Source organism: Lampetra fluviatilis, chromosome 29 (assembly GCF_964198595.1).
Source record: "Lampetra fluviatilis chromosome 29, kcLamFluv1.1, whole genome shotgun sequence".
Taxonomy (NCBI): Eukaryota; Metazoa; Chordata; class Hyperoartia; order Petromyzontiformes; family Petromyzontidae; genus Lampetra; species Lampetra fluviatilis.
In genome coordinates this window covers 5,013,725-5,085,813 of record NC_136303.1, presented here as the reverse complement: position 1 = coordinate 5,085,813, position 72,089 = coordinate 5,013,725, and the positions used below count along the sequence as shown (strand labels likewise).

Here is a 72,089-nt window from a genome sequence, read left to right as displayed (position 1 = left end):
ATCAAGTGAGGCAATGATTCAAGAAGTAATCCCTTATAAGCAAGTTGAAGGGGGGAGGAGAAGGGGGGGGGAGCTCATCAGAATGTGGTAGCCAATGAAAAACAATGGACTACGGCTTGGACCAGGTTGATGCAGCTAATTCGGCTGTGACGGTCCCACCTGATGACGGAGACTTGTGTTGCCTCCGAAACGTCGTGATTTTTGTTTTATTTTATTTTCATTAATTTTGATGTTTTACCTACGTGACTTTACCGAAAAACCTAAGAATATGATTCCTTGCAGTCACGAAAGCTTCAAATCTAGAATCTCTCTCTCTGAGAGAGAGAGAGTAAAATACGAACGTGAGTATGAAACGTGTTGTTTTTTTTGGGCTCGGGTGATTCAAAAGGCCCTGCTCAAAAATTGTTGAATTTCAGAGGTGCTGCTTTATGGAAGTGGTAGTGTGAAGAACAAAGCACCGTGTTTAGCTGAAGCCAACACTATCCGCACTGTAATAGAGTAGGTGGATGCACCGTTCCCTGACCTTTTATCGCACAGTCTCTACATCATTAAATGACATATATCAGGCTCACGGCAGCCGAGGTAAAAATATCTGTTTGAAGCCAGAGCGGGCTCCCTTGGACACTGCTGATAATGGAGCACATTTCAAAAGGCTGCCAATAACGGCGTTGTATTATTTTGAACGTTTGTCCAAAAAGGCAAAGAAAATGCTCAAATGTGATACTTATCTGCTTAGAAATAATATGTGATCAAACTGCAGTTAATATAAATTCAGAGGCCATATTATCCATCGCAAATGCCCGTGTTATCTCAGATGTATGGGTGGAGCCAAATTAGTATTCATTCAAAATCCAGGCCCCTGCCTCTGGTTACAGTATGCATATTTAGATGGCACACCATGCAGATTGTGGATGCTCGACTCGGCTTCACGCCTCATCCCTGCATCCGAAAGAAATACGCAGAAGCGCTCTCCGAATCGGGATTACACTTACTTAAATTCCCTCTGAACATGAAACATAGGTAGATGTGTTTTATACATTTAAAATAATTAAAAGTTGCGTTTGTTTGTTGTTGTTTTACCAATAATCGCGCGTATTTTTACGTATCAAGCGGCTAGCTATTGCATTTCTTTCCGCACTGCTTTTTTTTTATCCCCACACCCTTCCCTTGTCTCTCTCGTCCGCCTCTCTCTCCCCCCATTCCGCATGCCTCCCACCGTCACTCAGCCTCTATTCACAGCTTGTCGCCCCCCCAACCTTTTTTCGCCACTTTTATTTCTGTTCCCCTGTTTTGTCGCTCGCGCTCCCTTTACAGGGTCGGCTTGTCCATCTCGTCTCTGATTTCCCATCTCTTCCTCTTCCATTCTGCGTCTCTCCGCAGAGCGCGTGTGCTTCGGCCCAAAAAAAAAAAATCCCACTCCCCTTTTGCTGCGCCCCGCATTTCTCCAGCTAGGCAGGCGGTGGCGTGACATTGCATGCTGTGCCTACAAGTGTATACAGCACAAGCACCGTTTTGTCTTGCTGCCATGGTTGTGTGCGGATGCCACGCCAACACGGCCGCCATTTGCCCCTCTTGCCTTGCTCGGAGCACGCGCCGGCCATTTTCTCGGTACCATTCAAAGTTTTATTTCGGCGTTTTCCGCACCGCGTTTTTTGTTTCTTTGGAATACATTTTTTTTTTCGGGCGTGAAAGCCGCAAGCGGTAAATATGTCAGGTCGTGAAAGTAATGCGGCGACCGTGGCCGTGGACATTAAAATAAATACAAAGTACGTTCTGCTTCTTTTCGTTTGAATAAAATGGCGATGATCCAAAATTTGATCGTGCGAGCGTGCCGTTATCTTTAAACAAAAAAGTGTGTGGTTGGCCTTGTGACAAATATCGCAAACCTGTCACATTGACCACCTGTGAACATGTGGTGTTCTTCTGCACGGTCCCTTATAATTCTATAAATGTAAACTTTCCACAATAGAAACTAAAATTCGTCAAGCCTGTTGTGAGTGACTATAATTTGGAAGCCAGTCCTTTGAAAGCGTAATACGTACATCCAATTAATGCCGTGCAACTTGACGCGAAGGCGATGGTAAATAAAAGCCATCTCTCTTCATTTAAAATATCTGCTACCCAATGTATAGTTGTTCGACGTGACGTATTGGAAGTGTGAGGCGTGCTAAAACTGTGCAGCGAGAAGAAAAAAAAATCCCTTGCAAAATTAACAAGAGTTGAAATATTTAAGAGCCATGAATTGCAGAATAAATAAATGCTTTAGTGTATACCATATATATTTCATAAAGCACGCAATGCACAGAGCGTGCAGCTCATATTTGCCCTTGTGCCTGGTAATGGTGTATTTTTATGCTTTTGCTTCGAAACGTTTTGCAGTCTTCCTTCCCGGCCTCCTCTGCACTTTGCGAAATGCCGCCAAGTTACCGGTCGACAGGGAGCACACGACAGGGAGCACACGGCTGCAGAAATGTCAGCGTGGGTGCCCCCCGCCACCCCCCGGCACAAGTGGCCGATGGCCATGGCTGTCTCTTGCAGGTGGGGGTCCCAGTGCCCCTGCTGGGAAAACTTGTGTCAGACCCCAGGACCACATTAATCGCCCCTCACCGCCAACCCCCACTCTCTCCTCCCAGCTGTTTCCAACACAACTCCCTCTCTCTGTGTCTGTGTACCCCCAGAGCGCCCCCCCCCCAGCCCCTTGCCTGCTCCCTAACTCTTTACTCTCCCCCCCCCCACCGCAACTCCCCCATGGTCCAGAGCGACCCCCCCCCCCCCCGCATATCTCGACCTGCCCCCCTATTAACATCATGAAACATGGAAGGGGAAAAAACACAAGCTCAGTGGTAGCCCACCTCCCCTGCTGCCCCCCCCCCATGTGCCGCCTGGATGTTTTTTTTTTAAATTCTTTATATTAAGTTCGCTTGCTTGCTTGCGTGCTTGCTTGCTTGCGTGCTTGCTTGCTTGCTTACGACCGTGCACATCTTTCGGTCGTTTTTTAACCCACTTCCCGTGATCCAATCGAGCTGACATTTTCCACACAGACTCGTTGTGCGAGACAATTAATGTTTGTGAAAAAAAATTCCCAAAATGTTACACTGTTTAGGGAAAACAAATTAAATATTTAATTACCAATTGTTTAATACTGGCAGACAATCATCTGACCCATAGGTGGCAGCCATCTCAAGCCAGAGGACGAGAGGACTCTAGCCGCCACGCATATAAAGGATTTATAGTGAAAAACTTTGTTTTTACGGGTTTACTTGTTACAATGTTAAAAGTACATTCATGGCTTTTGCCATCACGGTAAAAATAATCCAGCAGCGCGATTTGTAATGGAGTTTACGGCTCTCTTAAATGCCACGAACGCCCCATCCGAGTTTAATTTGAGGCTTAATTTGAATCCTTTGCATGTTGGCGGGGTATTCTCTCAATTAAGACTGGCAGGGAATTATTATTTTGGCAAGATCAATGTAAAGCAATTAACTAATTGTGCACGTCTTGCCGTACGCCAAGGTACGGTCTGAAGCATATTTCTCTCATTATGCCGTGAAATAATTGGTGTGTCTAAATCATTAGCATGTGGACGTGCATTAATGAGAGGTAAATTTACTAAATTGTAATCAATGGTAACCAGGCAGGTGTTGTTTCAAGCATAATTGTTGATAATTTAGAATTTGCGTCAACAATGCAGAGATGTAGATTGGCAACATTTTGCTTTTGGGGCTGTTCCAGTGCTGTTTCCGTCACCGTGCAAGTTTTTATGCAAAAAATTGGCTTACTTTGCATTTCAATATTTTCTAAAACTGCCATCAACGGGCTAAATTAGTGGCTACTGTATATATTTTATATCACAAATTTCAGTACATGTAAATACTATTAAGTACTAATAAAAAAGCACTTTATAATTTATCCTGTGTAGAAATAGTCCGTAAATATTTTATTTAATAATATTTAAACGCAAATCCTTTTACTTAATTATTTAATACTAGCTCATACTACGGCACTTTTTCACACGTGTAACACTTCGTGCGCTGGCCTAATTCCCAAGTCGGTAAAAGCGCCGGCGTATTGCTTTCCATCGTTCAACAACGACAGCAACAACTCAACATTAAAAACAGACATTGGGCCCCACACTCCAACACGTTGTCAATGACACGCACCCTTCCCTCTTTCACTCCGCGCTCTGCATCCTCGTCAGAGGTCGCAACCGGGTACCCGATACCCGTACCCGGGTACCCGTTTGCGACCCTGGTGCGGCCGGGTACGGGTAGGCCGTGAGTCACTGGTGAGTAACCGTTTGTCACTCATTTCCCAATGTCTTTCTCTTCTCACAATTCAAGTTCCTAGAATCAACCCACCCGCGCCTGCAAACATGGCTTCATCCCAGAGGTCGCAATCAGGTACCCAATACCCTACCCGTACCCGGCCGGGTACGGGTACGGCCGGAAACGGGTACGGGTACCCGTTTGCGACCCTGGTGCGGCCGGGTACGGGTAAGGAATCAAAACCAGTTTGCGACCTCTGATCCTCGTTGCGCACTTGCTCGCCAACAGCAGGCGCGGGAAACCCTGCGAGCGATTGTGCCGGGGGGGGGAGGTGTGTTCGTGGCAGAGTGGGCCGTTTGTCAGTAAGGCAGGGTCCAGGTTTCTTCCCACTAGGGTTTGCCTGCTGGCGCAAGCATAGACCCTAGAAATACACTAGAAGGCACTCTTCATCAACTCGCACAATAGCATTGGGCCTCGGTTTTCCAGACCCCCCCCCCTCCCACCAATGAAAGCCTATTGGCGAATCGTAATATACATACTGGAGGAATCTGATGAGCTATGAAGCAATTTTTCACAGGTGTCCAGTAGGGGCGGTTCAGAACGTTACAACAACAAACAACGCAAAAACCACTATAGGAGTGCACAGTATAGGAAAGGTAAATAAATCACTTGAAAAAATATACAAATAATAATTTGAATGTTCTCTTACCAGGTAAAGCCCACTGAGCTGTTAGCTTATTTTTTCAGAAGCGACTTGGTCACAAATGATAGGTCAACGAAGTGGCTTATCACGCGGAAATGTATAGCAGCAAAATAATAATCTAGTCGAATAACTTAAATGCCCAATGTTTACATATCGTTGATGCTTGTTGTACAGTAATATGACTAATGGTGTCATTAATTAAGCTATTATGTAAGCAGTATAACAACCCATTGAAAATATATGTTTTAATCGACGTGAGGTCAAATCCAAGTTTGTGAAAATGAAGGTAACGGACACAAACGGCACGTTTGACGATTGAACATAAATATTGAATGCGTGTTTTTTTAAACCCATTTATTTAATTTTGCATGCTTGTGCTCAATGTGTTGAACTTGAAAAAATTAGGATCTTATTTACATTTCCTCTGTTTTAAGGAATATCGAAACACGTGTCATTTTGCTTCTAATACTCGACTAAAGAAATTAATTTATGGAGCACATGAATTACATTTAGGTGACGTTAGAAAAAATATTCATTGGGATGCTGTCTTCGTCCAATGGTTGGCACAGTGGACTTGCAATCCAGATTGTATTAAATATCATCTTCACCTCTGTCCACTCGGCAGTATAAATGAGTACACCACAGTCAATGAATATGTCACCTGTGGTGGGATCAAGTGTGGTTACCTCTCACCCCTTCAAAAATATCTGACCAGCGTGGATGAGTAGGCCACAAATCCTCTATAGAAGGACCCTCTAGAACTCCCCCTAGTGAAGGGCCCTATCGCCAACAGGGGCTGCACCATTACCTTATTAGATAGAGATATTCCGCTTCCTTTGACCCTTTTGGCAAATATTTTTGCGGAGGAAGATAACGGTATGACACGTTCTTAATTGCCGTTAAATACTTACTGTACATCGCAGTGCTTTCACGATGTAAATTATTGTCTGTGTGAATGGTAACACATTCCCGCGGAGGGAGCTGGTAGGAACATTGGGTTGCTCGGTCAATGGCCAGGGTCAACGGCAGCGTGGTGTATTCCGCAAATATGGCCGACTGAGGACGGGCACAAGCCGGCGTGAGTAGGTTAAACGTTGAGATTTATAAGGGCACCACGGGGTGACCAGCCCCTCCCCACCCAGCCCTACCCCTCCCACTCCCCACCCAGCCCCACCCTTCCCACCCAGCCCCTCCCGACCCTCCCCACCCACCCAGATACCCCCCCCCACCCTCACCTCTCCACCCAGCCCCATCCCTCCCATTTTTGGATGCACGACGGACGGACACAATAATCCCCTGTGGGCTGGTAGAACCAGGTTGTTAAATGTTCTTACTCGCCCCCTCGGTAGGGTCATGTCGCAGGCCTCGAAGAGCAGCCACCTCGTGTGATCGGTGAAGCCCCCCCCCCCCCATCTGCTTTGTGTTGGGATGGACGTTGGTTATAGGATGCTGATGGCCAAGATCGTAAAACTTTCGCTGACCAAAGATATAATTGAATCGGTCTTTTCCAAAAGTTCATAAAGTGTAACACTAAGGAAATCAAAAGAGAGGTGATTAAGACAACCCTAAAGCATTGATAGCATCGCAACAAGCCATCACCCGCGCAACTCCAAGCGAAAAACTATTTGATAAAAATGCGGATTATCTGGATGCTCTTTCTCACGGCGTATGTAATTGTTGTGCACGCGTACTGAACCACCAAATTTATTTAGTTCACTCCCACAATGAGGAACATCTATTTGAATAAGATCAAAAAACCTCGATTAGTTTCCCTCATTAAGATGTGTCTTAATGTTGAAAGCGAACACAGCGTAGACAACGTGTGTGCACTTTGTGCACCGGCTTAATCTCTGTACAATTAGAACAAAAAATATGCATGTGAATGCGATTAACACTGAGATATGTTGGATTTGTGGCACTGCAATTAGCGCACTGTGCAACATTTGATCACTTTGAATACAAATGAGTTTATTGCAGTTGAATGCATGTTTGATTATTTGAGGGTTTGTCTCTTACGCAATAGCTGTTAATACGTAACTTCACATTCCAATATTCCAATTTCGCAGTGCTTTCACTTTCCAATTTTAGAAACTGTTCATTAGGAAATATTTTTTTAAAAATGTAATTCTCTTCATCATGCGCCATGGTATGAAGTGCAGTTTCCAATCTCTGTTATCCACTCTATCTCTGGCCTCTTTAAGTGCTTTGAAGAAGGGCCATTACCCAATACTACGCCCATTATATGCGTGTCCTGTTAAGGCCACAGTATTAATGACAAATGTGTTGGTTTTAGTCATTTGTGTTTGATGACCGACATGGCTTGAGAAGGCACGCATACAGCAGTGGATTTTTACTGAGGGCTGTAAAATATCACAGCGTACGTGGTCACCCTTTTTCGAGAATGGCTTCTTAACGTCAGCATTTGTGAACTTATATTGTGCGCATGTTTTTGCATGTGAACATATTTCTACATTTCTATTATAAAACTCCATTGTTCATATTTATAAATAACGAGAAAAATGTATCATGCGCAGTCCATCCTAGAATCCCAATGCGTAATGCATGAAAAGCAGGAAACCAAAACAGAACCAGGGGTAACCGACCAACCTAGAGAGGGGGGAGGGCCACTTTAAAGAGATGGGTGTTCAAAACAGACCTAAATATATGTGAAATGAGATCATCAAATGATGTGTCAATTGGTTATGCTTCATCAATTGGCCCAAAATGTGCGTAGGTACGTTTCCAGTTGTTTAAATACCATTGATAAAAGTTCCTCGTTTATTTCGCACGCGTTAGATTGTTATGGAAAACACGCATGGGGATTTTGCCTGTGGTTAAAGACAGTTGAAAGTAGCTGAAGTCCATTTTTTTTTTACAAACACTAGATAATACAGTATCAGAATCGGATTATGATATTGAATTTCAGAATTGTTCAATTTAGATATTTTAATGCATGTATGCATTTTTTTAAACAGCCCTTTGTCAATCCACTGTTGGAAGAAATGCCTTCCCCACTATGTGTGGGTCATGGGGGGGGTTGCTTGACCATACTTCACCACACTGATCATTGTGGTTTTGATGAAGCACTGCCAAAGGACCAGCTCAGATATCACTGCCCACTGATGCTAGCCGTGACCGGGAAATGGAATTCCCGCCGCTGGGTTCAACGCACACTGCGCTGAACACCGTGCCACTGATCCTCCCAACACATGTATGAATATTCTGCATTTGACACTATTTTAGGAAACGGCATAAACAAAGTTAAGCTTATCACGTGGCCAAAACAGTCTTCTAAATCGGTGCTTACGGGACGGTGCCAATGATTGGACGTGGAAGCAATTGGTTCGCTAACCACCGTACCACCGATCCTCCAAACACATGTATGCATTATTCTGCATTTAACACGATACTGTGCAAGGAAACAGCAAAGACATCATGAAACCTGTCACGTGACCAAAACAGTCTTCTAAATCGGTGCTTACGGGACGGTGCCAATGATTGGGACGTGCAAGCAAATTGGTGTAGTAATCGCCGCCCCCCCCCCCCCCCGTTTTCACTTCGGAGGAGCTGAGTAGTTCATCCACACGATGAGATTGAGGGTCAGTAAAAAGCAAGGCAGAGGACTGAGTCGAAGTCACCGCCCCCCTCCTCTCTTTGTTTGCTCTAAGCAGTTGTAAACCCATTAGGAAGCTTGTAATCCCCCACCAGTGCCTACTCCCACAAACTCAATGTGTGACAATAGGGGAGGAGGAGGAGGATGAACCGGGTGTTGTGTCTTTATAGGACGAAAACAATAGGAAGAGAGCTGTTTAAAAAGGGAGACCCGGCCTTATTTGTTTCCACCGAGTGCCCCGCCGAAAAGAATTGGCAATCACAGGAGGTGGTCCTCCCTCCTCCTGCTCCTCCTGGTGACAGTAACAACTTCATCGCACTTTCTCGTGTTTTTCTTCAAGGGGACGTTGCATCACAATGCATTCACTCGTACACAAGCGCTGGGTGTTGCTGCCACGTGGTATTTATTCTGCGGCACTTTTGCTTCCCTTATTAAGCCCGGTACATTGTACAAGGTTGGTGTTGTTGTTGTTGTACGTGTGCAAAAACAAAGGAGGTGAACGGGTCTTTCAATGCGGCCGTTGCCTGCAAACGTGAATGGTTGCTCACCCCGAGCTATGAATGCTCTGTTAGTGTGGCATTGTCTTTGTACTGTTGGCCTTTTGGCGTTCTGTGGTCTTGACACTGGTGGAGACTAGGCCCTAAAAGAAGGCTGTCTCTGGTGTAGGCCAATCAGTTTCAAAGACAATGCCATTTATTCTAGATTTGAAGCTTTCGTGACTGCAAGGATTCATACTCTTAGGTTTTTTCGGTAAAGTCACGTACGGACAAATAAATAAATAATAACGCTACACTTTTTCTTATTTTTGTATTTTTTACCTACGTGCCTTTACCGGAAAAACCTAAGAGAATGCCATTTATTATCAGAGCATGTTCACCACAAGTGCGTACGGTTAATGAAGACGCGATTCCTTGAAATAGGTTTCTATTTGGTGCTTGAACATCTTCACACTTCCTGTTTTATTGCCAGAAAAAGTACAAAAAAACTATTCTTATTTTTTCATGGCTGTTACATGTTGGCGCTGTCTCAACGTGCGCGGTTTTACGTTAACCCACCTAACAACAAAAAAGTATTCAAGTGAAAGTTATTTTTCCCACCTAATGTGCTTTTCTCTTTCAATTGCATCAAAAAGGTTTGAAGTCCCGTTGTATGATATTACCATTAAAATGACGCTGTAAGATAATTAACAAGCATGCAATAAACAGGCAGACCTCTGATACTGCATTAAACAAACCTTCATCACCAGCCATGGTCAATCCACTGCTGAAAAATGGTCTCCCCCAAACCTCCACTCATCTCTCACAATCCTGAAATGTAATAATCCATCTAGGCACTTGCACACGAGCTGATTTCATCACTCCATATTCTTGGTTGATGTCCTCTCCTCCCATTCCTTAGACATCACTGTCAATATTCTTGACCATCAGCTATCATCTCCTATGGTGAGGTGGTCCTTCCCCAGCCCATATACTTCTATTAATAGTTTTAATGATGTCATTCATCTACAGATGTTATCTAATCCATCTGTACCTCTGTATGTCTATCAGTGTAATTCCTAGCGTGCATCTTTTTATGCTTTTTTTTAGTGAATGTTTCAGTTTTCGTTCCAATTCTTTTTTATTCGTAACTGTTTCTAAACCAAATCTACAGCAGGTAGTACATACACTGATTAAATACCCCTTCGTGGAGGTACATTGGTATGTTAATTTCATCATCAAGCTCACCTTTTCAAAAGCACTCCAACTTGCTCTTATCCACCTCTTGATTGCATAATTTTGATTCCGGTCTGCCCAGGTAGACTTTCAACTGCTTTTATTCCAGTTTGCATCCCTCTTGACAGATACATACATCTCTAACTGTTTATCAAATTACTGCAAACACTGTAAAAATATATATTTACAGATTTGATCATTTATGTCGGTAGTACATTATCGTGCCATTGCGATTACTTACTGCTTCTCTACTGCAACTGTAAATGTGGAACTTCCATCCCAACCGCCCACGCTATCACCTCCCTGGCCTTCCACAAGTCCACGCCCCAGACCTTTCTCTCCTCTCCTCTCCCCCTCTCCCTTGGGCCTAATTTCTCTTCACAGTTTCTATATACGCCACCTTTTCATCCATGATGCGTGCCAAGGTTTTTCTACCGACTCGTGAGATGCATACTCTTAGTTCTTTCGGTAAAGTCACGTAGGTAAAAAATGAAATTAAAATTAATAAAAATAAAACAATAAAAAACAAAAAATCACGACGTGTCGGAGGCAACACAAGTCTCCGTCATCAGGTGGGACCGTCACAGCCAGATTTGCTGCATCGTGATTTTTTGTTTTTTATTGTTTTATTTTTTATTAATTTTTATTTCATTTTTTACCTACGTGACTTTACCGAAAGAACTAAGAGTATGAATCCTTGCAGTCACGAAAGCTTCAAATCTAGAATCGTTAGATGCAGTTGCATTTATTTTTTAAGGGGCGCCATGGTGGCAAGATGTTCACTCCCTCGCCTGGTATGCAGGAGGCCGGAGGTTCGACCCCGACCCTGACGCCTGTATATTTGCAGTTGGTGTGTTCTCGCCATGGTCTCGTGGATTTTTTTTCTCTGGGTCCTACGGGTTTTCCTTCCAAATTTAGAAACATGCATTCGGAGTATTTTGCTGCGATAAATTTCCACGTGAAAAACAACTTCGTTGAGCTATTTGTGGCGAGGTCGGTTTAAAAAAACAAGCTAATAGCTCAGGAGGGTTTACCTGGTAAGATAAAAAATAGTTTAGTTTTATTTGTTACATTTGTTTCAAGTTATTTACTTACCTTTCCTATACTTTGAACTTTTATTGTGTCTTTGCATTGTTTGTTGTTGTAACGTTCTGACCTGCCCCTACTAGACATCGGGGTGGTGGGGGGGCAGCGATGGGGGTGCTGTGAAAATGAGCTTCATAGCTCATCGGATTCCTCCACTGTAAATAATTATTATGATTCTGATAGTCGCCGTATAAATACAAAATAGCATTTGCATGAAGATTTATTTCCAGATGTTATTGTTTTACAACAGCAGAAGTCTGAGCATCGCTGGTGGATCCAGCATGGCTGGTAATGTAATTTTATTTTGTCCTCGCGTTTTGGAATTATGAACAAGTGGATTATATGAAGGAATAAGAGGCAACTACTGTGCTTGAGGTAAAGATAAGTAGAGTATTAAGCAGACTTCAGGAGAACGGGGCTGCATACGATTTGCCGCTATAAATAATTCAGCATCGGTCTTTGACTTGAAGACAGCATTGCTTCTGGTCTAGAGAGGTGTTGATTCATTTGCAGGGCACTGGGACGAAATGAGATGATGCTGATTCTACAACACAAGGCAGTAAAATGCCACTAAATGAATTTGAACCCAAAGCCACCTGTTTTAGATGGTGTTCTTAGAATTCACAATTTATTTGAAGTGTTTACCGGTAGAGATGTAGCAGCGATTTTACGCCACGTGGCAATTCGATGAATTGTCGCAATTCGTTTTTTTTTGGCATTGTTGCCGAATGCGGCAGCCACTAGTGGTTGCAGTGGTCATGGCAACACATTACATACGGCATATACGAATCGTTACATACGGCATACATACGAAGCATCGATTCTTACACGTGCAATTAGATGATGTGTTGCAACCTTCAGAATTGATATTAATTAAATCAATACCTCACTACACCCTTTCTTACCAGAGTACATCGTGGACATGAAATCGCACGGCATATTAGGATTTGGGTCGTATTTATCAATTAAAAAGTTAAAAAATTCATTATTTTGCATCAAAAGGGCAATCATTTCTCAAAATACCGTAAGTATGTTTTTATTGTAAGTATTCACTTAAAGAGAATGGCGCTTAGATAACTAATTTATCATTAAATCGAAATTTGTTTTTAAAATGTACATATCCAAATGTGTATTTCCAGGTGAATATTTTCACCATAATGATGTGATATTAATACGAGGAAAGTACGGCATGAAAAAAATTATTCGTATATTAAAATTACAAAAAGATGTTCTTTAAGTAGTGCTTTACTTAGACATAATTGGTTCAATACTATGGTTGTTACTGTATTTGAAATGCTATTTCATAGGTATTTCCTAATGAAATGCAGGTGGATTGTTGAAAAATCTCAGATTTCTTTAATAAGTTCTCTATACGTTTTTGATTTATTCTGTCATTTGCAAACAACATGAACTGACATTTTAAAGCAAAAAACAACAAACCTCTCAACTTAGTATATATTCAACGAATCATATTGTCATAGTTATGAATATATAATGTCTCATTCTCAAGAAAATCATATTTTCGTGACGTTTTGGAAAGACAATTGAATCTTATTGTCCGCATCATCTGTTTCACGCATGGATACAAAGACAACGATCCCCCGTATAGCCTTAACAGACTTTTGAGGCAAGTGCTGTTGAGGCAATAGAGCACCTATGAAGACCGGCATGGCACACGATGGGGGTGGGTGGTCAACACCAGGCCCGGCCACATTTGTCTCTTTAGTGGAAATGTCTACCTAGGGGAGGCCCAGGACCGGTTCAGATAATTGTCACCGGTGTTGACCGTGAGCGTGAATCGAACCCGGGTCACCGGGCTCATCGCGCAGCATGCTAATTAACCTCTGCACTACCGCTCCCTAGGCATGCATACACACACCTCCAATTAGCACGGTTGGCTATGTATGGTGTGAAAAAAGTTCAACAAACACGTTCAATAAATGCAGCATTACATTCGCCATGTCTGTGAGCCAAACTAAGTTTCTTGCGCGTGGAAAGGCAGCAGCAGCAGCAGCAGCGCAATCTGCCAGCATCCACTAAAATGGCTATTGATGTACGCATGGAGTTAACCTTTTCTCATCCCAGACTTTCTCTCCGCCTTGGAAGCTTTTGTCAGGAAGGACGGCCGTACGTATTCCAGAGCTCGTAATGAACGGCAACAACTTAGCAAAGACCTCTCACGAGTACGCGCCACAATGCTCGCACATCTCGTTTAGCGTTTTGGGAAAGTGTCATTATTTGTCATATTGGGCGTTAAAATTAATTTGCAGCACACGTGTGCGTTTCTCACCAATTATTTCAATAAATGACATCACTGTAATTTTAATTAATACTCCTGATAATAATCTGGTGGAAAATCTTTATTCTTGTAAAACGAGGGGGTGTTGCCTTTTTTATATACGATAAGCCACTCTTTGCTTGTTTTCATGTTATACATTTCCAGCCATGGTAAACGTGGTGATAGGAATACATGTACAGATCGTATATATAAAGGCTACACCATGACCTGACATAGGTAAACTGTGCTAAGGCCTCGGGCTCTTGCTGGCTTAGATTGTTTTCAGTTTATTTGGGGAGGAAGTGGTTAACTTTGTTACGTGGTGATGGTAATCGATTCCGACCCCATTCCCATCTAATAGGGTTTGGTGGGGATCTTTATTTCCTTTTACTGTTTTTTTTATAGTTTTGCTCATCCTGATATATTTTTGGGAGGGTGGAATACCAACTCCGGGTATGAAATTTTAGACAATTTAGTGATTATAATATTTCTAGATTGTACTCATTGTTTATTGCTAATTTCCAAAATACACATCCCTAATATCTAATTCACTCACGGAAGCCTTCGGTCATCATTAACGCATACTCAGTGTGTGTGTTTGCTTTGTACCACTTGATCTTCATAACCATGTCACTTCGCAAAAACACCATAACAATGATGATTAGCATAAACTCATTATTTTTCACAGATTGTGTTTTTGTTATTATAAATAGAGCTGTAACAATTATAGTCCGAAGCTTTGTTTTTTAAATCCTTTATATTAAGTTCGCTTGCTTGCTTGCTTGCTTTCTTGCTTGCGTGCTTGCTTGCTTACGACCGTGCAAATCTTTCGGTCGTTTTTTAACCCACTTCCCGTGATCCAATCGAGCTGACATTTTCCACACAGACTCGTTGTGCGAGACAATTAATGTTCGTGAAACAAAATTCCCAAAATTTTACACTTTTTAGGCAAAACATTTTTATTTTACATATATTCAAATAGAACTCTTTCATGGCTTTGGCTGAACGTCACAGTGTAAGAGCCCAGAGCGTAACCCCTCCACAGGCCGTGGCGGAGTAGCGCAGTTGGTAGCGCCCTCGCTTCCCATGCCAAAGGTCGCGGGATCGATCCCCGCGTCCTCCACAGGCGAATATATTTTTAAATCCTTTATATTAAGTTCGCTGCCACGCATATAAAGTATTTATAATGAAAAACTTTGTTTTTACGGGTTATACTTATTTACTTCTTCCGTGGATTGTATTGCTAAAAAATTAACCCGTAAAAACAAAGTTTTTCACTCTAAATCCTTTATATGCGTGGCGGCTAGAGTCCTCTCGTCCTCTGGCTTGAGATGGCTGCCACCTATGGGTCAGATGATTGTCTGCCAGCATTAAGCAATTGGTAATTAAATATTTTAAAAAATTTCCCTAAACAGTGTACACGAAAATTAATTGTCACGCACAACGAGTCTGTGTGGAAAATGTCAGCTCGATTGGATCACGGGAAGTGGGTTAAAAAACGACCGAAAGATTTGCACAGTCGTAAGCAAGCAAGCACGCAAGCACGCAAGCAAGCAAGCAAGCGAACTTAATATAAAGGATTTAAAAAGGCAAGGTACTTTGGCCAAACCTGGGAATTTTGTTTTTTTTGGGTACATCTTCAACGGGTGTCTGCATCGCACGCGTGAGCGCATGACGCTCCCCCTCTCATTCCTTTGTTGAGTCGACCCCACGTGACCTGTACGAGGCATTGAGGAACATTAATGTCTTCATGACTAGACGCTCGTGCCACATTTTTAGGACACGGCAGTGGCATATCCAGGGAGTATGAAACACTGGTCGTACGGCAGGGAATACATTTATTTGGAAAGGGTTGCACTAAATCTTAAATGTGTGGTTTAACCACGCTGAGTCAGGGGTGCGTCTCGCAGGTCACCCCAGCAAATTGTGTACACTGGGCCCAATGCAATGCTGTGCCGTATCCTCAACTGGTCTGCTTGTGAAGCAACCAATCAAAAATAATGTACCAGTAACCAAACATAGTGTGGGGCCATGTCACTGATTGGTTCTTTCCTAAAAGACAGGCAAGAGAGCAGAGCAGTGCTTTGATGGATTAGAGGGTACAACACATGGCCGTGCCATGCCCTTTCGCATGGATATTATATGGATTTTTGTTTAAATGTAACAGTTATTGTTTGGGGGGATTTCGGATCAAATTTTAATGATAACAATACTGTGCCCTGCTGTAAGAAATATTTCACTGTATTTGTTATAAAATGATGAGTGTACTTGCTCAGGCAATCGGTACTGATTGAATCCCACGGGGCTCAACCCGTAGGATATTTAAGGCGCAGCCTTGGGGCCACAGGTTTAGAGATGGGCCACGGTGATGTGCTGATGGTGTGACCTTTTTAGCGAGGAAACCTGGAGGCTTTCAGAATTCCCTTTAGTGAAGTGTGACCCAGAACTCAACTACATCAGCTTTGCTTGCTGAACTCTGTGGGAGCAGCAATTTATGGAAAGGGGGGGACGGGGAATGATATCTTTATTGTGTTTCGTATTGCTATGTTTTTCTTTGGTCATCGTAATGAAAAGTACCCGGTTGATCGCCAACAGTAAAGTATAGATATAATCCTCAGAATTTTTTAACATGTATTTCTCAATCGGAATAAGCGGGCGAAGGCAATTGGCGTTAACGAAGCTTGTCTATCTGCAGACTGAAATATACGTGAGCCAATGTGCATTGCTGTATTTACAGAGAGCTGTCTCATTGGCGTCCTCCATGGCATTTTGTTCACATCAGAACTTCTGTGCTTTTGGAAATAATTTCAATACAGCACCGATATTGAGAAATAATTGGAGTTATTTATCTTTTTAAAATAACGGTAGATTCCAAAACATGTGCACATTTTATTCCATCCTTATACTCTCTATAGCAGAAAAATATAAATGTTAAATAAATGAGTGCAAACGTCCATGCATAGTACATTACAAATGATTTCGGGGAATGACTTCAAACTGCATTTGTTAATGTGAATCAAAATGGAAGCCATAAAACATATTTAAGAATAAAACTTAAAAAAGCTAAAAAAACAATTGTCATCTTAAGAATTTCCATACACTTGCATTCTGCAAATCATTAGCGAATAGCAGGAAGTGCTGGTATTTGTGCCGTTTAATTAAAAACTGTTTAGAATTTAACTGAAAAACTATTGATTAAGATTAGAATGGGCAGATTACAAAACACAATTTGCTATTGTCTAGCTTTAACTATTTCACGTTCACAGTACAAGGACGAGATAAAGCATTGACAAGCATGGCTGCGACACATTTTAAAAGTTACACCGCCAAAGTTTGGTGATCTGGAACATAACTTCGGCCTGGATTTTCACAAAGAACTGTGAGGGCACAATTCGACTAATAACCTTCAACAACGTTACGCAACGTCTTCCGAAAAATAATTTTTTTTATTAAAGTTGATAGTTTGCCACACAAACAAAATCCTGAATGCTGAAGGGTTAAAACTCGCGGCGTTTAATATGCAAGGAGCAGCGGAGTCTGTCAAACGTGATTCCTCTTGGCCGCTTGATTATCGCTCCCGAGTCTCGCTGCCTCATCAATATTTTGCAGTGCGATTGATTAGCCTTTCCTTGGCGGCGGGGGCCACTCAATGCACCCTTGGCAGAAGGTTATAATTTATTTATACAGGTATTGACCGGTCAGGCTAGGGAATGAGCTTAACTCTGGAGGACCGGCGCTGTTAATTCCACACGGCCTCTGCTGTTAATTTCATTTTGTCTTCGCCACCAAACCTGTCTTTTCTTCGTTCCTCGCTGCGTCTGCCCCTCTGTGTCCCTGTACCTCAATGACCAAATTACACTTCATTGTCGCTCGTCGGTAATTTAGTTTGGCCTTTTGAGATTTTACATTTGGGATTTATTCTTCATCCCTCTCGCCGTTTTTTTTGTTCACCCTTCGTTCACCCTTCGTTCTCTGGTCAGAATCTCAATATTTATTCTGGAGGAATCCGATGAGCTATGAAGCTCTTTTTCACGATGTCCAGGTGGGGCTGGTCAGAACGTTGCAACAATTTCATTTCAAATGCGATCAACTTCCATTTTCTGATATTTGTAATTATGTCACGGCGGTAAATGTGTGCACGCGTGAAAACGGTTGATGACCCATGCGGCCGGGATAGCCCACGTATCCGGAATTGAGCTGCGTCCCAAATGAACAAGGAGGCCTGTCAGCTCAGGCTGCTTATAAAATAATGTTGCCACTACTCATTCTGAAAAAAAGTAAAGTGATGAAAGTGACATCTGCAGTATATCAATATCATCTGTGCTCTCAGGATGTGTTTTGTCAGGAACTTTGTAAGAGCCTGCCATGCGCCGCGCTGTTTTCAGCACCACGAGTAAGGCAGCTGCTGCCTACTTTGTGATCATTACGAAATTGAAGTCGCGCTCGGTAAACATCAGCCCAAATCACTACGGAGCAGTGGTGCACGCTCGTACTTTATGTTTGAGGCCTGCAGTACATGAACCAGATACACTTGTTGTTTTTTAGCCTGCGTTTTGTGTATGGGTGAAGGGTGGGGTGGTAACATCACTTGAATGCACCACTGATGAAACATCGCTTTGATTCATGCATTCCCAATAGCAGTGCATTTGTACAATTAGAATGCAGGGATGGATTTCTGCGAGTCTGCATTCTATTTAATTACTTACTTTGGCGTGCTTTTTTTAGTTCAATAAAAAATATAAGTGATATGCATTCCTATAGCAGCCTTTTTTTTTGCACACAAAACTAATTTGATTTATTCCCGTAGGTTAGCCATTAATCCAATCTTGTGTTTACCAGATGCACGAGGCTTTAATTGATTGTGATATCTGAGATATCGGCCTGGTCTTTGGAGGAGCGATGCAGTGCTGGTAAAAAAATAAGACATGCTCATAAATCATTATCGAATTCGAATCGACATTTCATAGCCGTCCTCCCGACTCACCCTATACAAAAAAAAAACCTGGCTGAGCTTATTAAAAAAACCTGTGCATCCAGGCCATTGAGTTGTGCTTCAACATTTGGGTTTTCAAATGAATTCGGATGTCGTTTACAGTTAGCTGCATGAGAAACACACACACGATTTCAAGTTTGTTTTGATGTCTTTGAACGGAATTTTGCGTTCGAAATTTCACCGATGCAGGACGATTTGCAGTTTTTGAAAACGTCGATTTCTGAATTTTGCCGTTCAGATTTATACGTAAAATATCTTCTGACCATGATTCACAAGCAGCTTATTCAATTAAACAAGATTGCCTTTGTTTGGTTTACTATATGACCCTATTGTTAAATTATGCTTAGATGTTGACATGCATTCAACATAATTGTTAAAAGTGCTATCCCTGTGTCTCTGGATAATGAATTAATATGGTTCATCATCATTGGAGGTAAAGCCAAAATGTCTGTTTATTTTACATGTTTGACTACAGTTTAGTATAAATGCAATGACGACCATTAATATGTTTGCGTCGTAATTTTAATGGCGCATTATGTAGCGCACGGTTGATTTATGCTGCTTTATTGATGTTTTACGCACTGTAAATGATAAAAGCATTAATAACAAGTTAATAATGCAGTAATAACTAGTAACCGTTGCTTTTATAATATTCTATAAACATTTCATTGGGGCCAATAAAATAAAGAGATTTCATTATTAACTGTTGCGGTGAAGTGCATTACCGAACCTAGGGCCAACCATGAAATGTTAATAAACACGAAACAGTGTGGCACATGCTCTTTATGATGTATGCCCTTTGTGTTAAAATTTATTTTGTAAATTTGTGAACTTGTACACATATGCGGCAACATATTACTTTGACTCATGCTTTTTTCGGTCCAGGGGAAACAGCCTCAAAATGTTCATAAATGTACATGTGGGATTTCTGCAGTTTGGGTGGGCCAAGGTTGACCGGTCTGCTAAGAGGAGGGGAAAAAAAACAATCCAGTTGTATTTAAGGGTCTGGACTTTGACATTTACCACTTTAAAGCCACACTCGCTGTCTTGGAAAGATTTGTGTCTCTTTATCTCTACTCGGAGTTATGAAGCAACAAAGATGTCTGTCCATGACGCGTGTCCGTGTGTGTGCGTGTACGTAAAAGGTTGTATAATTATTATCGCCGAAATGTTTGGTTACTTTTCAGCATTGTCTTTTTTTTATTGTCGTGTCAAGAAAAGGCAATATCATTACTATAATGGAAGCCAATTAAAGCGGGAACAAAGGCAGGTAGGGGAATGCTGAGTGTTATCGACTGGCGCTGTAAGAACAATCATTACCGCATACGAGATGAATAACCAATGCAGTGTCTGATACGCTTGCTGGCGCATGTTTCCGGGCGTTATTTCTAACAGGTCGCATACCAGGCTTTTTGGGAATATGTTCCCATATCATCTTGGTCAATATCATTATCAGCCATTAGCTCTACTGCTGATGCAGTCCTTTATTTGGTTTTTCTACCCCCCCCCCCCCGATTTTTTTTTTATCAGGCACTTTGCTTTCTAGCCGCCCCTCACCTGGGGGCCTCAGGCTTTTCATTTCCTGGCCTAACCCTCAATGACCTCCTGTCTGGATCAGGACGTGACTGCCATGGCAACGGACCGTGATGCCATCTCGTGTGCCTGATATCGGTGCGCTCTTGTTGGCAGCTCGCGTGAGCACGGCTACGCCCGTGGTCTATGTTGACACGTGGCACCAAGAATCACACGGCACCGTTCACTCAGCGGCGAGGGGGATGCTGGCATCCTATCCTGCAGAATGTTTTGCCTTGAAATATCAGGAGAGAGCTGCGTATTGAAAATGTAAAATGTATTCCCATTGAAATGATATTTGAAGGTTTTTTTTATCATTGTGTAAATAGCAGGGTTTTTTTAATCGTAGGTATACAGCCCGTGGAATTGTCAATTGAAAGAAAGCACTATGAAGTTGTAAAAAAAGAGCATTCATTTTGTAACTAGAAATGATAAATTCAATAAATATTTGCTCTCGGATGCATACCCTGGGCCCAATTAAACTACTAAAAATCACTTATTCCCTCAACATTGACCTCAATTAGGCATTTTCAGCAGGCACAAAAGCATTGTGTCTAACCGCTACTGCTATTCCTGAGCAAGTCTTTGAGAGATTGACATTACATTTAAGAAGCTAGTCTTAAGCAATAATTAGAGTCAAGATGCCATTGATTTGAGGTTAGCTGAGGGCAGACCACACCCGAGTGACCTCAACCTGGCGTAGCGGTGCTTGTGGATAGCTTACAGACAGGAAACGACTTAGCTAACTCTATTTACTGTATCAAATAACCGGGGCCTAATTCAAACTTGTTTTTTTTCTTTTGCGCATTATTTAGTTGTTTTTATTTCAAAACACTTAAGCGTTTGAGATGTTCCAGGAGAAAATTAAAAATGGGCACATTTCAGCAGGTTATTGTTGCAAAATCTGCCATCGGGTTGCGTCTATAACTCAGCGAGGTTGCGTTGAAGATCGGTGGGTGCGAGCACACAGCCCTTCTCTGCCGCCATGCATAACTCATGTACACACGTCAAGGGCGCAGTGGGAATTGCACAACCGTGCCCAGCTGAAGTCACGTGCGAGGGAATATATACCCCTGTGTTAGCTTTACGGTGCGATCGGGAGAGAGTCTCGGAGAGAAAGATTACAGAACCGATAATTTTTCGATTTAAAGCTTTCGTGACTGCAGGGATTCATCTTCTTGGTTCTTTCGGTAAAGTCACGTAGAAGGGGAAGTAATAAAATATTAAAATAAAACATAATAAAATAATTCTCACGACGTTTCGGCCACAACGCAAGCAGCCGTCCTCAGGTGAAGAACAGGTCTGTCGATAAGACGGAGTCTGAATGACATGTCCTAGGCTTGGAGCGTCTATTTAAGCTGGGAGGGAGGAGGAAGAGCGCCTTGACAAAATAATATTTGCATATGAAGAGGAATTTAGCATATTTATGGGAAATGCAGGAATGCGACTAGTGCTACTTGTGAAATGCGTAGGAGGTCGGCGGGGGGTTTTCAAAGTCATATTATGCCCATGCATTATGCAGGATTAGCAGCATCAAAGGGAGGGGGTAGGGGTAGCATTAATAAAGGGAAGGAATGTTAATAGTATGTAGCTGCAGTAACTAAACAACCACGTAAAAAGCTAAAGTATAAACTACATAGTATCATCAGGTTTTATTTTTTTGTTTTTCAGAACCGATAATTGTATGCTTTTTCGGCTCTGTTAAATATTCCGAAACGAAATGAAAAAAAAAATTGGGGGGGGGGGGGGCAGTCGGTGGTGCGGCGGTTCGCATGCAGCTGCCATGAACCCCGCCACCTGAGTTTGATTCCTCGCCATGGTTCACGTGACCCGCACTCACCAGCGTGGGGAAGTATGGTCAAACAAACCCTGCTTGGCTTGATACTGTGTGGCCTTTATCCAAAATAGTGGGTTGACTGACAAACGGCTGTTATTATTATTTAAAATTATATCACGTGTAATGTCAAAGGTTTTATTTTTTTGTTTTGCATAATGTATATTTCGGTTCACCATTGGAACCTCATTTGCCAGTAACAACATATGATCATTGGTTTTTTACCCTTTTATCTGGCAACAAAACTGACACATTTTTTTTACAAGGCGTCATGTTTGCATTGACCACAATACCTGCAGTCGGAATGCAAACAAAAAACATAACTCTGATAATGTATGCGCCTTTTGGCATCATCTGGTCCAACACCATGTGAGACTAGGCTCTAAAGAAAGCTGTCTCGGGTGTGGACCAATCAACTTCAAGGACAGTGCACATACATTATCAGAGTTATGTTTTTTGTTTGCATTCCGACTGCAGGTATTGTGGTCAATGCAAACATGACTCCTTGTAAAAAAAGGTGTCAGTTTTGTTGCCAGATAAAAGGGTTAAAACACAATTATCATATTTCGGTTGTTAAATTGATAAATATTTCAAACGTATCTACCTGCGACTTATTTATAATGTTATCATTTGTGGAAATGTAGTCAATGTTTATCTCTCGTATTATGAAATGACCGACTGTACCTAAACAGGCAATAATTTGACTTGGTACTTTTGAACTGCAATAATATATCATAAATACATACCCGTGATTGTAGTAAAATTATGTTAGCGTACACAATTTATGTTGAATGCGGTGTAATACTGGCCTCATGTCAGCAAGAGTATAATTTGATCATTTTAAGTACAGGGACTCCTTTACTTATGAACAAGTTAGGTTCCAGAGGTCTGTAAGTCGATTTGTTTGTAAGTCCAACTTTACTCCTTTCTGTTCCAAACACGTTGTACGGCGTGTACACTAAACACGGGGAATGGCTTTAAAAGTTGTATAATCTCCTGTAGACGTAGACGCCACTGATTCTTCGCGTTCTGCAGATGTAGAAGCCACCACCGGCATCTTTTGCACCGCCGCCTGAACTTGCGACTCCCAAGCCGAACAGGCACCTGGACATATACGGACGGGTTTGTTCGCATCTCTGAAAATGTTCGTGAGTAAAAATGAAGCCGGGATAGGCGAGAGGGCGAGAGTAAAACGCGTCCGCTTCATTAACACGTCCGCTCGCGAAACGGCGTCGCGTGAAGACGACAACGATGATGGCGGCGCGCTCCTGCTCGTCCCGCTCGTCTGTTCGAAACACCCAGGGGGATCGGGTTGGGTGTCAAACGAGGACATCAGTACACGGACACGTGCCCCCTCCTCCCCCCCTCGCATTGTTAAGCCATTCGGTCGGTGGGTGGGTGGCGGCTCCGCAGATATTTAAACTTGGCGAGCACACAAGGGGGCATCGTTTCCTATTTTTTTGAGCGTGCGTGTGTGTGGTGTGTGTGTGTGGTGTGTGTGTGGTGTGTGTGTGTGTGGTGTGTGTGTGGTGTGTGTGTGTGTGGTGTGTGTGTAGTGTGTGTGTGGTGTGTGGTGCGTGTGTGTGTGGTGCGTGTGTGTGTGTGGTGTTTGCGTGGTGTTTGCGTGGTGTGTGTGGGGTGTGTGTGGTGTGTGTGGTGTTTGCGTGGTGTTTGCGTGGTGTGTGTGTGGTGTGTGTGTGGTGTGTGCGTGGTGGGTGTGTGTGTTGTGTATGGTGTGTGTGTTGTGTGTGGTGTGTGGTGTGTGTGTGGTGTGTGTGTTGTGTGTGTGTGGTGTGTGTGTGTGTTGTGTGTGTGTGTGTGCCGGAACGGGAGTGTCGTGGTTATCGCGCGGCGCTACGAACCCAGTGACCCGAGTTCGATTCCCTCTCACGGCCAACACCAGTGACAATTATCTGAATCGGTTCTTGGCCTCCCCTAGGTCGACTCAGCCTCAATTGAGTACCTGGTGCAGTGTGTAAACATCGCCACTGGGGAGACGAAGGCAATCGGGCATGCTGCTGGCCAGCCACTCCCTCATGTGCCGTGCCATGCCGGCCTTCGTAGGTGCTCGCTAACAACACTTGCCCCAACAGTCTGTTAAGGCTATACGGGAGATCTTTGTCTTTGTGTGCCGGAGGGTGGGCGGGGCTGGGCAAGTAGAGGTTGGGAGGTGGGAGGTGCGCCCCCCTCCTTCCCCTAGAGTTGCTGCACCAGAAACTCTAGCCCCAGTTTTTTTTGCCCCTGGGGCTGGATTAGGGGTTATCTGGGGGCTCTAAAGGCACGGTGAGCCACTTGGGATAGGGCCGAGTGACTTGGAGAGACGTGGATTTTGGTGGTGTGCTGTGGGAACCTCTCAACTGTTCTTTCTTTTTCCTCTTCTTCGTCTAAAATTTCACACTGACCTTATAAAAAAGACCGCATTTTCTGGATTATATGATGCACCGCCACCCCCCCCCTCAATATTTCGAAGCAAAAGTTGAGGGTTGCATCTCATAATCAGGTAGATGCGTGCGCGTGTGCGCGCATGCGAGCGTGCACGTGAGACCACATTAGTATAGCTTTACTGACAGCGGGCACAAGCTGGGGTGGTGCAGCGGTGTACTTTCCAGAGCATCTTGTAATCCGGAGGAGGATACCGTATATGGCCGGAGCGTGTTATACTGTCGTCATTTTCGCAGTGCAAGTGCACACGACATTCCAGCTCTGCTGACTGTTGCGTCGATGTGCACGCGTCGTAAGTAAACATAAAATGCACCCCCATTAGCAGCGCAAGTCACCTTGTTGGTGGTGTGGCAATGCCTCCTTTCATTTTGGAGGTAGCAATTCTCAAATAAACTAACCACCCGGCCTCACCACTGGCCCTTTACTTTCAACGACAAAAGACCCCGTGGCTCTACATAAACAAGCACTGTACCACTCGACCACTTGTCCACACACGAGCATGAAAAATAAACCACGTGCAGACACGCGGGGTGCAAGAAGGCACACCGGTGGTATCACGTGATGTGTCCACGGTGCACTTGCGCTCCTAATCCCGGTGATCTTGGTTCATTTCCAGCAGTCTGAACTACAGATTAAATTACCCATTGTGAGCCTCCCCTAGTTCAGCTCGGGCTACGATTGAGTACCCACCCTCGTGGTTTTCTTGCAGTGCTGCCAAGGGCGAAGAGGGCCCTCTGGGTACGAGTGCTGAGCCCACGTTCCAATCTCGTGTGCACGGGGTAGAGAAACATGTGTTCTTGGCAGCTTTGGCCCCCGTGGCCTCTAAAGCCCCATGCTCTTTTCACGCACGTCTTTGAACGGGTTGATGTACTCGCGCGCAGACACTAACAAAGACAAAGATCCTCCATGTAGCCTTGACAGACTGATGTGCCAAGTGCTGTTAGCGAACCGCTATGTAGCCTGACACGGCACACGAGGGAGGGGTGGTGTGGTTAGTACAACGCCTAACCCATTTCTAGTTCTGATGTTTGCACACCTGATCAGGTATGTATTTAAAGAGTTTGTTAGTCGACCTCGGGGAAGCCCAGGACCAGTTCTGATATTTCCCACTGGTGTTGCGGGTGAGCGGGAATATAACTCGGGTCAACAGGTTTGTAGTGAGCTTAACCACTCACTACCCCACCACACCCCACGTATGCAGGTACGTCCACACTTTCTCACATAACATACACAACATATCTACGCATGTACAGTACTATATGTTCGTGGACAAAGGCTCAGGTCTACGCAAAAACATGTTTAATTAAACAAGTGCTTCCATGCATTTGCATGGATATGATTGCACATGATCATATTATTGGATTTTCAAACAGCAATAAATCAATGCTCTCCGCTACAGTGTATCTTCTCCCATTATATTCCATGGTACAGTTTTCATTAGCAGGGCCTAATTGCCCAGTTTGTTAAGCATGCACACATTAAATAACGCAGACTGTGCATTCAATTCATGATTAAATGTTCGCCACGTATGTATGGTATTGTGTTATTATTTTTAACGGCCCAAATATTATGGTGCCCCCGCCTATCAGCAAAACCCAAGGCCCCTTCCTGCACTGTGAACGGAGCAGTCCTGCTGAAATTGTACACGACCCATAACATAGCTCTCACCTGCACACACTCTCTCTACCCGAGCTCTGATAACACTGGTCAACAAAAAAAACACATTTTTTTCTGGCCTGGACTTTTGCAGCTGTTTAAGACTAATTTCAGGGTGCTGATTCCAAATCTGATCTCAGATTTGCTCTATCACTTCTCATTTTATGCTATCGGCATGCCCCATTTTCATTGATTTTACCCGAAATTAACTCTGTCACTTAGGATTGCAAGTTTTTTCGAGTCAGTGACTGCTTTAGTGTTAAAATATGGTGTATGTATTTTTAGGATAGTGTGTTTATAATATCATTTTATGTAGATATCCACGTTTATTTAATATTTTTCTTCTGCAGTTTTTATTGAAAATGCAGTATTTGATATCTCAAAAACCTGATGTGATAGACAAAAACTGATGCCAGATTTGGAATCAGCACACAAATTACCTTAAAACCGTTGGAATACCTTATGCCAGAAAAAGTGTGTTGACCAGTGTTATATTGAGTGCGCGTCTGGCCTGCAAGCAACAGTGAGAAAGTAATGGGGAGAGGAGGGCACCTTCCCACCTTGCCGTAGCCGCCCCCCCCTGCCCCCCTCCTGCCCCCCCCCCCGTCCACCCCCGCCCCAAAGAGGATGTGTGTGCCACACTGCAATTGGGCCTCCCCCGATAAGCTGTAGGGGACAACCTTGTCCCCCCCATACCCTGGGCCATTTGGAGAGTCCAGAGCATTGCATTAAAAAAACAACAGATATGGTGACACCTTCCCACCCCCCACCGACCTACCTGAAACGAGCGCTGAGCTTATTTGAGACTCGCTACACGGATGGTGCTGGATCCCATTGCATGTATGTATGTTGAACTTCTTTCGCACCGTACGTACGTAGCCGACCGTGCTAATCGGAGGTGCGGGGGGCGGGAAAGGACAACAAACCAAACCAAATTGCCCGGCTATTTCACAAGTGAGATCCGTGGTTTTGGTAGCGCGGCGATGAATGAGATTTACAAATGTAAAAATGCGCGCATGTTATATATTCATTCATCTTTGTGGGTGTCTATGTTGGCCCGGCCCTAGGTTGTATGGTAAGAGGAGAGAAACCATTTATATATTTTTTTGCTGGTGTGCAGTGGCCTGGGGAGGTGGGGCGGGCGGGCTGGGGTTTAGAAGGGACCGGGAACAACTTTGCCAGCATTCCTAAGTTTTGGGAGGGGCAAGGGAAGTACACTTAAAGCTATCAGCAAAGTGACGGGGCTCTAACCGTAATTCCTTTACACTGTCCCATGTTTTATGAAGTTATTGTTACCCTCGCACGCACGCACGCACGCGGTCACGTTTGACCTGTCCGTTCCGTTACGGTAGCATTATGAACACATGTGATTTTATTTTATACTTCGGGGAGGGTGTGGGTGGTGTAATTTTTTTCGTAAATCTTTCTTAAAGACCCAACTTTTGTTGTCAATGCCGCTGTGCATTGTGTGTTGCTGACAGTTGTTGATGGTACATTTCAACATGTACTAGAGTCAGGCCTTTTGTAAAGGAAAGCTTGGCTCTTGACCAACCGCAAATAAGGTAAGTACCGTTTACGTAAACGTGAAATACTGTATATTACGTAATTCCTTGTGCGTTCATAAAATATATACGCTTTTGTAAGTACTATACAAATACTCTTGATATTTTTTACAATTATACATAAGGGAAAGCCTGTGTTTCTTACCGTTTCTTTAACAGAAAATGTGAATAAAACACCGTTTTTCCGTACTTTTAAAATGGGATTACATATACGTGCTTTGCGTTATATTCTATTTCACCTCATAAAGGTGTTGAGTTAAAAATTATTGCTAATTATAGTGGGATTGGTAAAATGTTAAATAGTACAGTAGTGCAGCTTAGGTTTCATGTAACTCACCTTCATCCAATGGCCACGCTACAGTGCTAATGAGTACATCGCTCGGCATAAAATAGGATCCATCATGAAGCGTATGATGATCTGTTCAACGATAAAAAAAAGCCACTTGTACTCCACCAAAGAAGCCCGTTTTTATCGGAGTGCCACCATTTACATTCATCGATGGTAGTCAACAGGCGAGATAAAATTGACGAGCAATCAGGAAAAACCCTTTCCAAAATGTAGAACGGGTGGCGAAGGCCAATTTCGCTTTCAACTGTCGCCTTTGTATGCGCGCGTACACACGCGTGTACACGCGTGTGTACGCGTGTGCGCGCGTGCGTGTGTACGCGTGTGCACATGTGCGTGCGTGATCAAAAAATGTTGAAAATGGTATAAAAAAAATATAAGAGGTGCCACCTTGACACACATCAACTTGAGCCCCATTGCAAAAGCATTGAACCCCGCAATTGAGTGACCTCGTGACAAGCGTGGCAATTACTGTTAATTAATTGATGGTTTTCATTGTAATTCACATTAAATGTATTGTCCACGCCTCGTGTGTGTCGGTACATTTAAAAACCAGATAATTTTTGTTTCGCATATCAGCGTGGATGGAGTTTAGATTAATCCGTGCTCTAATACATACATGGATATGCAATTATCTACCATGTCAACTGAACTATTACTGTTTTTTTTTGCATTTCTTGAACATATTCTCTGATAATATAACTGTTTGGCTGTCATAATTAGAAAAGGTCTTGTAAAGACTTAGCATTTTTAACATGCATTACAATGCTAAATTCATATCTGGACAATTCTTTGTGTGGGTATATTTTGCAAGGATTCTTTTTTATATGCCGTGTTGTCAGTTTTTATTTTTTTATCAAAAAGTAATCAAATGACCTCGGAAGAATCCATTTTTGTTAGAGAAGGGATTTTATTTAGTGTCTCGGCTTCTCCCTGTGGACGTGAATAAGACCACGAAGAGCATTTGTCAGTGTTTTTATGTCTCCGCTTAAAATTTAATTGCAGCAGGGGTCCGTCAGTCTATTTCGATTCCGAGCCACACCGCATGTTGACGCACACACAACCCCAAAGACAAAGATCCCCCGTATAGCCTTTGACAGACTGTTGGGGCAAGTGCTCTTCGCGAATAGCACCTATGAAGGCCAGAACGGCACACGAGGGGGTGGGTGATCAGCACCACACCTGCTTTTGTTTCCCCAGTGGCGATGTTTACACACCGCACCAGGTACCCATTAGAGGCTGAGTCGATCTAGGTGAGGCCCAGGACCGGTTCAGGTAATCATCACTGGTGTTGGCCGTGAGCGCGAATCGAACCCGGGTCGCCGGGTTCATAGCGCAGCGCGTTAACCGCTGCGCTAACCCTCCTCCCGCCACACACACGCGTGGAGACACGCACATGCACACACACCCATGTGCAAATGCACCAACTTCAACCCCGCAGGCCCCCGAACCTCACCACTCAACCCCCCCCCCACCATTTTTTTCTTCTGAGGCTCCTGCAGCAACGAACGCTGGTCTGGTCTCCCACCAGCCAATCGGATTTTGCCAGGAAATGTCAGAAGCCAAGGGTCGCGTTCCCTCAGTGAGGCTCAGCCAATCCTCCTCCACGGTGGGGAATATGCCGAAGGTTAAAGGTGTGAGCTCCCAACACAGCCAGTAATAACAGGGTTATTTGAAGAGCTTTGAGCCTAATGATACGTTTGAGGTTTTCTAAAGTCACTTTTTTTCCCGTTATTTTTTTCGGGGGGGGGCAATAATATTTTACTGTAAGCGTGCGAGTCGTTTAATGGGGTCACGTTCGAGAATTAGTGCTCCCTTGCCGGCAGTACCTACTGACACCCTCTCTTACAGAAACGTTGTCTGACGATCAAGCCGTGTCTTAAGATGCACTGGCACAAGGGACCTACGATTAACATGGTTGGCTACGTATGGCAGGATAGTAGTTCAACATACATAGAAGGTGTGAAATCCACAGCAAGAAAATACTGAATTCTGTGGATTTCACACCTCATGACGATTGCTTGTGTAGCAGTCGAAACGTCGTGATAATATTATTGTGTTATATTTTTATTATTTTATTGTTTCCCTTCTACGTGACTTTACCGAAAGAACCAAGAATATAAATATACATAGAAGGCATTCGTTTTTTTTCTAAAATAGATCTCAACACGAACCTGTCGTACAAATAAACATATTTCTCTCATGTAAATATGCCACCAAAGTAACCATGTTCTTGACTTAAAGCTTTCGTGACTGCAGGAATTCATATTCTTTGGGTCTTTCGGTAAAGTCACGTGGATAGGTTCAAAGAAAAAGTTTTTTTTTGTTATTTTCTTTAAGCCTATCTACGTGACTTTACCAAAAGACCCAAAGAATATAACCATATTCTGCATGCTATCTTAATGGTTGGCTGAGAATTGAGTAAATCTCAAATTTTGAACGCTCAGTAATGTTATATTTCGCACCTCCAATTAGCACGGTTGGCTACGTACAGTGCGAAAGAAGTTTGACGTACGCATTTGGTTTTGTAAAAAAAGCAAGCACTCAGGGTTTGTTAATGTTGTTACTCTTCTAATGTGCTATGTAGAAGGGTCATTGCCTGAAACGTCAGCTATTATATATGTTTTTCAACGAAGGCCGCAGTGTTAAAGACGAATGTGTTGTGGTGTTTTTCGTTATTTGTGAACTTTCTATCATACGATACAATTTAAGAGGCCTCAGGCTTTCACATGGATTCCAGAATAACAGATTATAAGACTCAGACTCTGTAATGTATGTTATAGACATGTAGTTTTAACCTTAGCCGAGGAGATGAATTGCAATTATCAACAGTTTTGCATTTAATCCCAATTATATCAATTGATTTTTTTCCCCGTATAAATAGTTTCAGGTAAATTAGCTATTTGTATGTTGATTGACCAGCAAGAGTCGCTGAATGAACAAACAAAACGTGTTTCCTCTGTTTATTATTTTCGTTCGTCTGTCAAAGGGTCTCAGTTGCCCTTGCGTTTGACAATGATTTGTCAATCATTGTCAATCGCCCTTGCGTTTGACAATGATTTGTCAATCGCAAGGGCAACCGAGACCCTTGTAAATGCGAAACGGTAAATACCGCGTCAATAAGAAAATGCATTTTAAATGCTTCATTTCTTTATATTGAGTAGCTTAGCAATGTCACGCCACCTTCTTGAAAAGTGTCAATAGCACTGTCAAGACATTATTCCCTGTAAAAGCATTTTCCCTAGATATATGCTTGCATTACAATGTGTTGTCGTCGTCCCCCACTACCCCTGTCATGTAACAAACCCAGCATATTTTAGTCCACACTGCAAAGTATAAAACCTCAAAAGGCTCACACAGCAATGAACAGAGACGAAATCCAGGGGACAGTCATCTAGGCAAGCACTATCGATTATATTTTATTTACTCTATCGACCTGCGCGAGATAGAGGCTGGTTTCAGATGGGAATTGTGTTGGAGGGGACAATGGCGACCCAAATGTCATCGTGGGACAAAGTTTTGAGAATGGGATGCAATATAAAGAGAAGTTTTTTTATTTTTACACCCAAAATCGCCGGACGGTAAAAAAAAGGAAATAAACGCTGCGGCCCTTCACGACATAAGCCTGTTAATGATCTTATACTTCAACGCTGCACTCCGTTAATTTACTGATTAGATGTTTGCAGTATCCAATTAAGGAAGAAGTTTGAACATAATCCAATTAACCACCTGGAAATCCATACATTGACTTTAGTAGAAAATTTACATTTTGGACAAATAAATGCTTTGTCTTCTGGCCCACCTGCGCAATCGCCAGCGATTTTTCACGTCACGTGCATCTCTTAGTGATTGTAGCTATTTACCACGTGTTCTGTAAACGAACGGGATTTCACTTTTTTTTTGCAACGTGTATGTTAACGTTTTTAAATGCGCCGTCAATTTTTAGCGCCCTGTTGCTTTCGCTCCTTTGGAATGCACTCACATACGTACATGATAAACACTGCAGAATATAAAATTGTTATACATGGCATGTGACTACCCGTGCACCTATGTGAGTGTCCACCATTAAGGCCGTTTCTCCTATTTTAAGTTGTCAAGCAGTACACATTGTATATATCCCTTATAGTTCCTGCCGCATCCACTGTGAGCTTTATCCCTTTTTACTAGCCCCTAAGAATTCTTGGAATATCTACAGCCTTCAGCCATGAAAGCCCATTATATCAACCGATGTTTTCCCTTGCACAGCATTTCTTACACTTCCAAATGAAATGATGGGTGTCCTTTTCGGTTACGTGCATTCTCCCGTCACAGCGCGGGGCCATCATTTACCTTGGAGAGAGTGTTGTAAAGTGCACCCCATAATCTGTTGGCAGCATTTCCCCTGCATCAAGAACTGTGCCGATCCTAGGCGCCCCCTCATTGTTTATTTATAGTTGACTCCAGAGTGAACCCTTTGCCTGTCACTTCTACTAAAAGTGCTCAGGCAGAATGTAGAAAAGTGTGACATTTTGCCTTCCCGGCTTGAAGTGGTTGATCATCCGAGAGGCGGTTGTTTTTTGTGGACTGTTAGGAGTATATATATTTTTTTCTTCAAAATTTCTTGCTGTGGATTTCACACCTGATGATGATTGCTTGTGTTGCAGTTGAAACGTCGTGAGAATTTTTATTGTTTTATATTTTTATTATTTTATTCTTTCCCTTCTACGTGACTTTACCGAAAGAACCAAGAATATGAATCCCTGCAGTCACGAAAGCTTTAAATCAAAACTGTTAGGAGTGTTTTTTTTCTTCTGGCAGTCAGACGTGGTGCAAAGAAGACACCTCCACCTGTCCCAACAGGTAGTGCTACACATTGTACCTATTCACCTTTTAACTTATACACGTATATGTGTATTTATGAATGTAACGTTTAACACGTAGGCTTTCGCAACCAATATCCATAACAGAGGGGGGAGTTTTTTTGGGGTTAGATTGCGTAAATATAAATGTGTCGTTCAGCCCGCCACCACCTGCCATATTGTGGGTTCACTCTTCAACACACCGGTGTGCTGAACTAGTAACTAATTGGCATGTTTTGTTTACATGACAAACCTTACTAATTGCCTGTGTCGGGTGGTGGAAGCTTTAACGACACATTTATATATATGTGTGATCTAACCCAAACCCCCCCCCTCCCTATTATGGATAAATATATCAACAAAAAACATTGCGTCGTCTTTCAGAAGCGTACTCTTTCCTATTGGAAACATGTTACGCGTCATAGCTCATGTAATAAAAGAGGTTGGCCCTAATTATGCCATAGGTGTAAATGTCACAACACGTACGACCGACCCTTAACACCCTCGGCAACCTGAATGGTTTTTCCGCGCGACTTGTTGGGATTTTTTTGTAAAGCGGAGGGGGGTGACGTTACACCTCCGGTAGCTCTTATCAGAATTGTTTGCCAAATTAATTAAAGATTGGTGCGCGGGGCATGCCTTGACTTTAATTAAAGGTTGGTTGGACGAGGCTGCCGGCTAATGCACAGGAATAACTCTGTAACCCAGGAGGGATTTGCCAATACCAAGTCAACACAGTTAAGTTGTAATCACCGCAGTGCATATAACCTTCAGCCTGGTGTTGTAATTCTGGCGGAATAACTCCGGTGTAGGGCGTCTTCTGATATTTCTAAACGTGTAGTTGTGATCAGAAATGCAAACCGCGTGCTGCACTACAGTGGAATTTGGAGTGACCTACTTGAACACACAAACAGGCATTTGTCGAACATTCCTTTGTTATTATATATACACACGATTCAATTCGATGCACTTTAACCAGATAAGAGCATGGCCTATATATGCTATCTCTTTTTACAAGTAGAGACCTGGAAAATATGTATTTGCTTGAGAATGTTTGTTATTATTCAAATTTTCTGGAATGTACTTGCTGGCAGGTTTTTTTTCTCTCACAAATGTGATTTTTTTTTATTGCCGTGGCAAAAAGCAAGCAGCACGATTTGGCCATCGTTTGCAAATGATAACCATAATCTTTAACAGAACCTCCACTGTACATTGTGGTACCAGGGCAGTGTTATGCAGATATTAGCAGGTAGCTGGGGCATCGAGCTCCCCGACTTATTTAAACTCCTTGTGATTACAACTCGTTATTTAGACATATTCGTGGAATTATTCGTTTGGTGTTTTTGTACGGGTTGGTCTTTTTTGTTCCTTTTGTGAAATTGTTAAGCTTCTAAACATCCATAATACAGGTTTTTAGAGTTAAATCGCGTAAAGATATAAATGGGTCATTAAACCCACCACCACCCTTTGCTATATATATACACCATTCACTTTTGAAATCCTTTATATTAAGTTTGCTTGCGTGCTTGTGTGCTCGCTTGCTTGCTTGCTTACGACCGTGCAAATCTTTCGGTCGTTTTTTAACCCACTTCCCGTGATCCAATCGAGCTGACATTTTGCACACAGACTCGTTGTGCGTGACAATAAATTTTCGTTAAAAAAAATTCCAAAATTTTACACTGTTTAGGGAAAAAAAAATATTTTATTACCAATTGCTTAATGGTGGCAGACAATCATCTGACCCATAGGTGGCAGCCATCTCAAGCCAGAGGACGAGAGGACTCTAGCCGCCACGCATATAAAGGATTTATAGTGAAAAACTTTGTTTTTACGGGTTAATTTTTTAACATGTCGGCCTAGTAGGTGTAAATATACTGCAGTACGAATATAATTAAATGACATGTATTTTTGCATTTATCCCAAGCTGCGGGTAATGGTCATGGCTGACTATGGATTTTATTTTTACAAAATGTGTAAAAACGCAACAAACGTTTTGACAATCGAGAGTACATCTGCGGGCCAGTTGGATGGTGTAACACATCGCGTGTCAAAGTGAATAATATTACACGCCTAATTGGCCCCGAAGAGCTATACATGCAACATCCTTCCGGTTCATTCCTCTCTCTCGAGTTCGTGTTCGTTCGCCATTTGTTTTGTCAGCAATATCGGAGGCCACGTGGGAACAATTTTAATGCGGTGACAAACAATATGGGCCACCTCTCTCGAGCAGACACGATGCATTAGACACTGGCTTGCATGCGCGCTCCTAAGCATCGTAGAGAGATCAGGGTGCACAGTGGAGGATCCAGAAACATCGGCAAACAGTGACTGCTCCTTAAGACGAAAACAAACTCCGCCCCAGATGTATCACTGCCAGGTATTCCATCGACTATATCCAGGTTATCTATGGCGCGTTTTTGATTTGCCTTCAGAATCAGAGTATGTATTTGTGCTGGAGGAATTTTACGAGCGATAAAGCTTTTATTCACCCATGTCCAGTAGATTCACAGATATGCAGTCGTTGGGTTGGATTGTGAACCATGCTGCTTCCGAGGTGAATGGGACATGATGGAAACTCAATTTTGGGTAAGCAGGTTGGAACCTGATTAGTACTCGGATGCAAATTCACCTGGGAATACCAGATTTTGTGTAGGTTTTAGCTGTAAGTCGACCAGATGTCAGTATAACGATACATTTGTGAATCTGTACAGAGCCTTGAGTGTCACTCTTTTGTGTTTGAAGGTTTTTTTTCTGGACGCTTTGGTTTGCTTCCACACAGGCCAAAGAACTCGTCGGTGGAGCCGAGCAAATATCTCAGTGCAGGACGCCTCTTGAAAAATAATCTGATTTAAATTATTATTGCACTGCCTAATGCAGATGGATAAATTAACCAATGACGATGAATATCTGAAACAGGAATATTTGGGTTTGAGTTCGTTAATTGTTCAAGCTGAAGCAGTTAGCAATCTGAGAATTCAACTAGCATTTTACATGTTGATCGATGAACGGTAGTCTTTAAGTTTTAATAAGTCGCTTAGAAATCAACACCACCAACATATTGCTTATGTTTCATTTGAAATGCCATAGCTTACAGTGATAATATTATACCATCACAATGCATTAACTGCTGCCGTTTGCTTTGGTTACAAATAATGGAACTCATTTTTGTCAGTGCATATCTTTAATAGCTGGCTGTGCTGGCACACACATGGATATCCATTGCTTTGGATGCAAGGGATGGTAGATCATGCAGAATTTCTGGACTACAAAGTGGCCAGGAGATGGATGGTTTTACCACAAGTGTATTCTTGAATCCGTTACTGTACTAACAGCCCATGCATGCTTTTGACGTCACCCACCCAAAGACCCACCCACTGATCCACCCACATACCCATCCACCAATCCACCCACATACCCACCCACCAATCCACCCACATACCCACCCACCCATCCACCCACATACCCACCCACCCATCCACTCACATACCCATCCACCCACACACCGATCCACCCACCCATCAACCCACCGATCCACCCACCCAAGCACCAACCAATCCACCCACCCATCCACTGATCCACCCACCGCCCCCCCACCCACCAGCGTGCGCGAACAGAGCTCAATGCTGTGGGATGCGGGTGACGTCATCACGCACATGTGCACGGTGATGACACACCACGTGCGCGCGCACTTGGCGGCACGCCAGGAATCCTGCCAGGCATGCAGGAATCCAACAAGCAAAAACCTTTTTTTCCAAATAAAGTATGATATAAGGAATGCGTTTGAAATGTAAACATTTCATATTCTGGTTATTAAGAGACAATTTCCAAGTCTTTTTTTGGATTTTCACATCTTGTACTACGGTAATGTAAACTGTCTTTGTGTTAACAATAGTTACGTCACCTGATGCCATGAGACACGCCACTTTTGGCAGTAATTAGTGACATCTTGTCCGTTTTTCGGTTCATCCTGACACACCAACAACAACACCAAGAACAACAAAATTCGCATCATCTGAATTGTCATGTCTCGGAGCAGTTTTCAGATGTATTTACTAATTAATCCAAAAATCTGGAGCACATCTCAAAAATTAATATGGGTTTTCTCCAATATGCCAACTTCCTCCCACACGCCAAACACTTGGTCATCAGATGTAGTCAAACATCCTGCTGCACAATCCTCCTGAAAACGAGTCTTGAGATGCGGCAGGAATTTACTGGGTGATCAAATTACGTTTGTTTTAAAATATATATTATATTTTTAATATCCTGCACTCAAAACATCTGTTTGCACGGTTCATTTCCACTTTATTTTGTTTTTATCTCAGATCCAGTGATGAGGTTTTATCAGTAAGGTGTCAGCTAAGAAATCTTTCACGCACTTACAAAAAAAATCCATAGGTGTTTGTCAAAATAGTAGATGCGTTTGCTGTCTGTTTCCACAAACAACCATAATTCAACACCGTGTGTTAAGGTTGATGCACGGGGCTTTCGTAAAAGCAGCGTAATGGAATGGCACGCACTTTAACGCTCGTGTGTTTAAAAAAAATAAGTTTTCTGTTTATATTCAGGTGAAAAAAAAATTGTGCCCCCCAAACTTTTGCTTCTCTTAGGCAATGTCTTCGAAGGGGAGAGAATATACCGCCGTCGTTTCCCCCGTCGTTCCCTAGGATTCCTTCTTGAGGCAGAGGAAATATTGCTACAACTCTTAAAATATACGAGTAATTATTCTGCAGATGGGGAAGATGTACCGTTACGCATGTATGTTGTACTTCTATCGCGCCGTACGTAGCCAATCTCAGCTAATAGGGTTGTCATATTCCTAAAATTGTCATTAATGACGAGTGTTCTTTAAACATTGTGAAATAAGATTTTATGTTCATATCGGTGTCAAATACTCTTGCATATTTTTTGGTCATAATGTTCATGTTATATTTTAAATACCAATTCACTATTATACCAAGCTCCTTTTTTTGCTGCAGAAACTCATTTTTTTAAATGTTTATTGATGTTTCCTAGCATGGAATTAGAGTGTCCGCCTCTCTTATTACAATTTTGGAAAAAAATCAATATCAGGCATTTTATATTACATGTTTTCAATAATCCTTGTTTGATTATATGTTGTGAACTTCAAAGGTAACCTTTATTTCCTCCATCCATAATGAAATGCAGCAAACATTTTTGTCTAAGTAAATTACTTTAAATTAGTTTAATAGACATCGATTGGCCTCCGTTTTTTTGTCTTTGGAAAAATAACGAAATTAATCGGCGCACAAATACATAAACAATACGGCGGTTTTGCGGGACTGCTTTCGTGCATTGCGTGTGTAAAGAATCCGTAATGAGGCGCACAAAGACATCAGGCTAAACATGCGTTTCTCTAAAAGCCAGTCTTTAGCACAGCGGGGGAGCTCTAATAAGGCTGCTTTGTTTTGACTGGTTGGACAAGCAGCATGTGACCATTGCTTTGTCTGGGAGGCCCATTGCAAAGGTCTCTGTGGACCATAAAGTTGCCAAATATTTACCTTAATGGCCTGCCCATTTGATTTGAGCCTCCCTCCACCTCCACCCCCCCCCTTGTTTCTCTTTTAACAGGCCTGGTGGCGGAGGCTTTTTCCGCTGCAACCATCACCTCCGCGGGAGAGCGAGGGAGGGAGAGAGGAGGGGAGGGCGGTAAGGAGATGGACAACCGCTGTCTTGAGGAAATATGCGGATCGCCATAAAAGCCGGGGGAAAATGTAAGAAGCATAGCAGCACGGCTCCCATCAGCTCCTCAGATCCTAGGCCCGCACTGCTAATTGGAGTTTGTCATCGCACGTATACTGTGGGCCACTTGTACGAAATGTAAGAAAAAAAATAGAGCGCGTGAATATATATATTTTTTTGCGTGAAAATTGTTTACGGCGCCAAGTATAAAATGTGAGGATTTATGACATCCATTCAAGTCTGAGCTGGCGTTATTGGGAGACACACCAATGGAGATTCAATTCAAATTATTTTGATGACTTTCGTTGCATTTCTTTGCCTTTTTTTGTGATACACCGGTTTCTACGTTCCCTCAGAATTGGGTTGCCTGTGATGCACGCACGTGGCAAACTGTGTAAAAAAAATGCTGGAAGAATAAAAATAAAGAAATAAAACTCTAAAAACGTTAAAATGCCCCCCACAAATGCATTCTCCACAAAACGAATCTTTTGCTCTCAGCGATACCCCCCCCCCCACCTTGCTCCTGATCTCCCGTGACACACGATGCAGGGCTGGGCAGGACTGGCTGCCCTCCGGCAAGCAATTATTGTCACGTCCGTATCACTCCATCTCCGCCTGACAACTGTCGCCCGGGCGTCGCCCTGGAAACCAGACGGCCACGACTGATCGATGGCGAGAGAGGTGAGGTAGCATCGCGGCCCCGCAGTGCGCACAGCGCTGTCACATTTGTTCGGTTGCCGTGCCATCCACCACAGGCCCCCCACCCCCTGCCCCCCCCCACCCCCCGGCACCCCCCCCCCTCCCTCCCTGTGCCGCCCCCACATCCTCAGCCCCCCCCTCCGCCCCACCACCGACTGCGTTATCTGCGGAGAGTGATGCCTTTGAAATGATTATATTAATGGAAGGCATTCGCTGCACATTAATTGACGATGTTTTCCTCTCTGAAAGAGAAAAATGTGCCACTTGCATTAGCAAATGTGATTTGAAAGGGACAGTTCTCCCCTAATTATATTGTAAGTGAATGGGCTGATCTCATTAATGTGATTTTTTTTTCCCATAAAGTTGCATACGTTGTTGTAATTATTGCATTAATGCATTCGTAAAACCACACACCCAACAAATCTATAGACAAACTGCCAGAATATTGCATCATCCATTCATCATTTATGTCATAATTACCGGCGGTGGCATCTTGTATCTCTTCTGACCTTCACACGACTGATATGCTGATGATGGGCATTTCCAGTGTGTGCTGAATTTTTTTCGTTTTCTTAAATCAACAGTAAGTTGAAATCACCAGGAAATGCTTCACTCTGTGAAGGCTGTGAATGCCCCGAGTAATTAATTGTGTACGAGTGCAAACCAATGCAGCAAAGGCTGAAAACCATTCATTCCACTGTGCGGAGCCCCCAGCCTTCAAATAAGCATGAACGCACGTGCACACAAGACACGCACGTCCGCACAGAGATGTGCATGTATGCATGCAAAGACAAAGATCCCCCACATAGTCTTAATAGACCGTGGGGGCAAGTGCTGTTAGTGAGCACCTATGAAGGCTGGCATGGCACACAAGGGGGGTGATGACCAGCACCACACCCGGCCGTCTTTGTCTCCCTGATGGCGATGTTTACACATCGCACCAGGTTTCTCATTGACGACTGAGTCGACCGGTATGCGCATGCAACAAAAACAATTATCCCCCCCTAATGCCTTAATGGACTTTTGGGGCAAGTGCTGTTAGCGAGCACCTATCAAGGCCGGCACGGCACACGAGGGGGTGGGTGGCAAGCACCGCTGCCTGGCCGCGTGCATGCACGCGGCTCACATACGGACGCACAAAAGATGGTCCAGATGCCGATGGACTAAAGCCTCGTGCTGTTTGCACAAAACATGCAAACATTAGGTGCAGAGAGGGGCTGCTATTTCAGGAATGCGGGCGACATTGTGAGGATGGTGGTACGATGCATCCATTTTTCTCGCGCGATCAAAGGCAGCTGCATTGACCCCGCGGGGTCAGAGCATTGGGAAATGCATTTGCGCAGAGCCCTTTGTAGGACTGAGAAAAAAAGCTGCCACTACTGCCTTTCTCAAGCCCTTAGCAATATTCCGCTATATAAAATTAAAAACAGGCATTCAGCTCCACTGGTATGAAACTGTTCCCCGTACTTAAGCAGAGTGGAGTGATATTGATTAATTACAATGAGACTGCATGTCTCGATTTATACCTGCAGCAGTTACAGACCCCCTACAATGACTGCAACATGAATTTTAGATAATTGCCCTCGTGGTTAAACCAGGGTGGGGGGGGTGGGGAACCTCCTGCCGTTTTCAAAAATTCTGCGCGTCGGCTTTCAATCGGCGTTGATTTTGAGACGGTCCTCACGCTACAGCAGCTCAAAGAGCCTATCGGTTGGATTTCATTTATTTCCCTTAATTGCACGCCTGATGATTCACCGCAGCCGTGCGCGTGAAGGAACGGGCGACGACGCCAGCGTCCGTGCAACGTTGTCCAATCGCTGCGGCTCCCTCCGTGGACTCGCGTGACCTCGATAGCACGGACCGCGCGCAGGCCTAGGTGAGCCGCAATTAGTTTAGAGAATTCCACCAGGAGAGGGGGGTGATGCCTTCTGTATCAGGGCTGATACAAGGGGTCACGTCTTTATGGCAGATATTGCCAGTTAACCAAACAGCGCATTTGTTTCCTAGAGCCAAGGAAGAGAGTTATATATTCTATGGTTATGTATTTTAAAAAATATCGTCACGCATTGCAATGCACGTGTATATTTTGAATAATGCGCGTAATTTTTCAGATGGAATACATTTTTGCCAAATAATAAAAAAGTATTATGTTGGTCTTTTGGTAAAGTCACGTAGATAGGTTGAAAGAAAATAACAAAAAATTACGACGTTTCGATCGCAACACAAGCGATCATCATCAGGAGGAGAAAAAGATGAAAAAATATTTTCGGTAACGATAATAGTAATCATGGAAATAATATGCTTATTTACCTAATATGAATACTGACTTATTTGTCCTGGTTCTGGTATTATGGTACAAATGCGTAATCTACTTTAAATATGTGATGATTATGTATGGTTAATAACAATAACTACATTATGTTGCAATTGTACATACTCACTGTAAACCAAAACAGTGATAAATGACAGCATCGTTGCCCTCGTTATAATTATGAAAAGCGATTGTCAACGTTGTCATCCGAGAAGCAAGGATATCAGAAACACATTTTTCGACATTATTTGACGCGTAAAGTTTTTCCCAAGATATTTCCAGAACGGACAAAAAAATCGTCTCAATATGCACTCCTGTTCTTGTTGTTTTGTTACCAAACATAAACCCTGCCATCGCTGTAACGGCTCCTCCCGAGACTTAATCAGCCAAGGGAAATCAGGCCTAATGTATTACACCACTCCTTTCTTTTCCGACTCGTAATAGAGCACGTGGTTATATCGTTTTAAAAAAGAAATCTGACAGCCATAAGAAGATGATTAGTACCTTTTCCCCCACCATTTACGTTTCTTCTGCCATTATTTATTCCAATCTTTTTTTTGGGAAAGACATCTTCAAAATTATACTGTGAATTGCCTCGGTGTGAGATTTGTGTCTTCTTGACTGACTCCTCTTCTGATTTGCATTTGTAATTTTGAGGTGGTCAAAGTATTAATGGTAGTTTTTCTACCAAATGATTACAATTAACTCGGGGGAAATTTTGTAATAACTTATAAATGAGTTGGGTTCAAACTAAGTATGAGTTGAACAGAAAGTTGCGGGCAATATGTTCACGAGACAAAATGTAATCATTTGTGGAGGGGAGATTATCAGACAACAACAGAATATTAAAGCCAGGTCAGGATAAAAATCATAAAATAAAGAGTCAAGTGAGTGCAGGTCAAAAACAGTTTGGACTTTTGGAAATTTGAATCTAATAATGAAATGCACCTTACCAATGGGTAGAACATTTTCAATCAGTGCACATTGGATTTTGTGACAAATGGCTCACAAACATGGACTCTCACAAGGGAAAATTAAAACCAAAATCTGAAAGTGCACAACGAATCGTCCAGAGATACATGCTGAGGGTTTACACTGAGTGACAATGCAAGCAACACGTGGAACAGAGCACAACACAAAATTAGACACATCACATTGACAGTAGAGAGAAGTCAGCAAGTAGGCTTCGACAGGACACATCGCTGCAGATGAGACTGGCGTGTGAATGGCAGCCAAAGAAGGGGAAACGTGGCAGAGAGGATGAAATCTGCTCCTGTGCAGGAGCGAGATGGATTGTTGTATGTGTAACTATTATGTTGAACTTCTTTCGCACCGTACGTAGCCAACCGTGCTCATGGGACGTGCGGTATGTCCGTGAGAGATGGAATTTGCATCGGAAGGCCCTCATTCAGCATTTGATAGATTGGAGATGATGATGAAGACAGGCAGAATATGTTGACAAACAAGAACACAATTATGTATTGAAAACATATTGAATCAATAATCGACTTCATTGACATGTTGGCAAACGTCCTATTTTTTTTGGTCTAATTTTTGGAAACAATTTGCAGCAACGGAGCACATCTCCCTGTGATGTGTTTCAGCTATTGCTTGATAAATAAATATTTTGCGTATTATCGAAAGAACGATTTTTTTTCTCTTAAAGAATTCAAAACAATGAAAACTGACTTCTCAATTATAGCTAAAATGATTGAACGTTAAACAACTTTTTTTTAATCAAATACAGTTCTCACGTTCAATTATATGAATGCAGCAAATCGTACAAAAGTTGTTGCTTCTTCCGTTGCTTCTTACTTAATGACGAGAAGAAAACGAAAGTCAAAAAACTGCCATAAGTTCATCATCTGGAAATATTCGAGAGGTGGGCCATTGCATGCAAAAAACATGAAGTTAACCAAATAAAAATCTGTAAAAAAAAAACAATTTCTTTTATTTTAAAATGGGCCTCATAGTACTATGGGAGCCCTGAAACCATGCCTTGAGCTTTTTGCTTTTGTGAAAAGGAAGGGTATTTTTTTTTCTATTCGAAGAAACATTGCTCAGGCTGGCCACAGGGAGATATTGAGGAATGTTAAGAGGAAGGTTTAGGTGAAAATGTGCCTCAGGCTTTTTGTTTGTATGCATGCACACTACAAAATTTTACTATTTTTTTGTTTACCAGGTGAGGCCCACTGGGCTATATAGCTCTATTTCAGACGCGACCTTGCCACAGATGATAGCTCAACAAAGTTGGCTTATGTGGAAATGTATCGCAGCCAAATACTATTAAACGCATGTTTCTAAATGTGGAAGGAAAAACGGGAGGACCCAGAGCAAATCCACGCAACCACGGGGAGCAGTACATATCCAGGCGTCAGGGTCTGGATTCGAACCCACGACCTCCTGTGTTACCAGGCGAGGTAGTTAACATCTCACCACTGTGGCACACACACACATGTGCCCACTCTCCCGTTTCACCTGCAAAAGAAACGATATACCGTGTTTACGTAAAATTTAGCGGGTAGTTGAAGTAAGATGTTTGAAATTCATGTCACCACGATGCATTCGCCACCACGTCTTTCCTCTTTTGCTGATAAGTGTTTCCTAGAAAGCCATCATCTTGATTATCAGAAAGCCCATCCACAAATACATACATCTGATACCAAATAAGTGCTGCATGCGGCGTTATGTTATTAATGCGATCCCAAAAGCTCAATGCTTTCAGTAGTCGGGCAGGGTTGGTCTCACATAGTTTTAAGATTCGAACCCACGACCTCCTGTGTTAAAATCCCCGTCGCGATGTGCCCACCATTGCAGAGTATGATCTGCCACACCACTTGTCTCCAAACCATTTGCCGAAGAGGAGAGTAAGTGTTTACTCAGCGAGTTATTTGACGACAAACACACAGTGTCCACTGATACTACATCAGCCAACATGCTGACTGGCACGGGTGTTGCTCAACGTCAATGCGACATGGAAAAATCTTGCTGCCACGTATTGATTTGTCCGTGTAAACAAATTACTTAACATATTTGAAAGTATTGTGGCCAAAGTCGTGTGGCTGGTAAACTTCCCAAGTCATCAGCTTATTAAAACTGCGCATTGAAAAAGAAAAAAAATAAAGAGAATAAGGACATTCATTCAAATCAAGTATGAGTTAAAAAAAATACAGCTAATTCTCACGTTGATAAATACCTACCTTTTAATGTGCTTAATGCGTCTCCAACAAGTATGTGTGCATAGTTAAGTGTTGAAAATGTTCTCCGAATGTAATGTTTACACACTGGACTGTAATAGGTTTTAGCCTGATGGGCCCCTATAATTCAAAATCTCTGCCCATCGATCCCCATTTCTCTCGAAGCCCCGCTGTGCCGGCTTAGTCGATAGGATTCATTTGGTAATGAGCGGGAGCTTAGCCAATGAAATTAACTTAAAGGTCTCGATCTCAAAGCGTGGCAAAGATATGCAATGTTGAGAGCATTGGGGGCTTTTTTTTATTAGAGCATCTCAGCTTTAGCTTGACAAGACCATAAGAGATTGCCTAAGAGGGCCTGCCATTGACTACAGGTGAAGCACTTAAAGTGCCTGTCAGTGTTTTCTTGTTCACAAAGATTAGCCAAGCTGCAAGCTCTTTTTTTTCTTCTGGCGTTTTGGCACGTCACGCTTGTATGCATGCATGCATGCGACTAGAGGTGCCAAAGGTGTCTGGGAAACGTCCAGGGTTCGGGCGTTCGCTTTGTGGAACGCTTTGCTCGCTAATTTTCCCCAAGCACCCTTTTTATATTTGGAAAACGATGCATACCTCATTTCAGGTAAAGCAAATTTGGCCGTGACATTGGCACACAATGAATTGCCCTTTGAGAAAAAAAACAAGTTGTCTTTAGTGATTTAAAGGCTGCAAGTTGGATGGGTTTGTTAGGCTTAAACATCCTCCACACTCAGCATTCCAGCCATTCATTGGCTTTTGAAACCAAAGCAAAACATCTAAGACCACGGGTTTTGTTTTAACTGATAGGAATGAAAAGTCCTCTGTTGTATGTTTAAGTCTGTTTTACCTACTTATGAGACGTCGAATGTCAATTATTTAACAACTTAGAATTATTGTATGGTGCTTGAACAGTTTGGTTTGGAGCCTACAACAATATCTGAGATTCATATTCTTGGTTCTTTCGGTAAAGTCACGTAGAAGGGAAATAATAAAATAATATTAATATAAAACAAAAAAAATCATCACGACGTTTCGACTGCAACACAAGCAATCGTCATCAGGTGTGAAATCCACAGCAAGAAAATTGGAAAAAAAATTCCCTCATGGCGATGTTATTATTTTATTATTTCCCTTCTACGTGACTTTACCGAAAGAACCACGAATATGAATCCCTGCAGTCACGAAAGCTTTAAATCAAAATATCTGAGATATTTGACTCTATTCTTCTGTCCTCTTGCACCGCGGATAAATCAGAGTCCTACATGAATGTGACCAACTCCCACAAAGAATGACATCAGGTGAATTTTATTCTGCTTTATATTTATATATTTTTTTTAATCAAAGACTCAATACTGTATGAACCTTGTCCTCCCTGTGCCTCTGTAGTCAACTTTAGCAAGTTAGAAATCTACAGATTGGAGAAATTGCTCTACATTTCCTGTTACATTGTACTTTACATAAAGGCGACGTTTTATAGCAGGCATGCAAAGTTAATCACCTGTGTAGTCGACACAAGCATAGGGACCAAGGTGTTTGATGTCTCTACTGGATGATTATACGAGACACACAGTCAAAGACAAAGATCCCCCATATAGCCTGTAACAGACTGTAGGGGCAAGTGCTGTTAGCGAGCACCTATAAAGGCCGGCACGGCACACGAGGGGGTGGGTGACCAACACCACGCCCGGCCGCCTTTGTCTCCCTCATCGCGATGTTTACACATCGCACCAGGTACTCATTTGAGGCTGAGTCGACCTAGGGGAGGCCCAGGACCGGTTCTAATAATCGTCACCACTGGTGTTGGCCGTAAGCGGGAATCGAACCCGGGTCGCCAGGTTCGTAGTGCAGCGCGCTAACCGCTACACCACCGCTCCCCACGACACATAGTGCACTCACACACGCGTGTGTGCACTCACCGGAATCAACAACCGACATTCACTGATGCTTTTATGTACAGTACATTTTATTCATCACTTATTAATCTACACTGATGTTGATGATTATTTACTTATATCCCAATGAATCTATTCGGCCACGCTCCACATGTTTTTTTTTCCGGAAATGACGTCATTTGTGCAAATATTATCAGAGCATGTTTTTTTTGCATGTTCACCACAAGTGCGTGTGGTCAATGCAGACTTGATTCCTTTAAAAAGGTTTATATCTGGTGTTTGAACATCTTAACACCTGTTTTAATGCCCGAAAGGGTCAAAACCTTATTTTGTTTCACAAATATAAGATCGTCGCCGTCGTTAACGGGACGCTGACAAAAAGTATAAAACGGGGCGGTTGCACAAGGAATCATCGCTCACTCTGCACGATTCGCCGGTGCCGACCAACACCGGTCCACGCCATTCCTACCTGTGAGCCGGCGTAAAACTTACGGGCAGCGTTTTACGCGCCACTTTAATTAATTGAGTAATTACGAGCGCTGTGTAGGCGAAGCGATTTAAAAACAAAAAATTCGCTCAAACTACCGCGTAAAAAGTGCCTTGCTCCACAGTGGCATCTACTGGCGCGATGCAGTGTGGTTGGCAAGGCGCAAGCAGCTGCCCCACCCGCCACCCGCCACCCCATCGCTTGAGAGTGAGTGCTGCTCAAATGATTGAATTACGCCGTGAATGGCAACCTAATTGCAAATTAATTAATCACTTTGTCCTGGCTGTTTTGTTCATGATTGATTACTCTTTACATGTGTGTGTGCGCGTGCGCGCACGCGGAGAGGTGTGTTCGTGGGCGCGACTCGTTTGTATTTAGGAGAAGGTCCTCCCTGGATTGGATTAACTCAATTAAATCTCACGGATACGAATGCACGGCGGGGCTGTTGTGCTTCTTCAAAATGCATGTGGGCAACAGCCGCCACCCCCGTTGTACCCTGTTTGAATACTCAATTCCTGCTTCAGTGTCGTTAAACAAATTCGTTCCAAAAAAAATATCTTCACCATCAGCGCAAAATGTCATATAAATCTTCACTACAGTATGATTTAGCAGTGGCTGCGGTATAATCCAGCTTTCACGTACAGTATATCATCAGTGCGGAAAATCGAAAAATACGGAAGAGGTTGTGCCAATCAACAAGAACAAAACATCTTTTAGATTTTTGGGAGCAATTTTTGGAGACGAAACCGTAACGAAACTTCGTGCATTTTGTTCGAATTAAAAAGTGCCGAGGAGGGAAACTAAAATGTGTATGATACAAAATTGAGGCGCAAAAAATTATGTTAAACAAATTTACGGCTTCTCTGTCGCTCTGTTGACCCTGATCATTACACGAAGTCTTGATTTGTTGTTACTGTAGTGAGGGGAGCTGCCAAGAGGCCAGACAGTTAAATCTAATCCCCCTCCTCCCGTACAGACTCCATATTGGTATTAGAAAGGGTAAAAACAGCCATTTGTGATGGGCCCATTTCTTTCCCTCCTTTGTTGTGATGTACATCGAGGTTGGCCTCCACATTGTGCACGAAACCCGGGGGGCCATGTGGATTTTTGACTCATTGTGTTTGAATGTGTTTTGTGTGCTCGCATTTGTGAATCATGGTTTTCGGGGCCGTACACGGTATATCGGTGCGTTAGCCTTGGCGTCGTCAGAATACAAATTCGCCAAGTCGGCAAGGAGAAAGAAGCCCACTCAGACTGGGCATCAACACGACACGATTGCGTCGATGTTCCGAAAGACTCGTGTGGTAGCGTTACTGCTCACTGAACTTTTGTCTTGTGCTTAAATTCTTATGACCAAATGTTGAGGGCTGCACTGTTGTTATTATCTCTGCATTTGTCAGTATTCTACGGACTCTATCAGAATGGTCGCACGTTTTTATTTAGAACTATCAATACGCGAGATCCATTGAGGTTATGCTGTCCAGATTTTTCAAGGCAGACTTTAGAAAATAGAATCTAAGTAGGGTTTTTTTTTTCATTTGTCTATTATTTGTGGGTGAAAATTTGAAAAGAAAAATAACGTACTTACATATTTCTGGACAGTGTAAAATAGTATAACCGTGCATTTTAATATATGAAAGTTGGAAATTAATTTCCCTACGCAATAAAACTCATGCAAGCCGGGGGAGGGTGGCACAGTGGTGACACCCGTGCCTCACAGAAGGACCAGCTGGGTTTGATTCCTGGCTAGGGTGCCTTTCTGTTTGGAGTTTATATCTTCTCCCCCTTGTCTGCATGGTTTTCCTCGCAAGTTTTCTGGTTTCTTTCCATAGCTTAAAAAAAACGATGTAACTGCTACCTTTCAAAACATCTCCCAATTCTGAAAAAATATATATATACACAAATTTACTCAGTTGCGCTTACACATCGCCACGTCGCCACCTAACTGTGACAAATGTACATGACCCTCCTTGAAACGACTCTTGAGACTCTTGTGTAAATAAATAGATACTAACATGAAATAGAGTTTGCTCAAAGGAACCAATTAATATTGCCAAGTCACTTGTAAGCACCAGGATGGGGCTTATTAAGAGTCAAATGCAAGTGTTACTCCTGCAGGCGAGTAGGCTGTATATTAGGCTTCACAGTCCTGCTGAGAAACAAGGCCGTTTGTAACAACCAACTTACAAGCATGCAGGGAGCATAAAGCAGTATGTGGGGAATTGATCCTGAAAACTTTGGCCTCACAGATGTAATTGGGGAGATGGCTGTAATGGGAATAATTCCTTCTGTGCCACACCACCGTCCTAGTGGTGTGAACAAGGGGTCGCTGTGTTCTGCGGGTACTGCGCTGTAAAACCGGCCACGGCTAATATCTGAGCTGGTTATGGACCAATCCCCTGCCCCCTCCACGCCCTCTAACCCTCATCAACCCTCACTGACCCGAGGGTGCATGGCGACCCTAACGTAGAGTCGACCCTAGGGTGCACGGCGAACCGGGCCGACTGCCCCGGGCCCTGCGCTTTGGGGAGGGCCTCGCGCTTTGACGTCACGGTGTCAGATGTAATACTCCCGGTTTAGTTTGAAGGTGTGAAGGGGGGGGGCACGCGGTGGGATTTGCCCCGGCTCCCTCCAACCCCCCTCCCCCCCCCCCCATGGAAGGCCCTGCTGACCAGTGTGGTGAAGTATGAACCAAAGGAAGCATGCATGGGCAGGGCCATCATCCAGCGGTGGATTGGAAAAGGGCTGTGAATTTGTATAAAAGTAGGGCATTTTAAAGAAGAATAGCCACACTGTCTTTTCGACCTCATTACACACAATTGTGGCCGTCCAAAGTTGTGATTTTGCCACCGCAAATGTGCTGTCAATGGAAGGGTTAAAGTGAAACCCAAATCTGCCTTTTTCAGTGAACCATCTGTGTGTGACATAAGGTGGCAGCCTTTCAGAATAGGATGGGGTTAAGTGTGTTTTGCTACGGGCTATGATGATGGTACGATGGCAGAGGCTTGGTTGGCTTGCCACGACCCAGCAGCTATCGAGTGTGCGCTCTTGGATACGATCAGCGATCAGACGCCTGCAGATAAATGTTTTGGACAGGCAGGAGTGTGTGATTCTAAGTACTGATAGCGCATTCTGGCAATTATTTGGCATTTCTAAACAGTTTACCAAAAAGTCCGTTTTCCATGGGATGTTTTTTCTGCTCCAAAATAGATTTAAATTTGTTTAAATTCATTTCTCAAATTACGATCTAGGTTATTTACATAAGCGTGTGTTCGCTTAAGATTGGGAGGGTAAAGGCACAGCCGTGCAATGTCCTGATCCGGCACCTGCTATTAGCACGGTCGGCTACGTAGGGTGCGAAAGAAGTTCGACATACATACAAGTCATGGCAGGTGGAAGGGCCACCAGTAGAGGGAGCTCTATTAAGCCCCTTCTTGAGGTTATTTTGGCCTACTCTTCCATGCTGGGTGGCTTTAAGAAACTTGTGACTTGCTTTCAACTGCCTCTCCAGGGAGATAAAGTCGAAACGGCCAACGCTGGATTGCCGATCATTACACTGCAGTGGCTTCACTTCAGTCATTTTCAATGACACTATAATAGCATTGTTAAGTGGTACCGGCATTTTATTTTATACCTACGTGACTTTAACGAAAGAACCAAAGAGTATGAATTCCTGCAGTCACGCAAGCTTCAAATCAAGATTGGTACCGGCATTGTTAAATAGAATTCCCCCTCGGTATACCTGCACGTGTACAGAACGGCGCACGCATTTGACTCTGTTGTCCGTCTTATCGCTGAAATGTTTGCGTAAAAATCGGCAGCCAGTTGTTGTTGGTTGTCAATTGCCATGGTGGGGGACATCTTTTGTCTCAATTCAGCTGTGGCCCTCCATCATCGCTGCTAGTCCCGGCTTGCCGGCACTTGCCTGTGACGTTCTCATCTCCCTCGCTTGTTTCGCAAACCCCCCACCAACCTCCAGCCATAGCCCCCAACGCCACGCTCATTGTCGTTTCACTTTTGTTTTATGTAGCCATTAAAACAACGCCTAATTGATGGAAGGCGGCCTCCACCTTCTGTAACTCACGGGGCGGATGACAGATTGGTCAATGCTGCTCTCTCTCCTCTCTGCCGGGCCCAGACGCATTCGATATTAATGGTCAGCAGTGACTCTCCCGTGGGCTGCCGCGTGGTCACGCCGGGTGGTGGCGGTGGGGGGTGGTGGTTTGGTGGCTCTGGCGATCCCCCCCCCACCCCCCCCGGTGCTGCCACGCAATGCCGGGCATCTTGGCACGCGACCTTTCTGAGAATTTTCCCAGGGTGTTTGACATTTTTGTTTGTTGTTGTTGTTGTTGTTCTTGCTGCTGCTGCTGCTTCTGCTTAAACGATACCTCTCCAACCGTACTGAAAGGCGGAATGTCACGTCTGATTTAGGAGAATGTATAAACAGCCCATCTGCCCGGGAACCCTTCACATCTCAAGCACACCCCGCTCCCTTCTTGTCAGCAACTAAATATAGAAGTTTTGTCTGGTGGTTTTTTTGTGTGTGTGTGTGCTGTCGTGGCAGTAATCTTTGCCTACAGATATTTCTTTGACATGTTCAGTTGTATGGACAGTTGGAGCAAGTGCTGTTTGGCGAGTTTCTGTTATGACCACCGTGCCATCACACCACTCGCTTCGTAATTTCGTTTTCCCCCCTTCTTAACGCACGCACCATACCCAGGTACCCATCTTAGGCTGAGTCTACCTCCACGATACCCACCACGATAGTTTTTGCTCGGATTGTGCCATGAGATCCGAATTGTGCGGTATTTGACATTTGCTGCCAGTTGGCGATGACTGTTTGGCTCTTGGTGTTAAATTAATTTCCTACTTGCAGTCATTTTTCAGTCATCTGCCAAACCGCTGACGAACGAATTGCATCACCGTGGTGCTTTTATCCATTCCCATTCATTGGCCCATCCATCGGCGTGATGGGATGTTTTAACCACCGCATCTTGATCGGCTAAAGCAATGACCGTGAAACTTTTAAAATCAACAAAGGTAGTGTGAGAAATGGATGTTATCGCGTACAGGTAATGCGCTGTTTTGTGAAACATAACAAACGCCTGAAAAAGTGTAGTGACTTTGAAATGTTTTTGAAATTGCAAAGGTATGTCACCTCCAAACATATTATTGTGGGTTGCAGCGATGTCTGCATACGTTGAAAATAACCACAGTGCTTGCAATCTCCTGACACGTGCTGAATGATGATTACAAAGGAAGGATTGTTGAAAAACTGCATTGAAACAATGCGCATTTTCAACATCACAGGCCCATTGATTAATGTATATATATTTTTTCTTCTCCGTTCTAAACGCGTGGCGCAAACACGCGCATTGTGAATGCAAAGTACATTTTGCGCACAACGTAGTTTTGGTGAAAATCCTCCGAAAAGAAAAGTCACCGTCGCTGCAGCCTCATAAAACTGTAAAAAATATGTTTTTTTTTTCTCCGCCACCATTGTGAATAAACACATTGTTATTACGTCAACTAAAACACCTTGGTCTACTGGCCATTGTTTCATTCAGCACAAGTTTATTTTATGCCAGTTCACAGAGAGCTGTTTGTTTCCTCAAAGTGCCTTTGTGAGCGGGGGGGGGTGGAAACAATTGACTGGTTAGATCGAGTCTGAAACATTTCTACAAAGTGGAGCCTTCAGTAATTGTAACTTTGCGTTTATGAATGTAACTGGAATCCAGGTTGTGGCTATGGAGAATGACCCGCTACACCGGAAACAAACATCAAACGTCGCATAACACACCACACGTTTTTTATCGCGTGGTCATTGGTGGCGGTGGCAATCGCGACAGCAAAATATCTATTGCTGCCTACTATTTAATAAATGTTCTCCCCAGAGGTCGCAACCGGGTACCCGATACACGTACCCTACCCGATACCCGGCTACCCGTACCCGGCCGGGTACGGGTAGCCGTTTGCGACCCTGGTGCGGCCGGGTACGGGTACGGGTAGGCCGTGAGTCACTGGTGAGTAACCGTTTGTCACTCATTTCGGGTAGGGTACGGGTACGGGTAGGGAACGGGTACCCGTACCCATACCCAGCCGGGTACGGGTACCCATTTGCGACCCTGGTGCGGCCGGGTACGGGTAAGGAATCAAAACCCGTTTGCGACCTCTGGTTTTCCCTTCTTCAGTTGGCAGCCTTCCACTGCTGTTTCAGAGCTTTGAAATGCGTCTGGATTAACGCACGCGCGCGGAGTGGAGGGAACGATGTGTGGAGTGCTGCCCCAAGGGTCGGTCCCCCCACATCGCCTTTGTTTGGGCTCCAGTAGTGCGAGCTTCGTGCTCACACGTGCAGAGGTTTGCGATTGGATTTTTCCTAAATGCGGTGGGATGCTACGATGCCCGTTTACGTAAAAAAAGGGCGAAGGCACGTAAAGTAAAAAAAAGTAAATAATGAGCCTGAAACGAGATTCAGGGCAGTCCAAAGAAGCTATCGTGTAAAGAGTTTGGCATGCTTGCATGGCCACAAAATTCATTACACGGGGAAACCAGTGATCATGGTTTTCCCATTAATTTTATTTTTGTGTTATACATCAGAAGAGAGACTCAAAAATTGTGGTTACCTCAGTCAAGGTCAAAGTCGGAATTTAATCTCGAGACGTTAAGGTAGCGCAGTTGGTCTTGGCTCACGCAAGCCAGGGAGGGATTGGACCTTTCTCACAAGCGAGAGAACCTTTCAATTTGTTTGTAATCTCCCCAACAAAAACCTTTATAATTGGCGTGAGACGTTACTATTAACATATACTCTAAGTTAATTACTGTCATGCAGCATACCTGTACACGATTCTGCTTTTGTGAAGCACTGATGTCTAAAGCAAATGAAACCTCAAAATTAATATCTTGGTTTACGTGATGGCACACTGTGAGGTGTTATGCCCATGTCATACAGCGCGTATATCATTTAGCAGCAGATACAACAGCATAAATATTAAATTAAGTCATCTTCAGGAATTTTACTTGTGTGAACTCATCAAGGTTAAATATTCGTGTTGGGTTTTTTTTGTAACATTCACTGAAATATATTTTGTTCATTATTCATTAAAATCACTTTGTTATATGGGCTTGCAAGCTGTCATATGAGTACATATCGTTTGTAAAAGCCGCCAAGTGTCGCACAATATAAAATTGTCACCTCTTATGAGGAGGGCTGCGGGATCTTTAAATGCCCACAAGAAGGTGAATTGGATAGCACGCTTAAAATTCCCACAAAGGACTCTACATTATCAATAATGTTCCTGCAAACACATCATCGGGGAGTGAGATTGGCACAAGAACTGCTCACATTCGGCCTCCAAGGGAGAGCACATGCACAAGCCGCCTTTCAACCCCACCATCTGCAAGCTTGTCTGTCCTGAAGATGTGTTCGGGAGCATTGAGCGACCTATCTTCGCACTCAGATCTTTGTCTTGGGATCGCCGCTCGCTCATTGCCACCGCCGCCGCCGCAGCGTTGCCAGAAATCCGGCTCGTGTTCTGTGCCTCAACTGAGCAAAACAAACGCGTGCACGGTTTACTTTATTCTGTGTTGTGTGCGTTGGTGAGAGTTCTCGCCCAATGACCACACACACGATCGCGAAAACGTGTTTGTGCACAATTCTACTGCGGGCGTGCAAACGCCTCGTGTGTACGGTGTTCATTTTTATCAAAACATTTCATGCTTATCAGAGACGATCGTGAGAAAAATGTGAATATTTGGTAGCGAACGTCAGCAAATAGGCCTTGCATATAGATTTGAAGATGTGCAATGGAAGGTTAGTTTTAGTTATAATAATTACATATCTAGGTTCACTTGAAGGTGGTTATGTCCTTATTTACAAGTTTACGTTTGTGACACTGTGAGCTGATAATAAACACAGTACGTTGAAGATCATCAGTAAAAAAAATGTTCTCTAAACTTATTTGCACTCAGTGTTGAAAGTATGATAAGGTTAAAGTAATGTTTTCACATTATAATGGTGTTGTTTTATACAATGCATACAATACGCTTTCAGACGAGGGAAGTTTAAAATAAACAAGGAACAATATTCTAGATTTGAAGCTTTCGTGACTGCAAGGATTCATACTCTTTGTTTTTTTCGGTAAAGTCACGTAGGTCAAACAATAAAATAAATGAAAACAACTAAATTCAATCACGACGTTTCGGAGGCAACACATGATGGGGGAGTCTTGTGTTGCCTCCGAAACGTCGTGATTGAATTTAGTTGTTTTCATTTATTTTATAGTTTTACCTACGTGACTTTACCGAAAGAACCAAGAAGAAGTATTAAGGAACAATATCTTCCCCCTTTTTTAAGACTTCTGGAGCTCGGAGATAAATTGTAAAGTGGCTACCCTTGTAAGATTGCCCTGTCTTTTTGGGTTCAGCCAAATCTAAATTAACTTCACCTGACCTTGTAAATCTTAATGAAGAGCACAAAGCTTGAGCATTGTATATACGCCAGGTGCACTGATTTAATATTTGACTTATTCCCAATGGGAGAAGGATGATCTGATAAACAGCATTCCCCTTTACAATTTAACCTCTTTAATGGCTATAATTAGCTGGGATTACACTTGACCTTTGACCCGGTGAAAATGAGGCGTGGGTTGCCTGATCTTGCTAAATTATTGTTACTGCTTTTTTTTTGGGTTATCGAGGCAGCCCTATATTTGTCTCACACCGTGACTTCTATATGCGGTGTGCACGTTGTTGTCCAAGGACCTTGGAAAGGTTTAAGGAGGAGCACAACACTTTAGACAGCTTCGATTTATTTTAATGCAACTTGTCTTGAGAAAAAACATTTTTTATTTTGCACGCGTCCAATTTGCCGTTCACGGGAGGCGTAGTGATGCCACACCCGTCTTCCCATTGGCGATTTTGTGCGTGGTCATGATTGAGGTGTTGGAGTTCAAGAATCGATTCTGTTTTGTTCACATTGCGATGGATGTAGCGGCCGCTAGTGGACTGCAGGGGTCACGTGAGCCCATATCGCACAACATAAATAGAAAAATGTGCACATGCAATTTCATGCACGCATTGCTGTGGCGATATGTAAACTACCTCGCCTGGTTTACAGGATGTCGTGGGTTCGAACCCGACCCTGATACCTGCTGTATATTTGGAGTTTGCACGTTCTCCCAGTGATTGTGTGAATTTTTTTTTAGTTTTAAGAATCGTTGTGGCTCGATTAGTCAAAACTTTGTTCCACCATTTACACCAACACATTCCTGCGGAGGGAGCTGGTAGGAACGTTGGGTTGCTCGGTCAATGGCCAGGGTCAACGGCGGCGTGGTGTATTCCGCAAATATGTCCTACTGTGCACAAGCCTGCGTGAGTAGTTTAGATGTTGCGTTTTATAAGGGCACCACGGGGTGAGCAGCCCCTCCCCACCCAGCCCCACCCCTCCCACCCAGCCCCTCCCCACCCAGCCCCTCCCCACCCTCCCCTCCCCACCCAGCCCCACCCTCCCCACCCAGCCCCTCCCCACCCTCCCCTCCCCACCCAGCCCCTCCCTCCCCACCCAGCCCCTCCCTGCACGACGGACGGACACAATAATCCCCTGTGGGCTGGTGTAACCAGGGGGATCCTACCAGTATTATTGTTTCAGTTACCCAGTTATGAATATACAATGTACATTATCAAAATGTACATTTAATCTAACATGGAACAATCGTTTGGGCTTTTTTCTTACATTTCCCTGCCACGTGACGGATCTTTCATTAATAAATAACGGCCAGTCTGTGTTTGGACACATCTTTGTAGGATATTCCCTCAACGACTTTTCCCCTTCATGCCACCACTTTGTTTGTGGAACATTGTTTCCACTTGTTTGGCTAGCAAAACTTTTAATTACCATTTTTAAATATTAATAACGAAGTAAGAGGTTTCTGCCTATTTTTCTTGAGAGAGAGAGAGAGATAAAAAGTACCTGAGGTGAACATTACGATGTTTAATGAGCTTGCTATGTTGGGTTATAATTCGTTATTTAGTTTTACTTACATTTCCTGCAAACTGTCGTACGATGCTTGGCCTTATAATGCATAACCCTGTGACATTATTTAACAGATTGGCCGGCCAGATATGAAAGCAGAGGATCAAACTGACCCATTGCAAGCAATCGATGGATACAATTTCTTTGGAATAATAGCTGAATTATGAATGTAATGAAGCAATTCATTCCTTACCATCTGGGCATTTTATATGAGCCACATTGTGAGGTTACCATTTTTTTTTCTTCTAACTGCTTGATAACATCATCCTCTTTAAGTTGTCATAAAAAGCACCTTAGAGCAATGCCCATGGCAGCCTCTTTCCAGCTTTTATGATAGCCACCTGTCTGCAGTGATGGTGTATTTTCAATTTTGCTGCTATTGAAACCTTTGATAACACTTGCTGTACAAGGGGACTGCTGCCCTTCCTGGCATTATGTTCTGACTGCAAGCTGCCCAGTACAGAGCGGTGTGCAGTGCAGCAGAAAAGCGGCCAATTCAGGGTTCCCATTTTCCTGGGAAAATTGAAAAGAGATACGATACATATACAGCGGTATTGGGTGGGGAGAAGGGAGGTGGGGTCGGTATCCAGTGTTGTAAATTGGCACATTACAGGCAGTAATTTTAAAGTGCTATTCAGTGAAATGGCAAACAATAGTGTTCCGTGTACTCATGTCTTTTTATTTTGTGAGCTTTTTTTTCCTCTCTGGGCACTTGATTATTCAGTCCTTAAATAGCGAGCCTTGAACGTGTTCTCATGCTGCTGTTGGAATCGCCAAACAAAGGTGTAAGTGCCTTTTGGGTAAAAAGTGGATGTGTACTCGTAGATTTAATTCAAGCTTCAAGCCACATGCACAGCCAAATCAGCCCATTGTCCATCTAGGAATCTTGAGCACGACTGTGATGATTGCGTGGAATGTGTTTCCATGGGTTCTATTATCTTAGCATTTCTCAGCAGGAGCAAAAATGTCCACACCTTTAGTGGACGGAAGGTCAGTGTTAGTCTTTTTAAGACACTGACCATTCCGCGAGTGTGATAATACGCCCAAATTTTGTTTCACATATAACGTTGTTGCTATTTTGAACGTATTCTGCCAAAAATACCCAATCACATTCTGCTGTAATGGATTGTGTAAGGCACAGGGAATAGATTTCGTCCTGCCGCATGACCCGTGTTCACGTGGACATCCCGTTGTGCAAACCTCTGTGACATTTTGTGTAAAAAAAAAGATGAACACTAAACAGAATGCTCTTGCCTGTTGAAGGCCACACACTAATTCGTGGAAAATAAAATAGCAGCTTTAAAGAGGCTTTTAAATGCCCTGTGTGTCAGCTTTCAGACCCACAGGAACATGTACTTATCGCATCAGCCTTCCTGTCAATACCATGCCATCAAAAGTTCTTTGCAATTGCAGTATTCTTTTTTTATTTGTCCTATTGTTACTGATTGGCAGAGGTAAAATATTATTTTTTCTCCTGATGACAATTGCTTGTGTTGCGATTGAAACGTCATCATATTTGTATTCTTTATTATTCACTTTATTTTCATTTAGATTTTTTCTCTATCTAAGTGACTTTACCGAAAGACCCAAACAATTCCTGCAGTCACGAAAGCTTTAAGTCAAGTTTTTATTCCACGTCTTTCAAGGCCCCTATGGTATTGTGTATTTTCTACTAAGTCGGTTTGTGAATAGAACACATAATAAATAATTGAATTTACTTCATTCGTTTTGGACTGCCACTCCAGGTCTGAGCACAATAATTCGTCATAATTAATATTACTCCACATGACTTTAAGTTTCTACAGCTCCCTCTGAATTGCCAGTGAGCGCACTCTTTTCTTTAAACGTATTGGAGTGCATGTCATGTGTCCGCACACGAGATATCATATTGAAATGTCAAATTGAGATGTGTCATATTTGAGACGTGTCATATTGAGACGTGTCATATAGAGATGTCAAATTGAGATGTCATCTTGAGATGTCAAATTGAGATGTCATCCTGACAATCTCCTTCAAAACATTCCGCATGTTCTCTGCAGTCATCGATGGGGAGACAGAGAAAGGTACCAACCTCGATGTTTCTGCCAAGGCTGGTAGAGCTGCAAGTTAAATATCTTTTATAATTTACAGGCTTTTATCAATCCACTGCCAGACAATGGCCTTCCCATGTTGTGTCAGCCCATGGGAGTTGTTTGACTTTACTTGACTATTACGGGTTGGTGAAGGGGGTGGGGGGGCTCTGGACTGATTTGGTTAGCACACTGCACGAGGAACCCGGTGACCTTCGTTAAATTCTCAGCTCTGGCTGACATTTGTGACGAGTGATATGTGAACCAGTCCTGGGCCATCAACCCACATTTGGCAGCGTGTTGAAGTATAGTCCAGGCCAATCCTCATTCCTGACATTAAAACAAAACTTTTTTTTCCAGGCAAGGCCCCAATGAGTGATGTAGTAATTTGTTTAGAAGCGACCTGGCCACAAATTATAGAATCAGGAGGGCTTCATCGGGTGCATAGGTGCTGAGATGTGAACTACCTCGCCTGGTATACAGGAGGTCGTGGGTTCTATCCCGACCCTAACGCCTCCATATTTCGAGTTTGCATGTTCTTCCCGTGGTCGAGTGGATTTTTCTCCGGGTTTTCCCCTCCACCCATTTCGAATCAACATGCATGTTTAGAGCATTTGGTTGCTATAAATTTCCACACGATAAGCCACTTAATTGAGCTATCATTTGCGGGTAGCCAGGTCGCTTTTGAAAAAGAGCTATACAGCTCAGTGGTGCCTTACCTGATAAAATAGAAAATATTCTTGGTTCTTTCGGTAAAGTCACATGACTTTACCGAAAGAACCAAGAATATGAATCCCTGCAGTCACGAAAGCTTTAAATCAAAAATAGAAAATTAATTTTTTTCACCCGGCAGTGGATTGAAAAGTGCATTTTAATGATTCTTATTACAGTAGAAACAAAAAGCTTGGCATTAATGGAATGGCTGTGGTGAGGTCGGGGCTGTCACACGACACTTGCACTACACAGGCACCGAGTCGACTGTGGTTTGGTCAAGATGGCCTTATGCTCGTGCAACAACAAGAGGCCATTTATGTTTGTGGCGCCGGCCCTTGCTTTTGTCTGCGCAGCACGGCAACGGGTGCACTGCAGGATACGTTACTGATGGATTGTATGCGGTGGGGTAAAATGTGGGTACCCTCCCCACATTTCATGAACCCATATTAGCAGTATGAAGGGGTTGGTGACACTATTCATCCTTCAAAACAGCAAGGTTCCTTCGCATACATTGACCTGCGCAAGGCAATACATCTTCTCCCTGCAGGTTCCGGACTCTTTAAGTTTGGCTACTTAACATTTCTATTGCTTTTCCATGCTGCGATATTAAGTGCTTTCATAACATACACGATGGCTATAAAACAATTCCAGTTTCGATGAATACAAGAACACAAGTTTCTTTGCTTCGTTGAATAGGTTTCAATCTTCTGTAATGGAATAATTTAAGCCGACATGAAAACGCTCTTAAGCTTTTGTTAATTTTTGTAATTTATCGTAGAATTTAACAGCCGCTGTTTCTGTGTGTTTGTTTTTTTTCACCCCAGACAATGACGGAGAGCTTAAGTCGACTGTTACAACACACACTTCACCAGGTAGGAATACCACTTTAACTAAATAATAATCCACGTTAATTTACTACCCATTTGTGAATTATGTGTTCACGCTATACCCAGCCGTTGCGTGCGGCCAAGGCAATCAAGATGAGCTCCAAAACGCTCAAATGCAATCATCAGCTTGAGCGTTCCCAGTCAGTAGTCTTTATCTTGAGAATGTTAACACTAATCACTTATATCTTTAAAAATAGAATACCACTTCTCTTTGTCAGTTCACTGCTGGATGAACGCCTTCCCATGCCGTCTCGTCGTGGGGGTTGTTTGAACATTCATCACCACGTTGGTCAGTGGGGGTTGGTCAAGTGGCGGGTGGGTTCGGGGGCGGGGATTTGGGGGGGGCGAGGGGGCTGAACCGGCTCAGATATCCCCCCCCCTCCTTCCCCACTGATGATGTTGCTGATGATAACCATGGCCAGGAATCGAGCTCAGGTCACTTGAGTTCAGAGCGCAGTGTGACGAACAAGGTGCCGTAGCTCCGATTAGGACGGTCGGCTACGTACGGTGCGGAAGAAGTTATACGTACATACTTGCCAACATTTAACTGAATTAGTGTTGTGGTACTCAAACAGGCCGTGTTATGATTATTGTCATTTAAATTGCCATTTCAACGCAACACAGGATGAGCCTGTGAGAAATGTAATTAACAAGCTTATAAACCACATAGAGATTAAACACACCCCACATTGTTTACTTTTTTAAAATGTAGTTGCTGTTCACAATACAATTAAGTGTAATAGCAGGGCCGTAGCGGCTTGAGGACCGCGATATCAGAGCGATAAGTGGTACTGGTAGGAACCCACTGGTTACACCAGCCCACAGGGGATTATTGTGTCCGTCCGTCGTGCAAGGATGGGCTGGGTGGGGAGCGAGGGACTGGGTGGGGAGGGGAGGGTGGGAGGGGCTGAGTGCGGAGGGTGGCGCTGGGTGGGGAGGGGCTGGGTGGGGAGGGGCTGGGTGGGGAGGGGCTGGTCACCCCGTGGTGTCCTTATAAAACTCAATGTTTAACCTACTCACGCCGGCTTGTGCCCGCCCTCACAGTCGGGCATATTTGCGGAATACACCACGCCGCCGTTGACCCTGGCCATTGACCGAGCAACCCAACGTTCCTACCAGCTCCCTCCACAGGAATGTGTTTTTAAACTGACTCCTGGAGCTACCCCTTCACTAACCTTCACTGACTATCATGGTGAAGTACGGTCCAACATACCCCCATGACTGACACAGTTACGCGGTGGGGGGGGGGTGTGCAGGGGACAGACCTTAATCCAGCATTGGGTTGACAAAACACTGTAACATGTTAAATTGTTAATGAAACATTGAAGGGGAATCTGATCTGAGAATAGTGTAGCACAACGTACAAATTCATCGCATTCAGGGGGGATATCAGGAAAATATTATTTGCAATCGTACGCGCATTTTAGTATACATATACTGCAGTGAACTTAGCGGCACGGCCCTTCGTCAATGCTCTGCTTGATGAAGACATCGTCAGGGTCGGTCCTGTACGCCCACTCCCCTGGTCAGCTCTCTGGTTGTTGAAGGTGCAGAGCGTAGACATGGGAGCATGGAAGTAGAGTACAACAATGGATTTTGATGCACTGCCCTCTGCTGCTCACCATGTATCCTCACCCTACAACACCACTTGTGGATGGTAGTTGCCCATCCAAGCACTTTCCAGGCCTAAGCCCTTGCTTAACTTGGAATATCTGACCAGATTGGCCGCATTTTCAGAAATTTTACCAAATTTTGCCATTGGCCAATGTGCTCTCTATTCGGCTCGTTGTGCATGTATATACATATGTATAGGCTGCCATACTGATACAATTTGTACTGTAGTCAGATTCGTTTAGAAGTTCTACAGTTATGTTTGAATGCTATTGCAGAATAAACACATCAAAGGTGAGACCAGCGTTACCATATCGAATTTTTTTTATTTACGTTTGTGAGTATTGACAACCGTTTGGATTTCTCGTAAAGATATGATTTCCTGTCGCCCCTTTTTACACGCTTTTATTTAACTCACTCTGTCTGTTGTCGTATCCTCAAATCTTGTAACTCAATTTTAACCCACTTCCCAATGTGGTATCGACTGCAAACTTCGTATACGTATGTCTTACTGATGACAATAATATATTCCATCATAAAAATATATTTTTTAACAATATTTTTTTGCAAGTTTTCTATTAACTCACTCTGTCTGTTGTTGTCGTATCCTCAAATCTTGTAACTCAATTTTAACCCACTTACCAATGTGGTATCGACTGAAAACTTGGTATAATTATGTAGTACTGATGACAATACTATATTCATACAAAATATTTTTAAACCATCTTTTTTATATGTTATGTTTCGCCTTGGGTCTAATTGTCGACACTCAACTGACGTTGGCTGTAAATCACCACAGTTCCTTACGTTATGGCAAGCTTCAGGGCCACTTTCTGGAGTCGTGGAGTTCTGCCATTACGAGTACGGTACATTTCATTAAAGCGTGTTAAAAAAAAGTATTTGTAAATATCACTTATTAAGAATTCGTACGTACGCACACCGGAAACACGCTTGCTCTCTTGAAAGTGTAAAATTGCGAGAAAAGCGATTTGACGGCACGCACAATGAAACTCCGTGGCTGCTCTCTGTCCATCTTCTTGGTTCTTTCGGTAAAGTCACGTGACTTTACCGAAAGAACCAAGAAAGTCACGTGACTTTACCGAAAGAACCAAGAAGATGAATCCCTGCAGTCACGAAAGCTTTAAATCGAAATTTATGCTCTCTGTCCGTTGTTTTCCATTGCTCAAGAGGGCTTTTTGACAGTCTTCTATTAATAATCACGAACAATTGGCATTTGTAAGGCGCATTTCATCCAAGGATCCCAACCCTTCCTCAATTTTGCACTTATTATTATTTATCGTCATATTCGTGTTTGTTTTTGTTCGCTACGTCATCTATCGGCAGAGAAAGTCACGTGTCTGGCACGGAGGCGTGGGGCTCTTTGCGTGGCCACACCTGGCAGATTTCTAGAGAGCCCCTCAGCACAGTCCCTCGTCCTCCCCCCTCCTTCCTTAGCCCCCCCCCCCCTTTCTCATGCTAATCCAGAGGTCAGGAGGGGAGAGGGTTCCCACGTAAACTTGAATGTCCGCCTTGAAAAGCCCTCCCATTGTCCGGCTTGCCCGGGGTGAGAGGGTGGGAGAGAGGTGTGGGTGTTGGGATGGGGGGTGGGCAAGGCGGCATCGAGGGGGAGGGTAGGGGAGGGTACGACCTGTGGCTGAAGTTAGAGACCCCCACTCACCCCATCCCGCCTCGGTTGGGCGTGGTGAGTTTAAAGCTGCCAGGCCCCGCTGCGTGTGGTGCGCTGGGAGGACGACCGCGCCTCCCGCGTGTGTTATAAGTCACCCGGCTGTCCCATATGCCGCGGTGGGGATGAAGTAGACGGGGGCACAGCTGATTGGCCGTTGCAACGGTGTTTGGCTGCCCATATGCTTTGGATGCATTTGTTCGGGTGGGGGGAGGTTCTTTTGTTATCGCGAAACTGCTAATTCGAATTTGCGGTCCGCGTGTCTTTTTGGACTCTTTGTATTGTTTGTTCGTCCGGTCGTATAATTGTATTTCGCACTTGATGATCATATGTACAACGTTGATAGTGTCATATAGTACGAGTGCTTGAGTGTGCGCGAGTTTGTGCAGTGTAGCGGGGAGCGGTGGCGCATGGGTTAGCGCGCTAATCTACGAACCCAGCGACCGAAGTTCCATTCCCACTCACGACCAAGACCAGTGACGATTATCTGAACTGGTCCTGCACTTCCCTTAGGTTGACTCGGCCTCAAATGAGTACCTGGTATGGTGTGTAAACATTGCTACTGGGGAGACAAAGGTGGTCTAGCGTGGTGCTGGGTACCCATCCCCTCGTGTACTGTACCGGCCTTTGTAGGTGCTCGCTAACAGCATTTTCCCCAACAGTCTGTTAAGGCCATAGAGGTGGCTCAGTCTTTTGTTATGCAGTCTATTCTTAGTCTTAAGCCTCACCTTACCATATTAATAAAAAGTGTGCCGTACTTGGCCCTTCCCCTCTTCAACCATTATATATACGGAGTGGTAGCTCTTGTAATCTCTCATTTACTTGATACAGCTGTCGTGGCTGTGACGGTTCCACCTGAAGACGGAAGCTTGTGTTGCCTCCGAAATGTCGTGATTTTTATTTTATTTTACTTTTATTAATTTAAATTTTTTACCTACGTGACTTTAACGGAAAAAACCTAAGAATATTTGTATACAGTGTGTAAGTAATTGGCTTTTTCATTGGTTAATACTGCTTAACAATACACTGTGATGTTAATGCACTCATCCTCATCCTGACAGGCACTCCCGTATGCCCTGTATATTTTTTTGTCCACATCGGTTACATTTGTCAAAAAATATAAATCTCTAATGCACAAATGTCCGTTGATGAAAATGCCATCACGACGCGCTGTTATTTATTTATTTATTCCTACAAGATGCGGGGGGGCCAATGGCATTACAATTCAGGGAGGTCATAAAACAAAGTTGGGAGGGCCTTTTTCAGAGTGTGTGTGTGTGTGCGCGCAATGGCCTAGCTTTTTTTTGGTTGCCTCGACTCCGATCCCAATCCTCAAAAAAAAACGCGGCGTCTTATTTGCATGGCTTTCTTATACTTCCATTACCGAGACAGGCGAGTTAAAAAAAAAGACACGAGACGCTGATTGCTTTGTGGCTGTGGGCCTGAAGGCTATCTGCTGCATAATAAAACAGTAAATTCAAGGTGAGGAGCAAAAGCGGTAGGGGTGTGGAGATGGATGTGATCTCGTGCGATATTGACCGTGCTGCGCATGCTGTTTTGGTTGCCCGTGTAATTGGATCTGAGCGCGAGCTGTCTTGATGTTTATGCAAAAATTGTGTGTGTGATATTACAAAAAAAAATTTGCGATAAATAACGAATATCATTGTATCACGTGGCACGCTTTTGGTAAGGTCATTTAAAAAAAAAATTACTTCTTTTTCGTAATGCGCATTTTGCTTTCAAACCACAACTTATAATTTTAAAAAAACATTTTAAGTTTAAAACGTTTTCGGGCGGAATAAATTGTAACAGTTAAGTAAACGAAGCAATACAGTGGAATAATTTATTAATATTTGTTTTCACAAAAGGAGCGCATTAATCAAAATATTGCGAGGCAAAATGCTGCATGTACGTGCTTCATATATTAAGGCCTGGAATTGTACATTGAAGCAAAGTGCTTTTAAAAGGGCTAGAGTAAACGTGCCAGTCTGTATTATCACAGCTGCGCTTAGTTTTCCTAAAACCCATGCTGCAGTGCCACTGAAGCCACCGCATTCAACATCTCGCCTCTTCCAGACGTTATTGACTTTATTTTTGTTCTCCCCGCCGACTCCACCCCCCCCCCACTTTCCTGTCGCTCGCTTAGCGCTGCCTGGTCACGTTCAGGGTCAGGGAATTAATACGCGCAGAAATGCAAAGCTTTTCTTATTACTGGGCATCGATCGCACTGCAGTGTCATTCATTGAGGATGGAGGCGTGATGGATGGATGAGCGAAGAACGACCTGCACATTCCCGCTCGCCACGCGATAGCGCGATCGATCGCAAATGCTGCGGCGACGCGCCGTGAATAATGTATTGCCAAGCGGCTGCCAAATCGTTCGATAGCCACTGTCGATTGCTGTCTTGGCCCCCCCCCTCGCCCGCCTGCCCACCACCCCCCAACCCCCAACGAAGCCAGCTCCTAGCGCTACCCTGTTCGACAACCAGGGTTGCTTTCGGGGGGGCGGGTTTCCCTCTCGTTCGGATGCCACCCGCTCAAACTTGTCGATAACGGAGAGCGACGCTTACTTGCAGTACCTCGGTGAACCCACACAGCGATGAGCAATGTCTCATGCTCTCAGGGCCATGGAGTGGAATTCTGTTGCCGCTGCGATTTGATGAGGCAAGGTGTTGTTGGCATGGTTTATTTGCATAGTAAAACCGATTTTTTTTTTGGTGGTTGATCGGTTTTATTGGGTTCTGCATCACTCTCCTTACTACCGTGGTTTACCGAATTAGTTGTACTCGTTATAGTGTGTCTCTTTGTAAGTTTCCTTGTAGAATTGCAGTTATGGTGGCCAACTTGCATAGGTATCGTGTGAATACCTATTGAAAGAATTGCAATTATACATATGTAAAACACACGGAATAATAATGATAGTTATTGTTGAATTTGTAAGGCGCATTTCATAATCAGAATATTTATTCATACTGGAGGAATCCGATGAGCTGTGAAGCTCGGTTTTTTAACAGATGTCCAGTAGTTAACCGATGTCCAATAGATCCCAATGCGCCATAGAAATAAAGCAGGAAATACAACAGAACCAGGGTAAACGGCTCGAACTATTGTGTACATTTCGATTTAAAGCTTTCGTGACTGCAGGGATTCATCTTCTTGGTTCTTTCGGTAAAGTCACGTAGAAGGGAAATAATAAAACATAATAAAATAAAAATTCTCACGACGTTTCGGGTACAGTTCAGTTCAAAAAGGTGAGTTTTCAAAGAGCAATTTAAATAAGTCGAGTCGCTCCAACTTCCTGATTTTACCCAAGGCGAAGTGTTTCCGCGCTCTTGTGAGCTTCGCTGGCAAAAGCGCGATCACCCCAGGAACAGAGGTTGCAAACGGGTTTTGATTCCGTACCCGGCCGCACCAGGGTCGAAAACGGGTACCCGTACCCTACCCGATACCCGGCTACCTGTACCCGGCCGGGTTTCGGGTAGGGTATGGGTACCCGTTTGCGACCTCTGGGATGAAGCCATGTTGCAGTCGCGGGTGGGTTGATTCTAGGATCTTGAATTGTGAGAAGAGACAAGACGTTGGGAAATGAGTGACAAATGGTGACTCACCAGTGACTCACGGTCTACCCGTACCCGTACCCGGCCGCACCAGGGTCGCAAATGGCTACCCGTACCTGGCCGAGTACGGGTAGCCGGGAATCGGGTAGGGTACGGGTATCGGGTACCCGGTTGCGACCTCTGCCCCAGGAACAGAGCCTTGACCTCGCACGTCCTTAGAAGAAGGCCCTCCGAGGATCTCGGGGACCTCGGAGAGTTAACATGGATTCGGTTTAACACGTTGGCTGTTGCGACTAATGTTTATATTTAGACAAACAGACCTGCATTATGGAAGACATGGAATCAGTTCCTGCAGATATTGTGGAACCAAGTCCATTAAGGGCCTTGTAGGTCAGCAGCAAGATCTTAGGGTTGGCTTCCACAAATTGTTTCCTGTTTAAAGAACGTAGTTTATTTTTTAAGTGTAATCAAATTCGATGCATGATCTGCGCATTTATTTGCTTGGGAATTGTCATTTGTGAACCTCGTTGGGATGTTATGGTATTTTGCATCTTTTGCAAGATGTTAATATTGATAAGAATCACTCTCTTATATCAGCAACAGAAGAGTGAAGCGTGAGGTATTCATGGTTTAACGATTACAGTTGGGAATTTTTTTTTACATTAATGTCTGGCCTTGGTGTTTAATGTTAACACATTTTCTCAATATAAGCAGTGTGGCTCCCTCTTCCCAGCCTGTGACTCAGGCAGGTGCTGCACACCGAGGAATATTACAACGGTTTGATTTGTATTTGATTTTTCTTGGTTCTTTCGGTAAAGTCACGTAGAAGGGAAGTAATAAAATAATAAAAATGAAACATAATAAAATAATTCGCGTCTGAATGATGCTGTCTCCCCGACAGACCTGGTCTTCACCTGAGGACTGCTGCTTGCATTGTGGCCGAATCGTTGTGAGAATTATTTTATTCTGTTTTATTTTTATTGTTTTATTATTTCCCTTCTACGTGACTTTACCGAAAGAACCAAGAAGATGAATCCCTGCAGTCACGAAAGCTTTACATCGAAAAAAATTGTATTTGATTATTATTTCTTTTTTTTGTGGTGGTGCTTGGAGACGCTAGATTACGGAAGGGTGTGTGTATGTGTGCATCGCTTACATCGTTACGAAAACTCAGTGCTGCCACCCTCGTATATACTGTAGATTGATGTGCCCGATATTTCTCTGTCTGGATGTATATACTTATTAGTATCGAGTGATAGTACTGTATTCCTCCATGCCCCTGTGTGTGTGTGTGGAACATTCCTATGAATGAATACATTGTCATTTTAACCCAATATATTATTCGTTCCTGTTACAACTTATTTAAGGATTCATCTTCTTGGTTCTTTTGGTAAAGTCACGTGACTTTACCGAAAGAACCAAGAAGATGAATCCCTGCAGTCACGAAAGCTTTAAATCGAAACTTATTTAAGGAGTTTTATTTTGCTCGAAAATGTTCAATATGCACCAAATATATATTCTGACTGCTCTCATTGAGTAAGACAGGATGTCACTATGAATGTTAATGCCTGTACATATTTACAATACCATAGTAGTAGTAGCTATTAAAATATACAACTGAATTGTAACCATATAAGAAGTTTCAACGAATAGCTGGAGGGGTTTTACATGAATGTATTAATAATGAGGACATTATAAAACGAACTATTTATAAGTGAAAACAAATATTTCCAACGAAAAATTCATGTAACATGTAGATTTTGTACAGATATTCAATACCGTTAAAACTGTACGTTGCTTAAAGGGTCATTTATTGAAATACTAAATAAATACAGTGATGCAATTTGCTTTGTTCAATAGAGCCATTGTATTAAAATGAAGCCCGTTCGTCACATTATGATCACTACTAATATCAGCAGTTATGTTGTTCTTTCACCACTCCACATATGCATTCATATTAAATTGTTAAAACAAAACATGCAACGATAAATTGATTAACAGAACATATTCATGATTTGAATTAAAAACATCACCTTTAATAGTTACAACAGATTTGATCAAATCGACCATTTAATAATTCAATGAGAATCTAAACGTACTTTGTTTACACGCCGGTATTAACAGTGAATTGTATCGTAAATTACAGCCAGAACAGCAAGTACAGGGGTTAAAATGCAAAGCAAACATTTCAACACGATCCTAATTATCTGCATAAACACGCCAGAAGTGATATTAATTTTAAAAAAGTCGCCCTGTGAAACAAAGTCAATCGGAATGCGTAGACGACGTTGGTACGGTCCTCCCATCGCCTCCACCCGTCCAAGTAGTCTGCTCTTCGCGACAGACGACGCTTCAGCTCCGAGCTAGGAACCTGGGGCAGGCACGCAGGGGATCTTGCAGCGCACCCCCGTAAGCCACCGTCCCTTTCTCCACGTGCCGCGCCGTGAACTTAGCCCAAAAGGAGCAGACAGCAGAAAATTGGACGGCACGCCGGGCAATCGGCCAAACCCGACCGGATAGCCGGAGCAGACAGGCAAGGTAGGCACGCAAGCAAGCAAGCGGGCAGGCAGGTGACTTTGCTCATCTGCCAAGGCTGCAAGTCATCTGGCTGGCCAGCCCAAGGGGCATCCAGCAAAGCGGGGCAGGCAGGGCGGGCAGGCAGTGCTACTGCCTCGCAGGCTCACGCGGCAAGAAATGCACTGCGTAAGGCAATACGACACAACCAACATCTCGCCCATCCGCCCCACCCTCCCTACCCTCAGCATTCTCCTCCACCACTCTTAACACTCTGATGGTTCACACCCAACCGAATGACAGGAGGCTGTAGGCTGACTTTAGCACTTTTTAGTGTTCACACGGACGGATGCCACGGTGGTCATCCATCTGCTTATGCACATTTTCAAACGAAAGGCTATGTTTAATGCGGTCGTTATTATTGTGTTAACTCAAAGGTTGACAATTTTTTTACACTCGTAAAATTACACGATCAAAATTCTACGGTAGTATTTAAGGACATACGCGAAGTAAAGCGTGCGCTTTATTTAAATATTTAAAATGCGAAAATTACCTGCACCGTTACTCGAAGTCTCGAAGCCCTTTTAGCGAAAAAGTGTTTTGTCAACGAAATGCCTTTTCAACAACTTGATGAAATCACTCCTCTAAAAACAGCTTACGCGAACCGTCAATTCGTCATCGCGTCGTCCCAAATGTCGTACGTGTATAAAAACCTCGTGACTATTTCGATGCGGCCGTTTCTTCGGCGTAGACCCGTTGTCGTTCTCAAGCGACGCTTCGGCGCGTTGCTTTCGGCAACCCCCCCCCCCCGCGTCGGCGCAAAGGGGGCGGGCGGCAGAACCCGCTTTCGGTCGCTTCGGACTTTTGAGCCGCACGCCTGACTCGGTCCGCAGGAGCCGGAGCAAGTTAACGCAGGCGAAGTGTTGGCGCGCACTGTACGGCAGCGAGCCAAGGACCGGTGCGGAATGGCCGATCGTGCGGCCGCCGCCGCCGCGTCCCGTCCCGCATGCGTGGCTGGAACGTGACCCGACATGTTTATTATCTGAGCCGATCCCGACCAACAAGCCCCCACCCCCAAAACAACGCCCTCTATCTAACTCACACCCCCCCACTACCCCTTCCGCGCGCCCCCCCCCCCGCGACCGCCAACCATGCACAACCTGCGCCCACATGAGCCTACCCTTCTTCCGCCTCCCACCTCACTGGCCTGCCATCCCCCCCCCCCCTCTTGGCCCCCCTCCCCTCTCTCCCGCACACCCCCATACTCCACCTTCTGTCCCCCCAGTCACTCTAAACTGCTGTTTGCAAAAGCTTACAGGTCCAGGGATGCTGGAAAGTCATAGCAGAGTTTCCGAGGGAGGTGGGGGAGACAGTGGGAGCACGAGGCCCATTGCGCCTGTCCACCACCACTTAGGCGCGGCGTAGGTGTGGCGTGCGTGAGTGTACGGCTTGGTGAAGCTTGCTGTAGAGCACTCGTGTGTATGTGTAGTGCAGGTGTTCTGCATTTGCCGGGCCGGGCAGTTTAGCGCAAGCGGCGCCCGGTAAGTTGCTTTTCTTCGCGAATTCGGCCCGCCGAATGTTTTTTCCGGGGGGCGCGCGCGTCCGGTTTACCCGTCTGCGGAGCAGCTGTCGTGAATCGGGCGAAGTTTTATTTATAAGGAAAAGAAGGTGAGAGCATTTCACATTTGGCGCCCCAGTTCTCATCCTCCCATCCCATTCACGCCTTCTCCGCGCGCGCGCGCCCATTGCACGCCAGCCGGCCGCTGTGGCCTCTGAATGGAGTGTCTGCAGCTTAGTCCCCGTTTTCAGTGAAAGCCTGTCAC

At 43.7% G+C, this 72,089-nt stretch overlaps 1 long non-coding RNA gene across 1 annotated transcript; it reads left to right on the top strand.

Annotated features, from left to right (window-relative positions):
- Positions 1 to 38,579: 38,579 nt before the first annotated feature.
- On the top strand, positions 38,580 to 60,883 carry LOC144943060 (uncharacterized). Its single transcript, XR_013639445.1, has 3 exons — positions 38,580 to 38,635; positions 39,153 to 39,284; positions 60,839 to 60,883. It is a non-coding gene; the product is annotated as an uncharacterized LOC144943060 (long non-coding RNA).
- Positions 60,884 to 72,089: the final 11,206 nt, after the last annotated feature.